At 36.0% G+C, this 72,089-nt stretch overlaps 2 protein-coding genes across 3 annotated transcripts; both read left to right on the top strand.

Moving 5' to 3' along the window:
* The first annotated feature begins 16,109 nt into the window (after window positions 1-16,109).
* LOC137389880 (microspherule protein 1-like) lies at window positions 16,110-52,270 on the top strand. 2 transcript variants are annotated; one of them, XM_068076033.1, is made up of 12 exons: window positions 16,110-16,238; window positions 18,025-18,194; window positions 23,071-23,231; window positions 23,945-24,127; window positions 25,220-25,357; window positions 27,609-27,718; window positions 28,002-28,110; window positions 31,072-31,209; window positions 32,106-32,304; window positions 33,444-33,526; window positions 36,464-36,679; window positions 52,008-52,270. In XM_068076033.1, exons 2-12 carry the CDS (start codon window positions 18,053-18,055, stop codon window positions 52,119-52,121), a joined length of 1,593 nt encoding a protein of 530 aa, XP_067932134.1. In that variant the 5' UTR covers window positions 16,110-16,238; window positions 18,025-18,052; the 3' UTR covers window positions 52,122-52,270. The 2 variants fall into 2 exon arrangements, with proteins under 2 accessions (XP_067932134.1, XP_067932135.1); XM_068076034.1 differs by having other exon boundaries at window positions 16,129-16,238; window positions 18,019-18,194.
* Window positions 52,271-57,174: 4,904 nt separating this feature from the next.
* On the top strand, window positions 57,175-60,427 carry LOC137391163 (beta-1 adrenergic receptor-like). The gene is made up of 2 exons (XM_068077536.1): window positions 57,175-57,233; window positions 58,969-60,427. The coding sequence occupies exon 2, from the start codon at window positions 58,974-58,976 to the stop codon at window positions 60,240-60,242; it is 1,269 nt and encodes a 422-aa protein (XP_067933637.1). The 5' UTR covers window positions 57,175-57,233; window positions 58,969-58,973; the 3' UTR covers window positions 60,243-60,427.
* Window positions 60,428-72,089: the final 11,662 nt, after the last annotated feature.

Genomic DNA, 72,089 nt, shown 5'->3' with positions numbered 1-72,089 from the left:
AGTAACTTTAGAGTAGCTTTATAGTGACTTTATAGTAGCTTTAGAGTAGCTTTATAGTAGCTTTAGAGTAGCTTTAGAGTAGCTTTATAGTAGCTTTATACTAGCTTTATAGTAGCTTTATAGTAGCTTTAGAGTAGCTTTATAGTAGCTTTATAGTAGCTTTAGAGTAGCTTTATAGTAGCTTTAGAGTAGCTTTATAGTGGCTTTATAGTGGCTTTATAATGACTTTATAGTGACTTTATAGTAACTTTAGAGTAGCTTTATAGTGGCTTTATAGTAGCTTTATAGTAGCTTTAGTTAGCTTTATAGTAGCTTTATAGTAACTTTAGAGTAGCTTTATAGTGACTTCATAGTAGCTTTAGAGTAGCTTTATAGTAGCTTTAGAGTAGCTTTATAGTGGCTTTATAGTAGCTTTATAGTAGCTTTAGAGTAGCTTTATAGTAGCTTTATAGTAACTTTAGAGTAGCTTTATAGTGACTTCATAGTAGCTTTAGAGTAGCTTTAGAGTAGCTTTATAGTAGCTTTATACTAGCTTTATAGTAGCTTTATAGTAGCTTTAGAGTAGCTTTATAGTAGCTTTATAGTAGCTTTAGAGTAGCTTTATAGTAGCTTTAGAGTAGCTTTATAGTGGCTTTATAGTGGCTTTATAATGACTTTATAGTGACTTTATAGTAACTTTAGAGTAGCTTTATAGTGGCTTTATAGTAGCTTTATAGTAGCTTTAGTTAGCTTTATAGTAGCTTTATAGTAACTTTAGAGTAGCTTTATAGTGACTTCATAGTAGCTTTAGAGTAGCTTTATAGTAGCTTTAGAGTAGCTTTATAGTGGCTTTATAGTAGCTTTATAGTAGCTTTAGAGTAGCTTTATAGTAGCTTTATAGTAACTTTAGAGTAGCTTTATAGTGACTTCATAGTAGCTTTAGAGTAGCTTTAGAGTAGCTTTATAGTAGCTTTATACTAGCTTTATAGTAGCTTTATAGTAGCTTTAGAGTAGCTTTATAGTAGCTTTATAGTAGCTTTAGAGTAGCTTTATAGTAGCTTTAGAGTAGCTTTATAGTGGCTTTATAGTGGCTTTATAATGACTTTATAGTGACTTTATAGTAACTTTAGAGTAGCTTTATAGTGGCTTTATAGTAGCTTTATAGTAGCTTTAGTTAGCTTTATAGTAGCTTTATAGTAACTTTAGAGTAGCTTTATAGTGACTTCATAGTAGCTTTAGAGTAGCTTTATAGTAGCTTTAGAGTAGCTTTATAGTGGCTTTATAGTAGCTTTATAGTAGCTTTAGAGTAGCTTTATAGTAGCTTTATTGTAACTTTAGAGTAGTTTTATAGTGACTTTATAGTAGCTTTAGAGTAGCTTTATAGTAGCTTTATAGTAGCTTTACAGTAACTTTATAGTAGCTTTATAGTAGCTTTATAGTAGCTTTATAGTAACTTTATAGTAGCTTTAGAGTAGCTTTAGAGTAGCTTTATAGTAGCTTTATAGTAGCTTTATAGTAGCTTTAAAGTAGCTTTAGAGTAGCTTTATAGTAGCTTTATACTAGCTTTATAGTAGCTTTATAGTAGCTTTATAGTAGCTTTAGAGTAGCTTTATAGTAGCTTTATAGTAGCTTTAGAGTAGCTTTATAGTAGCTTTAGAGTAGCTTTATAGTGGCTTTATAGTGGCTTTATAATGACTTTATAGTGACTTTATAGTAACTTTAGAGTAGCTTTATAGTGGCTTTATAGTAGCTTTATAGTAGCTTTAGAGTAGCTTTAGAGTAGCTTTATAGTAGCTTAAAAGTAGCTTTATAGTAACTTTATAGTAGCTTTATAGTAGCTTTATAGTAGCTTTAGAGTAACTTTATAGTGGCTTTAGAATAGATTTATAGTGGCTTTATGGTGCCTTCATAGTGCCTTCATAGTGGCTTTAGAATGGCTTCATAGTAGCTTTATAGTGGCTTTACAGTGGCTTTATAGTGGCTTTGTGGTGCCTTATAGTGGCTTTATAGTGGCTTTATAGTGGCTTTATAGTGGCTTCCTGTCGGCTTTGTGAAATTGCAAGCTTGCAAGGTTATCTTAATGGTAGTCCTGTATGGCATAATCAGTTTAGTTCTCTACTTATTATAATCATATACGTCATAAAACACATAAAACTGCAATTATGAACAACTTCCTTACAGATATTTGAGACATAATAAAATGTGTTTTAATAGACACAAATGAATTTTAGTGGAACTGGTAGGTAGGCTATATAGTACAGTTCAAAGCCACAGTCAAATCTATGAAGAAGATAACATAGAAAAAACCTGTACAACAGTTGCTGTATAAAAATAGGGTTTGATTTGTTACCTTTTTAGTACAATGTATCAATAAATTTACATTACATACAGTACATGTTCATTTACAAATAAAGTTATCAATATCTATGTGTAACATTAAATTAACAGCGGAATAGAAGTAGTTGTCTGCTCACAAGCTTTATTAGGAATAACTCCAAAAATATATGACTAATTTAAGATTTCTAGTTGTAAGGACTACTTTAGTATTTGCATTGTATGCATGCATTCACTCATCGAAATGATAAGTTTTTAAGCCTAACACACTGAACGATGAATCGAATGTTAGTGCCAATCAAGAAGTTTATAGCCATGTCAGGATAAATAGCAAAACATGCACAACAGTCAAGTGACAAGATCAACTAAAATATTGATGAACTAACATGAAAAGTGGTAGTATGTCGCTGGTAGCTCTTTTCACCTAACACAAGATTTTTAGAACAGAGCACGCCAACATACTATAATGAGGGTTTTTCTCTCAAAAAGCGAGGTAAGGTGTTGAGTCTCTCAGCGAAGTCTATACTTCAGTAGATCATCCCTCATGACGAATTAAACCTTTCGCTACGTTACGTCTCCTTTTCACGCTTTCCGTCTTGAGTGTTTATTACTTGCTCCAAATAATTACTTTTGCCTTTTTATGATGACATCTATTATTTGCGTAGTTTTTTCCCTTAGTATACTATTGAATATGTACTTCACGTCTTTTCTTCAACATTAAATAGCGATAATGATGATAATAATAATACTAATAATAATAATGAACCTCTATTAAAATAATCAGCAATAATAAGAGTTGTGTCCATCCTTCTGTTTGAAGACACACTAAAAGCAATAAAAAATCAACAGGAATTAAAACTAGGTATTCGAAATTCAGCTAGGCAGCCAGGCATGCTACCATCTCCACTACTCTACCACTCTCTTGCAATGTGGAATACTTATGCCCATAGTTATTACACATGATGGTCTCACACGGTACACTGGACTGCATAGGTATGAGCCTTTCTAAAGTAAGAGACTTATCAAAAAAGACTGGAAAACATTCAACAAGCTGCTCCAGTGGGTTCAGCATAAATTTAAAAGATGATGTCTACTTAGGCTGATTTGTTCTGTTATATTCGGCTGAGCAATACTTCAATAATAATAACACTAATAATAGTAATAACAATACGTTACTTTCTGATGTCGAACACTTTTTATTCATTCAAGAAGTAGATCTTATTCCTTTATTGCAAGGTTGGGAAAGCCAGTTATGAAAGCCATATAAAAATCTAGCTCTCAGGCTGGGAGTTTGCTTGTTCACCTTAGTGGTTCCCAGTCTAGAAAAAAACATTTTTATGTGCACTTTACATCCTACTGTTTAAGGCTTTGTTGCCCTTGATGATAAATTAGGGTCATAAAACATCCACCCTGTATTGTTGCTTCTATTTGCACTAAACAGTCAAACATAGCTGTCAAAAAACTTTAGAAAATACTGAGTAGAAGATTGACGCAGTTACAGCTCCCCGTGTTTCCTCACCAGGTTAACGTGGTGATGTTCAAGACAGTTTGAAGTACTTAATGGCGCATTTAACATTAAAAATAACTTTTATGAGGCTGTTCAACTTTTGTCCACTCTGATTGTATACAGACAGCGAGGTGAAAAGTCTTCAAACTGAAGAAGAAAAACTAGTTGGAGCTGCCAGACAGGAAAAAGAGAGCCTCAGGAATTTGAGAAACGAAGAAGATAAGACGATTAATGCTCTTCTTCAGAAGGCTGAGTTGTTGGACTCTCAAACTGCTAAGAGAGATGAGCAACATAACAAGACAATAGAAAAACTGGTTATCCCAGTGGGAGAAGGTATACCTAACTCATGAACTCTTTAAATCTCTAGCAAAAGACAGAAATCTATGGTTTTGCTGTAGCTTTGGTAAGAGAACAAAAAGGCAAGAAAATACTGTTTCCAAATTATTTAAGGAATCCTTTGGAGCCCACAAGACGACGCTTGAAATATATTGCTGAGCCTTTGTACATGTATTAGTGCTATATTAAACTTTTGAAAGGTTTTGGTAATAGCTATACGTGCACCCATACCGTGACATACCGTATATATAGCTTTGCAAGTTTCACAGACCTCCAAGTTTATATGAAGCCTTAGAGTTTAAAGAGATGAAAGAGTTTGGTTGGAATAACGTTGTGTCACACTCGAGTTCATCTCTTGGGCAATTAAGCCTTAAAACTTACTGCTTAACAGTCAATCATCATGGGAAGGAAGGCTGGTCTACCTGGTCAGGATGGAGTCAGTGCTTTGGATTTGGCTGCAAAACCACTGGTAAATCTCAACGGTTTAGAGTATGCTTGTCAGCAGGAGGTCAATGTGGAGGTGGCTCATGGCAGCATAAGGTAAACTTTTGTATGAGGTTATTTAATTATTACAGATAGTTGAAACTTTGAATTCTATTTACTGCAATGGCTGTGTATACATAATTTTGTCCAGGTTTATTACGTGGATCTAACAAGAATTTTCAGGTTTACTAGGAGTTGTCTTCTTTATACCTTATTGCAGACTAGTGTAGAGCAGGCTTCAACAAATTTCTTATCAATAGTAACTGTTCTATAAATAACGTTGTCTAAGACCTGCAAATGATTTGTAGAGGAACCAATCTTTACTATAATAAGAGCTGTGTCCGTCTGTCCGTTTGTCCAAAGCCATTCTGGCTAACTGCATTGGTGGAAAAAAATGGCTTTTCGCGAAAATTTACCTTGGACACTCTGTTTCACAGATCGGCCTAAACTACTCAGGCACATTATCACTTCACGAGATAATTATGAACATACTGATTACTCATGACAATCGCCCATGGTGCACAGGACTGCCAAGCATACTAGTATATTATAGTATTTAATGTATAGTAGTAGTATAGTAACATTGAAAAGACCCGTACTGTGGGATATAGTGTTATTCAAGTAAAGAATTTTTAGTATTGCAAAAATGATCTTACCACAAAGTTCTGTATTATTAGTTATATTTCACTGTGCATTATATAGTCTAGGCAACATGGAGCAATCGAAACCATTGTTAAAATATTGCTCAGCTGGTATGTAATACTTTGGCGTTTGTTACTTTGGCAAACAATATTTGGTAATCAGCAGTTTAAAGGTTAAATTAACAAAATTAAAAGGTGATGCTGATAAGTTGATAAAATGCCAAGTTCAAGGTCATTAAGTTTAGCAATAAAGTAAATAAATACCTTTACATTTACCTTTACATGTACCTTTACAGGTACACATGTACCTTTACAGGTACATTACTCTATCAGATTGCGGACCTGGGTAGGCTATGGGAATAGGCAGCTAGAAAAGATCATGAGATGATCTTTAGCATACTTTGAGAATACTTCATTATATTATACCGTATTATATTTTACATAAACAGGTCTTGATCTCCCAGCTTTATTATTCTCACAAAGGAGTCATATGAACTAAGTCAATATAGTTCTGTTACATTTCCTGTACACTTTTTATATACTTTCTGTATACTCTTGATATACTTTCTGTACACTTCTGATATGCTTGTTTTATACTGCTGGTATGTTGCTGGTATGTTTAGTACACTTTTGGTACACTTTTTGCAGCTGTGTAGGCGCCCCTGCACTCCATTACTGTCCGAGAAGATGAATGGCTGGTCAGCATGGTCTAGCTGGGCACAGTGCTCTGAAACTTGTGGAGCTGGCAAAACAGGCAGAGATAGAACCTGCAACAAACGTACCTTTATAGTAGTACAAATACACAGATGATTGGTATAAAATTATGTAAAAATTAACATAAAACTAATCAAACCTGTAATTATTAAAAAAGAATGCAGCTCTAGCTGTTTCCATTACTTCTAAACAGCAAAAACTTATCATGGGTTTTTTTTAATGAGTTGAAAAAACCATAAAAGTTGTTTATAAACATTAATTCTTTTAGCTAACTAGTAGGGTATATAATGGTGTAGAACTAATTAAACTTTTCATCAGAAAAACAAATGAAACAGTTTGATCCACTGCAACACAATGTCTTCAAGTAAAACATTACGATGTACCATTGTTTATAGTTGTGTGCCCGGGTTACTCTCATCAGACTAGACCATGTACTGGTCAACCCTGTGAATCTTTACCCGCTATCACATACGCGGACTCTGGCCCGTACCAGCCAATGGAACATCCTGGAGGATACATGTATGCTGATGGAGGAGAGACTTTCAGCACTGGTGCAGGTAGGCAGGTAACTGATTCTAGTCAGAATAATTATTGTAATCATATAAACATTTCAGAGCATTTGGTTTGTTTAGTATTTTTAACTAAAGTTCTTTTTATAAATGCCCATCAAATGAAAGAAAATATTTGCATTTATTTTTACAGACCGCACTTGTTTTATAAAATAATGTAACCTTAGAACCCCGTAAAAGGTTTAAATGTTATTAGGTAACTCTGAAAGTTACTTTATTATCTTTAGAGTTCAATTTTTAGGCTTTGAATGTTAACTGCAAAATGATAAAATCAGGATTTTATTTTAATCTGCAGTTTCGAATTATATTCAAATAAGTAACGCCTTTTTCTTTCAGGAGATTATATACACACACTTATTGAAATGTAACTGTTAAAAAACTGGGTATACTCTATTCCAGATGGTCATAATCCTTGTCATTTGTTGCTACACATCCCTTTTAAGCATTGACATCATCTGTATGTACCTTGAATAGAAATGCTCTATTTCTATAAGTTCATTTTACTAAAATTTTAACTGCGTTTTGAAACAAAATTAATGTTTTTTGCAAGCTTTGATGAAGTTGAGAATGTTTCAAAATGTGATACTACAAGATTAAACTATCTATTTTGTTGATTTTTGTTAAGAGGATTTGTGCTCCTTCTTTACAGTCGTAACATGCAGGCATCGACCCTGCTTGCACGGAGGAGTATGTATACCTGGGGATGGAGGGAGGCATGGCAGTCCTCTCCTAGACTTTCACTGTAGGTGTGAACACCCTTACACTGGTATTATGTGTGACACTTCCTGTCAGTCCAATTGTAAGTACATTGTAAGTACTGTATATTGAATTTAACTGTTTCTCTGCACATAGTATACAGTAAGTGTGTCATTACTTCCTCCGACAACATTTACATAAATTTTTGTTACCTTTCCAAAGATAAAAGACAGTTTATCAAAAGTGTCCATCAACTTATCAGATAGCTTTTCTTGTTGCCAGAAATACTTATAGGGTATTAGCACACCCTTACGTAACAGAAGTCTATTGCAAAACCTTACTAAGTTACTACAGTGTAATTACCCAATCGATTGTCTAATGCTCACAATCCAAATGACTATGTCTCGTGTCTTCAATAAGTGAATGGATATGGTGAAACTGCCCACAGAGTTACACCGTGTAAATTTCCCACCAAGTTACTCCGTGTCAACTTCTCATCGAGTTACTCCGTGTAAACTGCCTGCCGAGTTAGTCAGCTCATAGAATTAGTCTGTGTAAATTGCTCATAGAGCTACTCACCGTAAACTGCTCGCAAAGCTACTTCAAGTGTAAACTACTCATAGAGTTTCTCAATGTAGACTACTCATAGAGTTGCTCAATTTAAACTGCTGATAGAGCTACTCTGTGTAAACTACTCATGGAGTTACTCAATTTATACTGCTGATAGAGGTACTCCGTGTGAACTGCTCATAAAGTTACTCAGTATAAAGTGCCAACAGATCTACTTGGTGTGAACTGTCTGAAGAGTTACTTAGTATGAACCTACTTGAAACTACAAACTCGATAGAAGACTCCGAACCTCCTAGGGGCTGGGGACATCACCTGCTTTTCTTTAAGCCTGAGCTGCAATGTTTCTAGTAAACATAGGTATATACATGTATCTTCTTCTATATATATATAAATCTCAGAGTCTGTCCATCTGTACAATCATAGCGCACGAAAAATGTGCATTGTGCTGGATTTGAACTCAAAAGCTCCACTTCTGAAGGCAGTGAGTTTACCTTTTAGACTATGTGTTAAACTAAGCGTAGTGATTAACAATAGTGAAGATATTCATTACATTGGTTAAAATAACACTGTGGTTAATTGCGTCACTTGTACCGATTCCGGCTGGCCTCACGGCTCAATGCCCGCGGCGTTTCAAGGGTAATAAAAAAGCTTGCAAACAGTTGCAGATAATGTAGTGTAAAGGTAGCATAGTAGGTAAGGTAATGTCTAATATGCTGTTTTTATTCTTCATGCAATGCAGGACATTCAGCTGGTACATATATATGCTTATGCAGGTTGTAGTGATCACAGTAGTTAATGAACTCCGTGATTACCTGGTAAATCAAAGGTCTGGTTGACAGATCTAATAATATTTAATATAACTATGAGTCCACACTGCTAGCAAAACTACGTAGTTCATAAAACCTCTAACAATTATTTTGAATATATCAATGCTAGCTCCTTTAACGACGTTCTACGTAATATCCGTTCTCTGAGTTGGCTAACTAACTGTTTCGCTTCTTTGTTTTGTTTTATCATTATTGTATGCAAAATTCAGAAAATATTTCTGTTTAAAATGAAATCATTGCCAACAAAGTAATATTCATATAATATAGCCCTATTGCTATATTACTTTTTTCCAAGGTGAAACGAAGGGCATTGTCATTGGTATACTGTCGGGAGTTTTGGTCATTGCTCTATTAGCACTACTTTGGCTAATCTTGACTGGCTGGCGGAGAAGAGTATACAAATGGAAAGATGGTCACCAATCGAGAGGCAGACGTTGCTGGGAGAGATTGTTTGGGTAAGTCGGCACATTCTTCAATTGTATATAATTGTTGTGAAGGTAAGCTGATTATGCAAAAACAACTTGAGGTGTGCTAATCATCGTATGTCATTTGGAAATAGAAATTTGCCACATTGTAAAGGAAACTGCCGGTTCTCTTTGCTTATCCACAAGACAGTAAAGCGATGCAAATAAACACACACGGTGTTTAGTCACCAAAGAATATATAATTCAACCAAAATATATATAAATACATGAAATGAAATGTGTGCACAACAAATAACAATCATGCGAAAAGCTTGCGCTGCTCTGATAAATGGTCCAGACAGGCTTTTTATATGCTTCTTTTCACGGTAGGTTCCTCCTCCTGCTTATAGTTTTCTAGCCAGCTTTCTCTATGATGTAACTCTGTGACTCAGCTCTCGTATCTAAATCATAATGGGGTCATCCTAGCCTGTCTTGACAAGCTGTTGTTTTTGCGTAGTTGTCCCCCCGTCGAGCTGCAAGCAACAACAGCTTGTCACAAGACGTACTGCACCTGATGCATCAGCTGCACTTATAAGGAGTTGTTCTCTTTCGTCTACGCGGCTCGGCTGCGATGTTATTCCGGTCGCTCCATTGGTAATCATAACGGATTTCACGCAAAAATTTATGTAGAAAAATTAGGATAAGAACGTTTAACTGGCGACCTCTCTCTGCAGTAAACTTTATTAGAATTTGAGAACTTAGGCAACAACAGCGACTAAACATGTCGTTATTTGTGCGCTCAGTCAGTTTTATTTCTATTTTTGTATCAGTCAGTTTTATTTGTTCTTATGGATTTTATTTTGAGGTTATTTTATTCTTAAGTTTTACTAAAGTTTATTACAGAAACTGGTCTATGGTTAAACGTTGTAATCTTGTTTTTTTTTACATAAATTTTTGCGTGAAATCCGTTATGATTACCAATGGAGCGACCGGAATAACATCGCGGCCAAGTTGCGTAGACGGAAGAGAACAACTCCCTATATGTGCAGCTGATGCATCAGGTGCAGTACGTCTTGTGACAAGCTGTTGTTGCTCGCCGCTCGACGGGGAGACAACTACGCAAAAACAACAGCTTGTCAAGACAGGCTCGGGTCATCCGAGTATAGCCAAGATAGCTGAGCTGACTCGTTTTGTTTATAACAACTGGACCGGTCCTGTTGCCGTACCTACTTGATTCCATTGGCCGAGCTGGCAATTTCGCAAATACTCTACCTCTAATATATGCCACTACTTCTTGACCTTCAATCTGGTCCACTCAGTGTTGGTGCCTGGCTGGCTGCCACTACCATATGATAAATAATCCTAAAACAGAATTGATGGGGTTTGTTTGTGATTTACAATATTTAGTTGCCTAGAATGACTGACTTGAAATTCAATTCCTAAGAAAGACAACTGATGGTGACAGGAATGCCATTCAACTTTATATAGCTCTCTTCCACTGGACTTATCTTCAGTTGTCGAGGTTCCCTTGCCAATGGATTCAGAAATGTCCAGCCAAGATCACTGAGCCATTGTTTGTGTAACAAATTCTTTTAAAACCCTCACAGCCTCTGTTAAGCAGACATACTCTATCTTCAAGAGACTGCCCACTCGCTATACATGTGCAAAACCATGCTTTTAAAGATATCTACATTTGTTATAAATTTTAGTGTAGTAAATTAAATATATAATAAAAAATATGTCTTACTTGATTCAGTTGTATGTGTTCTACAGGTCAAGGTCATATGCTGATTCTTCCTACAACAATTACTATAGCTATGGCTCAAGCACGTATACTGGATGCTCGGCTGGGGACTCCACCTGTCAAGCACTGTCTGTTGATGCCATAGATGGTTATTCTGCACCCATAGAGCTGTCGTTTGACAAGGGTGAGTCATCGATTTACCATATTGACCCAGTGTATGGCAATCATTAAATATGAGCTTGGGTGTCATACTCAGCTTATCGGAGGTACTAACAATCACAAAAAAATCAGTTTGATAAGACAAGCTATGAAGTTCCAACTGTGGCAGTTATATCAATAGTGTGGCAGATGTTGGCGGGTCCTCTACTGGGTCCTGCCCCAAAGACGCCGGTCAGCCTATGACTTGGCCCAGTCGGAACAAGAAGCCAACATCAACCGAACTGGCCAGGAACCACTTGTCAGAGAAAGGCTGGCTGAAGAAAAACGAACCAGCAGGTCCTCGAGCTAAAGGGGCAGGCCATCTAGTATAAAAGAGCAAGCCGGAGCCAAACAAATTGCACATCAACAGGAACAGCCATACAATACTGCTTTTTGCTGAATGGAATCTTATTTTGTAATTCCTTATTCTTATTGATTACAACACATTTTTATCAGCTTAAAGTGGCTGATTTTCTCAAGTGTTGAGAAGTGAAGGGGTGTGTGAAGGGGTGTGTGAATCCTAATACAGGAAGCTATCTTGGACAGCGTTTAAGTTCATTTATTGGATAAGATGGAATGATGTATGAGATTCTCAGCCTTTTGATGTTCATGCTAATAACTGCCTCCTTGTTTAGTTATGCTGATTGGCTGACTTCTAAAGAGATTACGTGTAATTAGCAAAGTGCTGTTTAAGGACCGTTGAGTCACCCAGACTGATGTACAGTGTAGAATTTATATGGGAGGTGGTCTCATTTATGCTGCCAAAATTGTGAATGATTTATAAAGCACAGTGTGTCATGCTGTGCACACTGCGTTGTTTCTAAAGGATATAGGCGGACAGCAACTTATTTCTTGAATTCATCAATTTGTGTTTCTCTAGACATACACACTGTCTTGCTGCTTTTTTACTCTAAGTGTCAGCCTGAACCGCACTGACAGGCTTTGAAGGTGGTTCAGTGATGGCAGTGGTTAAAGCCTGAGCCCTCTTGAACATCTTTGTTAACTTCTGTCACTCTCAGACAGTTATAAGAGCTCAACTTAGCTTGTTCTTAAGGATTATCTACGTCTACCTCATGAGTCAGGTCGGGTTCTGTTGTTAATAGAACAACACTTGGTAAAGTGACAAGGTCAGAGCTCAGTTTTCTCTGAAATACTGGTTTGTTTGGTTATCAACGGTAAATTTATTTCACTTTTGATGCTGCATATTCTGGATATAGGTGAAGACGATTTTTAAAATAAAAACATAATGTAAATTTGATCAGCCAACCCATTTTCCTGAGAAGTATTTTGGCTCACCAATCTGCTAGGCTGTTTGCCTGAGAGAACTTCCATGAGAACCCAGATCAACCGAAATTTTTGACAATATGCAAAACTGGCAACATGATCAGGAGCAATTTACGACTAGACAGTGTTTTTAACACCCTATAGTAAGGATTTAACCGCATACCTGCTGTTTGACAGACCATACCACTTACCTCTATTCCACAGCTGCTGCTTGAGCCTGGTTGATTCATTGATGTACATGGAAACTTCATAGCAACAAATATGTCTTATCACTAGATGCAGACTGCAAATAAGTTTTATATATGAAAGCTACATACTGTCAGAGCATTCGTCTACTGTAGCTATTCCATTTCCGTATAGCAACTGCAATGCATCTATTTCTGTATAACACAGAGCAGAAGTCTAGTGAGCTACTGACAAGTTCAGTATCAGAAAGTCCCACTGCAGGAGACCCTCCAATTGCATCCTACAAGTCCACTAACCTTTCTAAATCATCAACCGCTGCAGAAACAACCAAGGAATCCTTAGGTACTACTAGCATAGAATAATGAAGCCTTTTTCAAAGACTATCTGTACAAGTTTGAGTTGGGAGTTAGCAGCTCTTACCTTTTTTAGTTGTCTTCTATCTGCTTCCATTTTCTTCTTTTCTAACGGTCTTTTGTTGCAAGCTGTTTAATCATAACTTACTTTCCAATTTCCAAGTTAACATCGTCCATTTTGACTTTATCTTTTAAATTAGTTTAATAATCTGCTTTACACACAAAACTAAAGCTGATATAATATATTAAGTTGTATTTAACATATTATTTCTGTTACAATGTTTTCATTCATAAGAAAGCTTGCCCATCACAAAGTTTTTTGTCTGACCAAGCAAAGAGAGAATGTATAGGCTATTTCTACTCCCTACTTGAGATAATGCAACCTCTAGCTGTCCATGCAAAAAGCAAGGTGTTAGGAATTAAATTCTGGCAGTTTTTATAGAAAAATACAAAAAAGTTGTTTTTGGAAATTAATTTTACCAACTTCACTCACTATTGAGTATCACCAATTTTTGAATGAGTTTAAATTTCTGCTAGTCTATTATCGACTCTAATTTATTAGAAATGCTTTAATGTAAAAAGCGAATTGTAAAATATATTTTCATTTGACTCGGTTACAATGTGGCAGTAGATGATAAATTTTTTACTGTGTTAACTATTCCATTTGTTCATTTTTACTACTCTTTTATTGTGACTACCGTATATCATCCTTTGTAGCAGAGGGATCAAGTGATGGAAGTGACTTTTCTTCCAGCGCCAAAGAGAGTGGTGATTTCTCAAATAAAAGCAGCAATGCTAGAAATAAGCGTTCGGTGAAATTGACATTTTCTAAAACTGCGCTGGGCAACCAATCTGCCCAAGCATTGTCGACATCAGCTGGCATTTTACCTTACACCAGAGGGAGCCTAAAAACAATGAGACTGACTCCAGAAATAAACAGACGTCTTCCTCATCTCAACCGATATAATATAGACTTTAACAGAGGCCGCTATTTGAGTAGTAAGAGTTATAACGGGCATGCACTTTCCTGAATAAGCTGAAATGAATGTTGCACCAGTTTATTTATTGCATGTTTGCAATTCACATCCTTTTTCTGAACAGCCACCAGAAAGAGCCATTTGACACAGAATTGATAAAATAAATCACAGTTTACAGTGAATATTCTTGACCACATCAATCTTATCCATTATTTAAAATAGTTAGAATAAAACTAGCCAAATCTCAACGTTGCACATGTAATAAAATAATTAGGTATTTAATGAATTTGAGTAACTTACCTCCTAAGCTAGTAGTCTAAATCTTTACTAAAATGTTTTCAACTAGTTCAATAATCGTTACATTACGGGTAATGATCAACTGTGCTAGTTAATAATCTATGAGCGCTTCATGTGTGAGTTTTTTAACCACTATAATTAATGTAATTACAATCATTCATCGCTATGACCAGTTGAGCAATAGCATTGTAGGGGTTTTGATCGCTGTTCTTCAGACCTGGAGGTACAGAGATCAAATCCTCTGTAAAGCAGATTTTTCCTAACTAAATTTTAATCATTATAGCTGGACACAGGTTTGACCCCCAAAAATGAGCAAAACAAACACTGAGATATATATATATATATATATATATATATACTCATGCTACAGACAGTACTGTTTTGGCTATTGAAGCCTCATCAGTGCAGCTCAGAGCTTAGGCAAGGGACACAAATCCCATTACCAATGAGAGTTGATTTCCTGCCATGAAACAACTAGGTTGCCTCACAGACTTTAAGAAAATCAATGTGCTGGCACCAGAGTGCTCAAATCACAAAAGTGATGAGCTTTGCACAAAGCTCATATATATATATATATATATATATATATATATATATATATATATATATATATATATATATATATATATATAGATCACTAGAACAATGCTCGGCATTGCTCGGGTAATAAAAAAGCTTTTGGACGGAAAATTTAGTTTTATTTAACATCTACAATATTTATCACTCTAACTTTTAAACTTCATATCATGAGAAAAGTGTTTTATGCAGTTCAAATAAATTAAGAGACAAATAAAGCAACTGTAAAGGTATTTAAATGCAAAATAATTAGCAAGAAATGACTAAATAGTCTGTTTTGCTACAACGCTGATGATGAAAAAAATTTGACACTGATACAATTATTACAAACTGAAAGAGCAACAGTACCCTATGTAACATATTTGTAACAGCAGTTTTAGATAGTTGCCCTATCATAAATACACATTCAAGGTGAAAACTTGGCTAAAAAGAGTAATTATTTAGCTCTACAAGGATACCAAATTTAATTCGTTTACAAGCACCCTAAACCAGTGAATTGTGACCTGGGACAATTTTTATTAAGCGTCTTCTAAATTTGATGTAACTTGTTAAGTATACCTGAATTATCAAGCTGGAAATATCATATTATGTAGTGTAATAATTTTATAGTGCAAACTAGCGTAATAATATAAAAATGCAATTTTTTTATATTATAACATATAGGTAAAAATTGATTTACATTGAAGTAAAACATTTAAATATATTGCATAATTTTTAGAATTTAGGTACTGCGGGGTTCCCAGCTTGAAAGCTCCTAGGTACCAAGTACATATGCACTAAGTAATGTAGGATGAGGGGAATGAGAACACGATTCCAATGACGATTGATTAATAAGGATCACCAGAAGCAGCTTAAATAAGGAAAGTTAATGTATATTAATAGTACATTTGTTGTGACACATCAGGTATGCAGGAAATACTAAAAGTACCATTGGAAGAGTGTTTTCTCAATTGTGCAACGTTTTTAGGAGCAAACAACTTCTTGCAAGGCCCTTTTGTGAGTTGGATTTCCATGCACCCAGAGCAGTAGAAGTGCTAAATATAACTTTTTTCACCATGCTACCAATGATATACAGCCCCCCAGCTGGGGGGCTGTATATTATTGATGCTACTGAGACTTAAGGAAAAACAATTATTTCTATTTTCTAGCGGAATCTATGATGACGGAATATACTTTTTAAAAGTGACATGCTATGGCTGAAGTGCAAAAAGTCTGCTTCGTAGCGACAGAGCTTTACGGTAATAACTGGCCTCCGAGTCCCCTCCGAGCAGTTTCTGGTCGAACTCAGTCTCATGCTCGTGGCTTTCTTTTGTCTATGAACAGATAACTCCGCCAATATTGTTGAAGCATTTGCGGCACTCTATGAAGTAGTTTTATAGCATTTAATACCCAAGAAATCGGACTAGATTTTGGTCTAGTTCGACTGTTTCCGGTATTTAATTCTTGAGAGAACGTTTTGATATTAGTATTTTGTATTAGCAAGCCTGCTGAAATACTGGATCAAGTAGTCATATTTCTTTAAAGTTACTGTTTGACGATTTTGTTACAAGTTGCCTCTGAAATGTAAGTTCATCCATAGCATTTTATCGCCAAGAGTTACCAGACACCTATGGCTTACTATTGTAATATTATTAATAATATAATTATCGCATTTAGGAATGTTTTTTATTTAAGATGTGCAATCATTTTTGCATTTCTATGTCAAAGTTCAAAATTAAAATTTTTTACCGATAAGTGTGTTTGCCCATCGGTTTTGCTGGTAAAAAGAGGAGGGTTTTGCAAGGACGGTTTGATCAAACCAACGAACGCGGTAAACTAGTCGAGGTTAGCCAACAGGTTGCATAACAGTGATAGTGTTGTATGTTTGTATTCTTAAAATAGTTGCAATAATGGAACGAGCAAAGAAAGGCGAGGAAGTTGGTTTTAGAGATGTTTAGAAGGAGTCCACTCATCTAGTTAGTAGGCAAAGATTTAAAATAGTTTTTTTATTGATTTTATCTGCTGACAATACACATTATTGGTAATATAAGTTCTATTATCTAAAAGTAAGATTGAAAATGTAGTGTTAGTTTCCAGTATGTAAACATAATTTGCTCAGAAGTGTGACCTAAATACAAAAGAGTGAGGACTTGCAGTGCACTTGGCACTAAGCTTACTGTACCAGCTATCATTTAAAGAGATGTATCACTAAGTTTCAAAAGTGAAGTTACTCTATTTTTAATGTATGTGTTCGTCTTTTCTTTTATAAGGCTCATCAAATATTAGCTGTTATGACTCGAATACGACTTTGTATTCTGGTGATTAGAAAAATTTATTTTCTTATTCAAACATTGCTATCATTACTAATACCTTCAAATCATGAGTGGCATCATGAACTTGCAAAATTTTCAATAGCGTATTATTGGTACTGATAGTTTTTGCAGGAAATCCAGTTAATCAGCTAATGAACAGGGAATAGGTTAGTACTTAGTTGATACACTTCAAAATTATTAATTCAAGACAACGTCATTAGTGTAAAAATAGAGAATCGTTTTCACCTACTTTTTTCAGTTTGCATATCTGCTGTAATTTAAAAATTTTAATTGAGGACAAAAATATATGCTCGTGGTTCTAGCTAAATTTACCGCAACTGAATCTATAAAAAAATGTTTTTTTATTTTTCCTATCCTGTTAAGTTTTTACACAGCAAATACAGTATTTGTTAAATTATTGTTCAGTGGATAGTATCTAGTATTTGCTGAACCATTCAAGGGGGAGTATTTTGTATTTGTTAAACCAGTTGCGATATCTAGTATGTGTTAAATCATTCAGTGGTGAATGTCTACTTTTTGTGGAACCATTCAGAGGTGAACATCTAGTATTTTTTTAGTTGTACTAGCCTACTTATTGGCATACCTACCTGCAATTCACCTACATTGATATGTTTAAAACATTTGACAACTTTCATAAAGTTTTGGAATTATGAGAGTAAACATCAGGATAAACACGGGACAAGTGTTGGGATAAGGTGGTCCTATAGGGTAACCCAAGGTTAATAATTTCTGAGACCCACAAACCCACAGCCTATAGCTAGATATGCATAGATGCTGTTTTCCAAGTCATAAAATCCCTGAGAATGCTGTCAAAATCTCACTTGTGTATGCTTCAAACATATAGTGAAATGCAGTCTTGTCTATAAGTAAAAGAGGTTATATTATTATGGACAGCAAACGCCATCTTTTGGTTTATAAAAAATGGGTGCTACATATTTGTCAATATGCTGCATAATTTTGTATCAATGATCAAAGTAGGATGAGAGTAGGTACTTACTTTTCTAAAGAGTAACAATGTGACTCGTTGTCAGTTTCAGATAAACATGTCATGATAAACATTTGTACATGATGAGTGAGCAAGAAACAGCCAGCAATCCACCATCAGAATGCACTGAGATGTCAGAAGAAGACGTCAGTTTGAAGGGCTCACAACAGTCGAGACCTACCCGATCTTCAAGAAATCACTCTTCAGCTGCTTCCAATGATGGTACCAATTTTTGTTAGACTGCAATAATTTAAATTTACTATGGCTTGAAAGTGTCTGGTAATCTGTGTGGCCATGTTGAAGCATCAGCGACATGGCTTTCTTTTAGATACAATGGTTAAAAGATGAAAGGATTTTTTGTCAGTTTGGTTCATCACATCAAATGCCTTATAGCAGTAACAATGCTAGTGATATTACATCACTTTCTGTAGCTGTATTCAACTGTTTATACTTTGTACATAATCGATCTAAAGGAGGTTCAAATTGAGTTTTTGGGAAATATTTGAAAGTATTTTATGTAGATTACCATCAGCCAAAAAATCTCCAGATTCCTCAATTAGTGATCGAGCTGAGCTTGAGAAAAGCCTGATGGCTAGATGCTAGAATGCACAACATTTTAGCATTTTTCTCCACAACCAGCTTAAGTTTCTCTGGTTCTTGTTATCAGATGGTCCTGATTGAGGATATTGATTAAACTTTTGATTGCAATTCTACAAACTTATATTATTAGCATGACTAGCGTTACAGTTCCATGGAGCTGGAACTATTTAAATATACCTAGCCTAGACTGTACATCTTTATAGTCTTGCAGCTACTTTTACGAGGTAGTATCACAAGAAACTGAATACTAGATAGGATAAGCTAATGCCTGATTCAGACCAATGTCGTATGTATGGAGTGTGAGGTGCAGCGCCCTGCTATGCAAGCTTATGCAGGTGTGCCATTGATGTGAACCAAATAGCGATAAAATCCCAAGATGACGCAACCAAATCTTGCACGCACTCCACAAGAGCATGATCCTGCGGGGTCGCACGATTTATCCAATAATATTGCTATGAATCAGACATAATAAATGCATATTAACTGTCATTATTATTATTGGCTTTAAAACATGTTGTTTATATATTCAGTCCTTCAGTTGAGCTCCAACAGTGCAGCAACATAAAACTGTTCTACTAGTACAGTGCACCCTCGAGATACAATGTTAATCCGTTCCAAGGCTGGCATCGTATGGCGAAAAAATCGTATGTCGGGGTATAAAAACCATTGTGTTTATACAATAGAAACATACAAGGTAAAAATCGTCCAGAATTTTATAAAAATGCGAAACATATTGAAAATTAGTAACAAAATAGTATGTTAATTTATGTTTTAGTATGTATTTTGAATTAGTTTACTGAATTTCTACTTATTATCACAAAATTTTATCCTTCATAAGTTTTTGTCTTCACTTTCATTATAAAATTTAGCGTGTCTGGTTAAAACCTTTTTTAACCAGAATTCAATAAGAAAGGCCGAGCGATGCAGTTATCGAAAGTGGCCTCTCACACACCTGACCATTTAATGGCTACCAAAAAGAAAAATGAAATTTTATTTACTATTACACAGGATGTACATACCTTTGGAGTAACGTGACTTTAGCTGGTACATGTAGCGAATAAAGCAGAGAGGAGGTAAAAACGTATCAATGTTAATTATGTTGCTGTACACTTGAAGGTTAATTTAATACGTAATGAAATGGAATTTTTAGCAGGCGAAAAAAAGTTGTCTAGTCCTGTCCAATTTTTCTTCTGATTTAAAAGAAAAAATGCTGGTGCAAGGCAGAAAACTGCTAGCTAGCTAACGCTTGTAGAAGGATCCAGAGAAGGTGCTACAGTAGTTTTTCTTGTATGAAACGTGCACAAGAATAAATGTAACCATACGTACAAAGTTTGTACGTATTTATACATTAGAGGACAAGGCTTTAACAAGTTTCAGAAAGTATTGTGAATGCATCAACTATCTTGAGTAGCTAGTTATATGAGTTACATACATACGACGAATTGTATTCACGTAGGAGATAACAAGCCCATCTGCAAAATCTGCAAAGACATGGTTAAACAAGAAAATAAAACATAAAATCAATAGGAAACAAATGAAATATGAAAAACATACTACACAAGAGATAAATAATATATATTATACATGTATTGTTTTAATGTACCATTCTACATCAGTAAATTAAACACTTGAAATATTTCTGCCAATGTGGGGGTTTTCTGTATCTTCTACCTCCTCGCCCTTACTAATTGGTTGCTCCTTTTCAATGCTGATCGCGTGCATGGCCTTCTAACTCCTTCAAATCTTCAGTCGTAAGCTTCTTCTTGTGCTTGCTTTAATGGAGTTCTTGTTTTAATAATAATTGCAAATGCTGATTGGTTGCGATCATATTCCTTGACAATGTTAATAATATGGGTGCCTTCTTCTTATTTACGACATACAACTTTGTTGACATAGAAATCCTTTTTCCTTCGTTTTGTATCAGACTCAGATTCCATAGCTAACGAATTAAATGTAGATACTCGTAGTTATATACGTATGCTGACTAAAAGTTTATAGTAAAAGATATTATAATGCTACAAATGAATATTTCCTCTGCCTTGATTATTTTACACGAAATTTTCCATGCGGAATTCTGACATGAGAAGTCGATCATCGTGTCTCTTCTAAACGTTCTGAAAATGTTTTCGGCACACTATGTTTCGGTGTCTTTTTTTATTTCGACGTGCATTATGAGCACACCGACCGCCAAATTTTAACTCGGGCGAAACTTTTCTCACAATCGTATGGTGAAATAAAATTCGTATAGCGAGGTGAAGATCTCCCAATGTTTGACTTCGTAAGGTGAAAAAATCGTATATCAGGGTAATCGTATCTTGAGGGTACACTGTACATGTTTTTGTACCTTTATACACTTGAAAATGAACAATATGTATATCTAAAGATTTGCTAGTAATATTGATTTTCACCATTTGATGATTAAAAATTTTAATGGTTAACTTAAAGTCAGTCTTGCAGAACTTACTATTTTTTGCTTGTAGGTTAGCTTTGCTTAGGTATGTAGGGGAAGGTGGGGGAGGATGAGCCACATTTTCTATTTTTTAAGTTAATTTTTAAACTATTGCAACTATTCTCACAAAAATTTGAGATTAATGTACCCCACAATGTTTAGCAGCAGTGCGTCAAAGAAAAAACCTGTAAAATAATGCTTTTGGTTTTTACAATGATTCTAGTAAAGGTCTTTCCCTGCCTCTGCCTGCCCCACACTTGGGGCAGGTAGAGCCATTCAATAATTTGTTATGGGGCAGGTCGAGCCACTCATATAAATGTAACCAAACAGCTGCAAACTTTAAATGATCATGGAGAAGAACCTTATGCTGTCAATACAACAAGGTTGCTTATTACTAACATATTATTTTGGTAAATATTTTTAAAATATTAATAAAAAACTATTGTTACATGATTAAAATATAATTTGTGGTAGAACTAGACTAAAATATTGCTATGTAATCACTTAACAAATGTTTGTTCGGAACTTTGCAATCAGTCATTTATTGAACATTGAAGCAACTAATATCTACTGTATATATTACCTTGCTCACTAGTTGACTGGTTCTACCAACTCTAATAGGATTATCCAAGTCCATAACAATATTCTCTATTCCAATGTTCTCATCCATGTCCTGTTTCTCAGAGTAGATAAAAAAGGCCGCCCTACCACTAGCTTTACGCATAAAGTTTATTTGGTACAGGTTGTTTTCTACACCGATAATAGCTCGACATAGTAGGTTTGAGTTTTTCTCCGGGTGGCATATTTCACTAGTACATGACTGTTTATAGTTAGTGTTTCCTTTGTCAGTTGAGTAGCTATATCATGAACTAGCTCGTCATCCATGCTGTCACTGTCTGTATCTAACATCTTTTTTGCTAGTTCTTCTGATGTGGATTCATGCCTTTGTTCTGTGATCTCGCCTTCGATAGAATTTTGTCTCTTCCTAATTTTTTGTTTATCAGAACCCCTCTTCTAGTCTGATTTTTTCTGGGGTGTCAGTCAGTATTGCAGATCTTGTCTTTTTTTCTTTTACATCTAGATCAATTTCCGAGTCCTGCGGTAGGCAGAGGCATAATTTGTTGGTGTATGACTTTTCTCTTAGAAGCTGAAGCCTGAATAGGAGTGTACTCTTGAGCGGAAGTAGTTTGTAGCATATCATTATTAGTAACAGTAGCAGAGTCTCATGAAGACACTCGGAAATATGAAAAAAGGTGGTATGTAATTTCCACCTGCACTTATTGCTCAGCGCAAAGTAGAAAGTTCGCCACGCTCATGGGATGCAACGGCTCCAACCTGTTTTTTACCCTTAGAGCTAATCACTTCAGCAAGCACCTGGACAGTTGCAATGCCCACTTCATCTAGATTATGTATCTCCCAATTGGCTTTGGGGCAGGTTGAGCCTGGCTCAACCTGCCTCCAAACCAATTGGCTCAACTTGCCCCTTATGCTCATATTGAATTCAAATGCCAAAATAAATAAATATTCTTGGAAGTTGATTGTAATTTAAGAAGAAATTAACATAAACATGCCACTTCTAAATATATGTTAATGAGAAGATTGTAAACAAAAATGGGAAAAAAATACAGTCGGTTGATTATGGTAGACGAGAATTACTTTTTAGGGTGTTTTCCACTATTTTAGAAATATTTCATTTACCATGCATCTGATGCAATTGCCAATGGTTTTGAAATGGCTGACATTGAGCGTTGACCTTCTGGAAAAGAACACAACTTTTAATGTGTAATGGTTTTCAAAAAAATCACTATGGCTCAACCTGTCCTCTGGCTCAACCTACCCCACTCTCCCCTAAGTGCATGTGCCTCTTGCGGATGCACGAATTATATACATATGAACTGTAAATACATGCAGCTTGAAGAGTAGCTAACACAAGTAATTCTAATTGAAAGCATCAATAAGTTTAAAAGCTATTTGTAATTCATTCGAAAACGCTCAATCTCTGGGCTGGTTGGCTTCCCACCAACTGCATGGCCTTCGCTCGAATTACAGGTGAACAGCGTCGGCATTCAACACGCTCTGTCAAACGAAGGAAGTTTGACGATGAACTGGTGGAAAGCAGTCTCAACAACAAACAAGAAAAAGCCAAGAACGCAGCAAAAAATGCAACAGAAGGTCCTGTAACTCCTTTGAGTACCGACACTCCTATCAAGGTTACTTCTTATTATCAATCTGGTATCACTGACGCTCCTCTCAAGGTCACTTCTTATTACCTATTTGGTATCACTGACAATCCTCTCAAGGTCTCTTCTTATTACCTATCTGGTATCACTGACATTTCTCTCAAGGTCACTTCTTATTACCTATCAGGTATCACTGACATTCCTCTCAAAGTCACTTCTTATTACCTATCAGGTAGCATTGACATTTCTTTCAAGGTCGCTTCTCATTACCTATTTTATCCAATAAATCAGAAATTTCCTTTTGTATTGGCTTAAGTTTTGTGTATGGCTTGAAGCACTTTTATTCTGGTTGTAAAATCCCAAGCTGTCTGCCTATGTATAAACTGTGATTACACAAGTGATAATCGTCAGCAATCCATCTATGCTGCTTTTTGAGTGGCTCTTTATTTCTCATTAATTAGTGTTATTGCACGACCATCTTCATTTGCTAAGATATAATCTTTACACAAGTATGGACGTCGACTCTTACCTTACTTTGCCATTAGCTGTTCCTGAATGAATTCTATTAGTTAAAGATAAACAGATTGCACATAACAATTCACTGACATACTCAGAGAATTTTGGAGCAAACCACATTGCGACTTCAGGAGTGTTGACTGTCATAGTTGCATCCTTAGGCCATTTAACAAAGTTTGGACGCTTGAGTTGAGCATATTTCATAATCAAACTTTCCTAAATCTCAGGTAGAAGTCACAGACATGTTGTCAGATTCCAACGCATCACTTAACCGTTCCATGAGATCAGCAACTTCTGACGGTGGAATGCTTTCTTCACTAACTGCACCACACCCGTCACCGACTCCTGCCAAACCATCTACATCTGGTAACACTCATAAGAAAGCTTCCCCAACTACAGAGAAGAAAAAGGTAACCTTTTTTTCTCACATTTGTTTCACTTGCTGCTGGGTTTCACAGATTTGTGTAGAGTTTGCTAGTTTGACTCTGTTTTTCACACTCCTTTATGAGCGACTCTCATCTCTTACGCAGGCTTTGTTATAAAAAGTGAATTGCAAAGTACATCGTTTATTTGACTCGGTAATACTAGGTCAGTAGATCTAATAAACATCTCGTACACAGTCAACTCTAGCAGCTGATAAACTCCATGTCATAGCTTGAATGTTCAGTGACTGGTTTGACCACTTGCCTCGAGCCGGGAGGGTGAAACCGAATATACTTTTGTATGTAAGAGGTCCGTTGGGAATCTTGCGAGTTGAAGTTATGCAACAGGCACCAATGAACTTTTTTACTGTAGAATTTTTTGCTCATTTTGGCGGAATGAGTTCATGCCAAAAATATTTTGCTGACGCACAGTCGGTATTTTTGCTGTAGACGCTCGAGTTTCTGTCATACAGAGCGTTAAGGTAAAGTTGTTTTTTGAAATCAACAGAAAATTATGCACCAAAATCGATGCGTTTTGACAAACCAAAGTCATATTTAATTATTTTTTTGTTTAGGGACAAAGAAAAACGCTATCATTTTCCCAGTTAAACCAAAACGCAGACCCCATTTTCTAACATAGAAATATATATATCAGAAATATCTGAGACCCAATTTTAAAGAATTTTACTAGCAGAAATAGGTTCAAGTCGCTGTTTACAATTTTTTCATTCATCCTAAACTGATAATAAAAAAATGAAAAAATAAAATTAACTGGTTTCATTTATTTTAAATTTTTTAACAAAATGATAACTCAATATCCTAAAATTATTGTGGCAAAATTCTAGGTGGATTGTTAACTAAAATATTTGCTGTGAAAATGAAAGAATCAGTCTGTCTTGTTCTGTCCTTGACACTGGCAGCCCTTTTTCTCATGAGTATACTTTGTAATGCCATAGCTCGTAATACCTTAATTAATTTGTAAGCATTATTTAGTAATTTTGTTTGAATTTCAGTTTAGTATGCAATGAGTCATAGTCTTGTGGATTCCCTTGACATCTAAATGTAGTGTGTTGCTTGCAGGCTACTACCAAAGCTCCTGCTAAGAGCATTTCAAAGAAGGCTAAGAAGTCAACACTGCCAGCTCGGGCCAATGCCAATAAGAATCTCGGACGATGGAAACCTCATGATGATCTGTTGTTGATCGAGGCAGTCATGCAGGTGGGTCCTTGACCTCTGACTATTTTATACAGGTGGGCCTCTGACTATTCAATGCATGTGAGTCCCTTGACCTCTGACTATTCTATACAGGTGTGTCTCTGCCCTTGACTATTCTGTACAGGTAAGTTCCTGACCTCTGGCTATTCTACACAGGTGGGTCTCTGCCCTTGACTATTCTGTACAGGTAAGTTCCTGACCTCTGACTATTCTACACAGGTGGGTCCCTGACCTCTAACTATTCTATACAGGTGGGTCTCTGACCTCTGACCATTCTAATCAGATTAATTAATCCTTTGAATCCTAACGGCCGTTTTCCGGCATTGCGTAGGGTGTGTCAGAATCCCTAACGGCTGGTATTCCGGCATTCACATGGCTTTGGTTACAAAAGCCGTTTCTAAATAATAGCAAGAAACCAATCAAATTAATTTTTGCACAGGATGTTAGACCAAAAATTTCACTTCCATTTGTACAGTTTTCAAATATCTTCATCTACTTCCTTCGTTATAATAACAAATTTTATAAGATTGATATCGAGAAAAAAATGATACGACTTGTTCGTTGGTAGTTCATAAATGATTGTGATGCAAATAAAGTATTTTATGATACTAACTATAATTTTCAAGTATATTTTGCGTCATAAAATGATGATGAACATGTGCTCAATGGATATGATACTTCTGTAAATGTTTTTATGAGTTTTTTAAAATCGTACGAAATTTTATAGTTTTAGCCCGAATAATGGTGAAGTACTGTTTTTTCTGTTTGATGACATTTGATGTGGGTTGCCCGACTTTTTTACTAGTGTTTTACCAAATATCATTGTATTACAAGCACATCTCAATATATTTAATTAAAGTTTTAAAAAATTGGATCGTTAGACGAATTGCCCAGGGTTACTGACACGGATTGACAAGAACGGCCAGGGTTCAAAGGCTTAATAACCAATCAATTAATAATCAAATATTAATTATTAACCGCTGGTTTACCATTTGTTGGAAGTGCAATTGTGTTATAAGAGAAACAGATCAAACTCACAATTGTACAGCCAAAAGATTTAGCAATTAGATCTCAACTTCACTATAATAAAGAGCACCCAAATACTATATCATATAGAGCGCCCTACGAGATTATGAGGAGCACACAACTACCATATTATAAATAGCACACAACTACTATACCATGAAAAGAACAACATAATCAAAAAGATTGCAAATAGGTCAAAATTTTATGACTGATAGTAATGATAAAGCCTTTGTTTGCGCTTTAATCCACCAGTCTGTGACATCATCACTCTCCAAGCCAATCACCTCGTTCTGATTGTGAGTATTACTAACCATAATGAATTGTTGGTGACACGCATTACCCCTAATCGAAAAAGGATATATTGATGATCCAAAAATATATTAAAGGAGCTTCTGAATCTTTTTACAACTGATAGCATTACTTGTAGATACAGAACAATGCTGATATTTGCATGGACCTTTTAGGGGCTTTATTCGATTTGCCGTATTTCCTGCAAACTGCGCTTTAAAAGCAGTTGTGCCCCTTTCTTGTGGTTTACTGTTTACAGGGACGTTCAGACAGTGAAAATGCAGCCAATAAATGAATGGTGATTTTCCCATGTGTTCACTCAAAAGACCTTAACTGCTGAAATAACATAATGACATAACAATAACATAATGACATAACAATAACATAATGACATAGCAGTAACATAACGATAACGTAATGCCATAACAATTTAACTTATCAAATACTTCATCAGCTTGACAATGTGATCTGATTGATCAAACATATCACGGTTTGTTATTCTGAAACAATATTTGTGATCAAAATTTGTTTTTGTGTCAGTGATGTGTATGGTTTTAATAAGCCCTGTCGTAATATCTACCCAGCTGAGGTTTTAGGATGTCTTTGTAAACATACTAGTGTATAAAAGGTTCTGCAAGGATTGTCACTGGATTGAAGTCAGACCAGTTCATTTCAAGTAAACGGCTCTGTAAAGAGTGCAGTTAATTTGGTTCAGCATCAAAGAATGATGATTCTTTCTTCTATGAGAAATGCTGCACCTTGGAAAATGTCAAAAAAGCATTATACCTAGACAGAACCTGACATGTCCAACACCTCTGCATTGTGAGAGACATTTGAACTATAGATTCTCGGGTTTTGCAAGTAACTAGTAGCAATAATGTGACATTCTATCTTTAGTCTGCCATGTTTTCTCTCTTTGGCAAGTTTTCTTGTGTTGTAGACGTCTGATCTAAAAAGCGTTCATGTGGGAGTTAAGTTCTCTTGCAACTTCTCACTGCAGGAAATAGAAGATCGCTGGTATACACTCCTTTATAACGAGAAGATTTCTAAGTATGTCTCTTATTACAGCTTGTGCATATCTTCATGCAGCAGGCATTGTCTGTTGGTTTTGGAAAGGGAATTCTGTACGAACAAATGGTAGTTTTTTGTCTAATTGTTTAGCTTATTGCCTCTCATCGGGAGATCCTTTTCATCAATCAATGTTAGCTGAGATGGTATTTTAGCGGACATTTGCGTTAGGTTTTGCTTATGAGTGGCTGCGTATATTTAGGTGTGCTGTGATGGCAAGCTACTAGTTCTTCTTAAATAATCAGCTAAAATGTGGTTGTTACAGGATTGCCATGACTGCCGTACAGCAGCTAGGAAAAGATGAAATAGCGAGGGTAGAATCAAAGGCTCTCTTTAGCAAACAGGAAGAGGACCTTCTCTGCACAGTCACTGTCGTATGTTGCTAACCTGCTTTCCATATGCTAGTCACTGTTGTATGTCACTACTCTCCTTTCCTCTCACATAAGCTAGTCACTGTTGTATGTCGCTACTCTCCTTTCCTCTTACATAAGCTAGTCACTGTTGTATGTCGCTACTCTCCTTTCCTCTCACATAAGCTAGTCACTGTTGTATGTCGCTACTCTCCTTTCCTCTTACATAAGCTAGTCACTGTTGTATGTCGCTACTCTCCTTTCCTCTTACATAAGCTAGTCACTGTTGTATGTCGCTACTCTCCTTTCCTCTCACATAAGCTAGTCACTGTTGTATGTCGCTACTCTCCTTGCCTCTCACATAAGCTAGTCACTGTTGTATATCGCTACTCTCCTTTCCTCTCACATAAGCTACCCTAGGACACTTATATTTCGCTAGTATTTAGTTTCGTGAGTAGCACACAGAGTAAAATTTCGCTGCAACTTAATTTCGCAGCTCTGATGAGTGCGAAAATATAGTGATGTGAAAATAAATACAGTGGAACAAACAAATTAGATTCCTCAGGTCCGGTCGTCTAGTAAAAAAGTTGTTATATTTGCGACTAGTTTGTATTTGTAACCCGCAGGTATAAATGTATGGCAGAAATCGATAATTCAACGTGATCGCTTGCTGCCATTTGTTTCTTGGACTATCAATGACGTCTCGGTCCTTTCCGTCGTGACCGATATGGTACCAATATTAGTTCTCAAGTATTTATAGCAAGCGATGGCCATGGCACGTTTTGAGTTCACAATATTTCAAATTTAAAAAAAATCAAATACAGTACATGTCTCATAAAAAAGAAAATAGATAACAACCAACATCACAACCAGAACTGTATAACATGGTTAGACCTGGTGAGGGTTGTTATCGTTTTTGGTTGGCAGTAAAATTCATCACTACAATAAGTATTATTTAATTGTATGACTTCACCTACCAGACTTTCATCCTCATCAGTTACAAATTCGGTGACTAAACTGATATCATCATCTTCTTCGTTTGTCTTGGCTTTTCCAAAAAAACTTGTTATCTTAATTTGCTTTGCCATGCTGCTCATTCGGTGTATTAACGAATTTACTAGAAATTTCCCAATGAGCTCAATCACACACAAAATTATCTGCATTTCTAATATCACGATTTTGTTGTGGATATCAATGAACTACAGGGCCGTATTCCCTTGGACAGCTGGCCGGCTAAGACGCCCCAACTTTTTAGGAATTTCATAGTCCAACGGCTATAGAAAGGTTTTTATCGCTGTAGAATATCACTTTATTCGAAGCCATAGATACAAACATCAACTTTTAGTAGTTCTTAGGCGTCATTATTATCTTCATCAGCGGCAAAATATTCTTGTTAACGACTTTTATAAAGGTTTGCAAAATATCAAGTTTTAGCAAACATCTGCTTGCCCATATCCTACTTAATGAACTTGAAATAAAATCGGCAAAAATGATCTTTGTTAAAACGCTTAAAAAAAAGATGTCTTCTTTCTGAGCTTTTTAACTGCATACAGTTTTGCCTGTTTTAATTTTAAAACGTTTTGTCAGTCACATCAGCTAAAACAAAGCAAATCTCAAAAAATAGAAAAATGTTGATACTTGCCAATAAAATTTTTTAAAACTTCACGTGAGAGGCCCGGCTGAGGCCCTACATAAGAGAAACCTGTTGGGAGCTTACAGCACCCCCCCCCCTTCTCCACACCCCAGATGTTCATAACTAGTCGTCTAACATTAGCCCCCCAACTTGCAACCAGTGAATACAGGCCTGCGTAGAACATAGCTATTTAATTTCGAATTTTCGCTAGTTCGTTATGATAGTTTAGTTTCGCGCATGAATTTTTCGCGTGATGATGACTCCGCGAAAACGCGAAAGTTAGATGCCGCGAATACTTAAGTGTCCTAGGGTAGTCACTGTTGTACGTCGCTACTCTCCTTTCCTCTCACATAAGCTAGTCACTGTTGTATGTCGCTACTCTCCTTTCCTCTTACATAAGCTAGTCACTGTTGTATATCGCTACTCTCCTTTCCTCTCACATAAGCTAGTCACTGTTGTATGTCTCTACTCTCCTTGCCTCTCACATAAGCTAGTCACTGTTGTATGTCGCTACTCTCCTTTCCTCTCACATAAGCTAGTCACTGTTGTATGTCGCGTTGCTACTCTCATTTCCTCTCACATATGCTACATATCAAAGGCAGAATAACTGCCTCATCTTTTATGCTGACCTAGAAAACAAACTTTCTCTTATTGCTCCTTCTCTAGCCAATAAAATAATTATCTCTTACTCCTAGTTGTGGTAATCCAAGGGGAGGCAACTCTTTTTAATTGGCAAAACTGACTTTTACACACTCGTCTTGATAAGGTGGCAGTGTAATTAGAGTGCAAGTCTAATTAGATTCATCACTAGATGCAGCTGACTGGGTTGGATGTTATATAAGCACTCAACAGTCTATCCAATAAATGGAAAAGAGAAAGTTCTCCTCCACACCCTGGCATCCAATAGCCGAGAGGGCATCTGCATCCTATTTGTTCATTTGATGCGTGGCCTCCTAAGGCCGATCTAGCATACTTTACCAAAATTCAACGCTGTACATTCACAAAGCTTTTGTGCAATATTTGCCTAACAGCTTTGAAATACATTTGTTGAGTTGTCGCATCTCAGTCTGTTTATCTCAGTCTGCAATATGTCTCATATTGACTTAGTTTACACAGTAGGAACCTATCTAAATAATTGTTTATTATAATTATGGCTCAGGAAAGTTTGATTTGGAGTTGTGCTATCTCTTTGTGCTTTGTTCATTTTGTTTATTTTTCCCTGCTTACTCAATAGTATTGACTGTAATCAGTCACTATTCTTATAAATGTTCAAATCGGGGTTCTATTAGCACTAAGGTTGTAATAAACCTCTCATGAACTTCTATCAAGCACTTGTCATGCATGTCTTGCAGGCAAGCCAGCCCACCCAGGCGACATTCTCTGAGCTACTCAGCAACAACTTGCGTAAGTTTCACCGGGTGAGAACCTCTCAGTCTCTTCATGAACACTGGATGCTCATGAAACACTACCACCTGCTTCCAGACCAAGCGGTGAGTGATATGACACTATTTCCAATGTCGTGACACCAACATACTGCATCCACCTTCGTATGTTTCAGTTTATGAGCTTTCTGTTACTACAACCTACAATTCACTACCTCGACTCCGCAATACTGTTAGATTAACAACTTTTAAAGCACGTTCCACTCACTTGATAATTCCTGTCTTCTCATTTTTGTTTTGGCATGTAACGGAAAACATGATTTTTTTGATATTCAACAATGCCAATAAACAATTATACATGTATAATTGTATACGTGTATATATGTGAATTTTTTTTCTTTTTTCAGTTCTAGCACATTCATAGGGAATTTTAGGTGCTTGTAAGCATCAGATATACATGCATCTGGCATGGTGGGATAACTTTTGCTAAATGTCATTGACAAATTCTGAAACAAAAATCTCAGTTTATTGCAAATATCCGTTTACTATAAGAATTACAAAACATTGGGCACTTAGAGGAGCGATTATTAGAACTTTCTAACAAAACACATGGTTATGTTTCTATGATCTAAAGTATCATCTACTTATTAGAGGAACATAGAACTCTGTTAGCAAATGGTTAAGAAAATAATTCACAATTTGTTCTCAGAAATTTGACATAAATACTGTCTGAATTTTTATTTATTTTGAAAGCTGAAAAGTTGGTATGTGGGGACAATTTTGGTTTTTTTAGTGAACAGATAAAAACATTTTTTTTCTAATTTGAAAATCAACCTTGATAATTTTCATTTGCTAATGCTATTTTCTAATTTGCTTTTGCCACTAGTGTCTGATTTTGCATTCTGTTTGTGACCAGCTGGTATACATGGACTTGATCAAAACTTGTCTGGTTTTTGCTACATGAAAGGCCGCTTATTTCTTTGTTAATTGCTGTCTGGTTGCAGGTACAACCCCTACCCCGCAATGATCATGTGCTAAACTTCTCCGATGCTGAGGACATGCTGGATGACAAGCAGTTGTCAGAACCTGCTGATACTCTCGCGCAGAAGGAAATGGCTATCAGTGACAGGAAGCAGAAAAAAGAGATTCGGTGTCTTGAACAAGAGCTTTCAAAGTGGCAGGTGCTCGTAGAGAGTATTTCAGGTGAGGAACTTTTGCTGGTGCTCAGGGCAGATCAGGCGAAAAGGTGTGGCAAGTGCTTGAATGAGAGCATTTCAGGTGAGGAACTCTAGCAGAGGTGCTCATGGCAGGCTAGGAGAAGAATTGTGGCAGGTGTTCATTAATGCTATGCTAAATGACGAACTACAGGTTTGTGCTAACGGTACAACAGACGAGGAGTTTTAGTAAATGTACACTAACATGAGACCAGGTGAGAAACTGTAGGTGATCTCTAATTAGGCAGGCCTTGTAAGAAACTGTGGCAGGTGTTGGCTAATGACATGCTAAAAGTGGAGCTGAAACTGGTGTTCCCTGAGGACTAGCCAGATCAGATGCTGTAGCAGGTGTTTGTTCATATTGATTAATCCTTTGAATCCTAGTCTTGTATATACAATCAGGTCCCCTGATCCTAAACGTATTAACAACTTTCCATCAACTGTGAAAGCACTTAAGATAACACAACTCCTTTTGAACTAAATACCATTTTAATGCTTAAGCTTGTAAAAGAGACAAAAAATCAGAAATCAATTGGAGTGAATAGTTCTTATTTCACGCCTTTTCAAAAATGTGATGTTTTCGAGGTAACTGAACAAACATAATGATTGCAGTACACCGAGTCTGATAGATGATGCTTGTTTCTTATAAATAAATAAAAACAAATAATTCTAGTGTAAGGCTCTTGTTGCTAATGAGAAGAAGATTCTTAGATTCGTCTATTTCTGAGCCACTATTACCAAAAACTTCAATCAGTGTGTCATTTGAAATTAATGTCTTGCCAGCAGCCATTTTATATTTCTCAGCTAGTTTGAAATGTACTCAGTATTTTGGTGACATATAAAAGATTAGTAAATCCAATCAACTTCAAAAATTGAGATTATGCCAAAAATGTGCTGACAAAAGCTGAAACCAGAAGTGGGAAAACAGCAAAACAACGCAGCTGTGTTTTTTCGGACCCAAGATTTGAAGTGTTGAACTGGTATATTAGCGGTTGTGTGTGGCATACTGGCTGTACCAATGGATAGACGAGTTGGTGGGTGTTATTGAAGAGAGGCAATCAACTACAGTGTAGCCTTAGAATATATACATGTATGTGCTCTGTATCTAAGATCTATATGTGCTTATAGGTACTGGCCAGGCTGAGTTTGACAGCCAGACCCTGGCTATTCTCAGAGGCAGACTCGTGCGATATCTGATGAGAAGCAAAGAGGTCAGTGTCTAAACCTGCTTGATTTTGTACTGCAAGATTTGTGTTTCCATTAGCCTGTCTTGACAAACTGTTGTTTTGTTAAGACTTGTCACAATACGCATTGCACCTGATGCATCAGCTGCACTGAAAGGGAGTTGTTCTCGTCCGTCTATGCGGCTTGGTTGCGATGTTATATCGGTCGCTCCATTGGTAATCTTAACGGATTTAGCCCAAAAATTTACGTAGAAAAAAATAAGATACACATGTTTAACCATAGACTAGTCTCTGCGGTAAACTTTAGTAGAACTAGAGAATAAAATTAATTAAAAATAAAATCAATAAGAAACAATAAAACTGACTGATACAAAAATACAAATAAAACTGACTGAGCGCACAAATAACAACATGTTTAGTCGCTGTTGTTGCCGAAGTTCTTAAGTTCTACTAAAGTTTATCGCACAGACTAGTCTCTGGTTAAACGTTTTTATCTTATTTTTTCTACTAAAATTTTTGGGCTAAATCCATTATGATTACAAATGGAGCGACCGGCATAACATTGCAACCAAGCTGCATAGACGGAAGAGAACAACTCTCTTTCAGTGCAGCTGATGCATCACGTGTCGTGCGTATTGTGACAAGCTGTTGTTTTGCTAGCTTCGCTCGACGAGGGACAACTCCGCAAAAACAACAGTTTGTCAAGACAGGCTATGTTTCTATGGAAAAATAACTCCTTTAATTTATGACCATAAGACTATGAAATAGTCCTAGTTCATTTGGTGGGCTAGTTACGAACAATACCATTTGCGGTGTGAAGCTAAGGCATGATATGCGCCTTCCTGCACTACAATCACTCTCTGTTGGGTTGAAAGTAAGTTAGGCTTTTACAACAGCGGTGTCAATACAATTGGTATAAAACTTGCGAGATTTGTTTCAGAAGACAATGAAGCATTTAAAAACACAAAACATGACTTATGCATCTTCAGTATACGCATTTATCTTACACAAATATAAAGCCCCTATCTTGTGGACATTCTCTCAATGATGAGGAGCCGCTTTTACAAGGAGAGATAAAAACAAATAAGATGGTAAAAACTTGATAACTCCAGTAGTTGCAGCTTGAAATTTTATATCTGTAAACTGTTGTAGTACGTATTTACTTAAAATAGTTTGTTTTTATCACGTTTCCTTGGGTAGATAACTTCATTAAACCTAATATAGCATGTTCAGTATAGCACTGCTAATCGTTGGCTGGCCTCATTCACTAGCAAAGGTTGATGGCTCTATTCAGGCTTCATGGATCGGTTGATACTGTTATACTGTTGTCACTATTAATGAGTACATCCTCAATTCTCATTGATTCTGGTGCCGCTTGTGCTCGTTATGACTTCACCTCATCTGACCTAGCTGGTTCTTATAAGCCTTTGGGTACTTGAATGGTTTTGTTGAGATTAGACGGAGAACATTATTCCCCTTGACTATATGTTACAAGTGTAGTTGAACTGTAGTGCTGTGAAGCTATCTGTTAACACCACACGGTGCTGTGCGGGGTAGACTGATACTTACTGTCACAAAATTTCAAGCAATTTAGAGCATTATTTTTCCTGTGAATTTATAAAATGTATGCTTTGTTATCATTTTTGTTATCATGAGGCTGCCTGCGTAATGAAGCAAACATGTATTACACACTTACACTGAGAAAATATGTCATTCGCATAACTGACACATTAGCAATTCCTTGTTCACATGGCTTGTTTAAAAGATGATTCTGGTCCACATTAGTAGATAAGAACCAATATATCTGTTGTTGGTCAGAAAGTTGATTTCTAGTGAGCATAATCTCGATTCCATTTTATTACTTTCCGATTTCATGGGAAATTTGCTTTTGAACAGCGATAATAGGGCCTCACACACGGTATTATTCATTTATGGAAAAATATGTTCTCTTGTACAGATATGTCAAGACTACTGATGTGATAGGGAGCTGTTCGTGAAGACTTAGATAAAACTTTGGGTAATTAGAACTGTTGAAACTAGGTGAAACTGTAGGTGCTATGCAGGGTATATGATAAGAGCGATAGAATGTTAAGGATTGTATAGCTCAGTGGTTAAATGCGTGGTTTGAAACTTGTGGTTGCAATCTCTGTGGGTTCAACTCCAGCGCGCAGGGAACTTTCATTCCACAATTTTAATAGCTATAACTGGACAGACAGACATCTGAACAGATGATGACAACCGATGAAGACAAACATTGATATTTATATATATATTATATATACATGTAGATGGATGTGTATATATGTATACGAGCTGTGTTGCCCGGGTAATAAAAAGTCTTTGAACAGAAAATTGATTTGTATTTAACATATAACAACATTTGCCGATCTAACTTTTAAATTTTATATCATAAGGAAAATGTTTCATGCAGGTTAATTAAATAGATTAAAAAAATGAAACGACTATAAAAAGGTTTAAAGGTAAATGAGAAATAATTGGCAAGTAATAGCTAAATTAAATCTGTTTTTATACAATTATGATAAAAGATGATTCGGTAATGATACTATTAATATGAACTGAGAAAACAAAATAAAAATCCTGAATATGTAGAATTAATAACAATTCTTGCATAGAAGTGTGTGTATAAAAAAGGTTACTGTTCTACCAGAAGCTAGCTATCAAAACTTTGAATACGACGAGACAGAGACAATATAATTGTCCGCACCTGAATTGGCCTTGGCCCCAGATATAGTAATAGAATCTTACGAAAAATATTTCTTAATGGGCATCGTAACGCGTGGCCGCATTTGTAAAATAATCAGCATACACTATAACTATAGCTGGCGCGCCTACAGACGACATACGACCAACTTTGAGAAATTTATATATAGATGATATGTCTATACATATTTAAACTGTCAGTTTGCTCATTATTTCACTTATCTATCTAGATCATCTTTCTAGATCAGCATCGGGAGGGCAGCCAAGGACAATCAGGTTGATGTGGACCTATCTCTTGAAGGACCTTCCTCCAAGATCTCTCGCCGTCAGGGCACCATTAAGTTAAGAAACAATGGAGAGTTCATACTGACCAACTGTGGTAAGAGATCACTGTACGTGGATGGACGGCCAGTGCAGCCAAATGGCAGACTTAAACTCCACAACAACTCGGTGATAGAGGTGAGGTTCATTGCTTCCTTTTACTTGTGGAATATGACGGCTTAATGTGCGGTGAAAAGTTGCTGGTTTAAGGCCCTTACACACTATTGCTCAAATCAAGGTTTAGCTGTGCGATGGACTACAACAATTAGCTATTTTTACGTCATCACTAACGATAAGATGTAGGGCTACACAGTACACACTATGAGCGGTTAGCTCTAGGTGATCGCTAACCAACAACCAATTAGAAATTACGAAATTGCATTGATGATATCGTGGGTCCTTTTATTATCTTTTAATTATCTGATTACGCACTTCATCACTTGGAGCGTAGTTTTTCTTCATGCTTGTGAATATGAATTGACACCAATCTTCATAACTGTTCAAATTGGATCCGATGCGGTCAACAAACCGCCAATCAAGATGCTAATAGTTTCTAGGTCTAGGTCTAGGTAAAACTCGAGCCTTTAGACCCCGCTCGCGGGTAAAGGAAGGCCTTCAAAATGTCTGTCAAAAATTCGATAAAATTTCATGGCTTTCCTCGCAGGTTGCGGGAAGTCCTGGGCATAAAACTATATTGATAAAAACTCGAATTTGACTCAATGGCGGGGGGTTCCCCGTTAGTTGTTGACCTTGTATTATGATCATGAGTTGTATCTTGTAAATGCTTAAAACTATCAACAAAAGAACTGTGCTTGCTATCTGCTAAAATTTCTAGCATCAATGTCATGCGAGCACTCTTACGCCTTGCCTCCAACAGCTCTAGATCCAAAAACTGCCTTGCTTCCGTAACACTCTGTTTTCCCCTCAAATCTGAAATAAAACGCACAGCCCTTCGCTGCACATTCTCCAACGATGTTATCTGCCTAACTAAATGAGGGTCCCATACCTCACCTGCATATTCCATTATAGGTCTACACAAGGTGAGGTATGCAACCCTCTTCACCTTTCTGGGGGCCTTAAAAAGCACATGCCTCATCATACCCAACCTCCGAGAAGCCTTTGCCGTCACCGAATCAATCTGCAAGTCCCAACTAAAATCACTAGTAATTTCAACTCCAAGATATTTAAAAGCTGATACATTCTCTAACGCTATTCCTCCTAAAAAGTAATCCACAGAACTATCAAGACCGTTCTTACCAAACCTGACTATTTGACACTTATCAGTGTTAAACACCATACCCCAATGCTCAGCCCACCTTTCCAACAAAAACAAATCTTCCTGGAATTTCTGGGAACTATCTAAGCTGTTAACCGGGCAATAAAGAAGGGCATCGTCCGCAAAAAGTCTTATTGTGGATGTCTTTATAATGCTACAAATGTCATTAATGTAAACTAGAAAAAGAGAGGGCCCCAGCACGGAACCCTGAGGAACACCAGAAGTTACTGCAAGAGAACCAGACGTTGCTCCCTCCACAACCACTCTCTGCATTCGGTCTGCCAAAAAATGTGCTATCCATCTAACTACTGCTGAGTCAATACCAATAAATAACAGCTTTTCAATTAAGAGACCGTGAGGTACTCGATCGAAAGCTTTCGAAAAATCCAACACTGCAGCGTGTACCGAGTCATTTCCATCCACCATTTTCATAATGTCATCTACTGTTGTGACAAGTTGGGTAGTGCATGAGAGACCCTGTCTAAATCCATGTTGGTTTGGGTTGAGCGTCACATTAAGATGCTGATTAATATTGCTTAGTACTATATGTTCTAAAAGTTTGCATGCAATACATGTAAGTGAAACTGGTCTAAAATTACTGGGGCTGTCTCTCGAGCCTTTTTTAAAAATTGGTACTACGTTTGCCGCCTTCCAGATATCAGGCAGCTGGCCAGTATTAAGAGAATGTTGAAAGATAAGAGCTAAAATCTGACTAGTGACCACCACATCAAGACTGAGGTCCTCTTTCCTCAGCTGGTCAGGGCCTGGGGCCTTTCCGGTCTTCAGACCAATTAACAATTTCCTCACCCCCTCACTAGTAATTGTAATCGGACAGTTCCCTTCAGCCCAAAGCGGGTCTGAGTATGAACTGCTCCCAGAAAAAACACTCTGAAAATACTTGTTAAAAATCTCTGAAGTCTCAAAAGCTGATTTACCCTTAAAAATAACAGAGCCATGGCAGCTCTTCCCACTCTTCCTTCTATAAAATGAATAGAAAGGCTTGCTATCTCCCAAACTCAGTGGTTTGAATAATATTCTATCATAGTGGTCATATTCCATTTTCCTAAAGAGCTTTTTGTTTTGGCGCCTAGCCTGTTTGTACTGTTGTAGGTCTGTGTCCAGGCCACTTTTCTTGAATTTATCATACAATTTTCTTTGCGATCTTACACACTTCCTGGCAGAATCATTAAACCATACGGGCTCGTCTTTGTTTCTGATCTTTTTTGTGCATTTAGGTACATAGTTACTGACTGCTTCTTTCAAGTCCGTTTCAAAGATTTGCCATGTTGTGTTTATGTTTTCTTCATTTTGAATAGCGCTTGACACTTTAGAAAGTGTTTTCTCTAGAGCCAGAGTGATAGCTTCAAAATTTGCCTTAGCGTATATTTTAAAAGAATCATTATGCTTACTATTTGGCCTAAAATCCCTGGTTTTTATATTTATGCCTACCATGTAATGGTCACTTAGTCCAGGATTGATCACATTCAAATCTGTAAAAAGGCTGTCATTATTAGTAAGGATTAGGTCGAGTGTATTGCCAAGTTGGTGTGTAGGCTCAGTCACGAGTTGGGTCAGGTGATGGGATAGCAGACTGCTCAAAAAAGATTTGTGAAGTGTTTTGTTGTGAGATCCAGAACGAACTTGACCTATAATCCAGTCTATGTCAGGCAAGTTAAAATCGCCTGAAACAAATATAGTAGATTTAGGAAATCTTGACACTACTTGTCCCAGTAGATCGTCAAGTGGATCAATTGTTTGTCTGATAAAAGATGGTGGGATGTAAAGGCACAAAATTATCAAATCTAGGCCACTATCAACGCATTCTATTTTTACACAAACCACTTCTATTGGAAAATATGTACCCTCTAAGTGGATCTGGTGGTGATTAATACATGGTGAAAGGGCAATCATAACTCCTCCGCCATGGCAATCTCGATCACATCTATAAATACACTTTTGCGATGAGCTCAAAATCATTTCATTATTGAAAGACGAATCAATATGTGTCTCTGTAATGCATAGTATATCATATTCCGATGCTAAAACTTCTATTTCATTCAGTTTACCCTTCACTGACCTTGCGTTTGCTAAAAGAAGGCTTATTGGTCTACTTTCACTATTTTTTTTTTGATTATTTTGTAACGATTTGTAGAATTTTCTGCTCTGATTTTCTTTAACGTCTGGTATAACTGAAAATCCTCCTCTCTTTCCTCTTTCGACATATCTAGCTTTGCAAAAATACCCCCCTTCTTAAAGCTGTTGATTCTTCTCACTATTTCCCATTTGTCTTCCCTAGACTCTGTGCATATTTTGATAGGTCTTGGTTTCTTATCTTTCAAGTCAGATTCTTCACTTATCCTACCTAGCCTATACATGTTCTTCTTTTCAATTACTTTTGAGAGATGACATTCTGAAAAGAGCTTGTTTATTTCTTCAACAGTTTCCTGTTTGGTGTTGAACTCTTGGAGTCCAAAAAGAATCAGGTTTTTGTCTCTAGCTTCTTTCTGTTCGTTTTCATTTTTCACAAGTGTTTGTTTTGCAGCACTAACAAGAACTTTTGTGTTCCTTTCGATATCTTGTACTGCTGCTGCATATGTTTTTTTTATAGCCTCAACTTGAGGTTCAAGACTACCAATAACCAAGGACTTGATTTCATCCAAACTTTTCTCGATATTATCTAGCTGGGGATTACTTTGAACAAAAACTTCTCCCTTGCTGCATACCTTACAGGCCCACTTGGCACCTTTAGGCTCCAGCCTCGACAGCAGCTCAGCTTCCTCAGTTGCAATCATCAGTGTCAAAGTTCAACATGTTGAAAGTCCATCGCATCGTCGCTAGCAACGATTACGTTGGCCGGCCATCGCAAAATGATGTCATAGCAGTCCATCGTTGCGGTCAATCACACAGCCAATCGTCGATTTGGGCGATAGCGTGTACAGGCCTTTACTCTGTTGCAACTTGCCAAGTAATAATAATAACTATGACAAACGCTGCTTCAGAGTGGTATTAATTAATAGATGTATCCACATCTGTGATATCTCTATTGCAAATATCGCTGCCTATTTTATGCTGCCTTAAATATTAAAGGTTTATTTATTTTCTGTTTTATTAGTATCTCTTGTCTAGTGCATGTATGTATGAGTTTCACCTGCTAATATGTTAATAAGGATACCTTTGTGTTACGCATAATCATTTTTGTGATGAAAAAAGTGTGCGGGAGATATCTAGTCCTTTATATGTCTGTAGAATATTTTTACTCAGGGAGGCAAAGAGTTTCTAAGAATAACTAGTACCTTAGCAGTCTGGCGGGCCGTAAGATGTAGCCATGTGTAATAAGTAACTACACAATTATTCCTAAAGACGGCAAGGTGGTCGGGTGGCACAGATGATAGTGTGTCTGGGTGGTAAGCTGAATGTCTGAGTTTGAATCGTGGGTGATGCAATCTTTTCCCCAACATCCACCCATGGTAACGGACAGACATGGCTCTTATAGTTAAGATTGGCTAAATTTCCTAATCCTCAGTTGACCAATCAGACTGAGGCTTACATCCAAGCTAAGTTTCTAGCCCGTGTTTTACTAACATACAATGCCTGTGACTGAAGGCCAACCCCCCCCCCCTTTTTTGTCAGGCAGGGTTCACTTGAAATGTGCAGAACATAGGCTGGCTGATATACTCGTATAATGGATGCATGAGCATTTTCTGTGCATGCTGTTGCATAGGAAACTACAGTAACACGGGGTATTTCTAAATTATTCTTTTGAAAGAGGAACTTCATTAACATGTTGCTCGCATAATTGTGTGATCAAGAGAGAGAGGAAAACGCTAATTTTCTTTAAAATTTCCCACGCATAATAATATAAAGTTACAATATTTTTCTACACGGCTGTTTACAGATAATTGGAGTACCGGTTCTCAGTGACATCCTCCAAGTGGGTGTGTCTGAACATTGGTCAGGTGCATAGTTGAACACCTGCTAGCTGCTTCTGTCTGTATCTGTACTATATGAGTCATTGACAAGCTCTCACTAGCTCTTGTTTGATGTGGTTTAAATTTTATCATACAGGTTCACCAATTGTAATTAGCTCCAATTAACATGAGGGTTACCAACATGTATTCAATATGCTATTATCAAACGCCACAAATTCCTTTTTTAACAATGTCAAGCATTTGGCTTTATAATGCAACTTATCTAGCAACCAAGCATGGTGTAGTTAGCATTATACATTATGTAACAATCAAGATATGACCATGCAGGCCTGTATTCACTGGCTCCAAGTTTGGGGCGGCTAATGTTAGGCGACTAGTTATGAGCACCCGAGGGTGTGGAGGGGCGGTGTAAGCCCCCAACAGGTTTCTCTCATGTAGTGCCTCTCATGTGAAGTTTTAAAAAATTTTATCGGAAAGTATCAACATTTTCCTATTTTTCGAAATTTGTTTGGTTTTAGGTGATGTGACTGCAGGGACATTTTTAGATTTAAATAGGCAAAACTTGACCGCAGATAAAGCGCTCAGAAAAAAGACATCTTTTTCTTCTGAGCGTTTTAACAAGGATCAATTTTGCCGATTCTATTTCAAGTTAATTCGGAGATTTCCACGCTTTCGATGGGACATGGTCAAGCGGATGTTTGGTAAAACTTGACCTTTTGCAAACCTTTATAAAGGTCGTTAGCAAGAATAACTTGCCGCTGGTGATAATAATGACGCCTAAAAACTACTAAAAGTTGATGGTTGTCTCTATGGCTTGGGATAAAGTGATAATCTACAGCGATAAAAACTGTCTCCATAGCCGTTGGGCAAATAACTGTTCGAGTAAATGATGTTGAGGTCGAGTTATCTGAAGCAATTTTTCATTGCGTGGGAACGAACTAAGTAAATCCGTTCGAGTTAACCCCGTGTTCGAGATGTTACATAAAATGTTACCTTTTATCTGAGGGCGAGTTATCCGAGTTTGATTGTACTTAGCCGTGGAAAATTCCTAAGAAGTTGGGGTGGCTCAGCCGGCCAACCGCCCCAGGGAATACGGGCCTGTGACCATGTAGATATCAATGTAAAAGACTCTTGTAACAATGGTAACACAAAAACAACGATGGGTACAAAATTATATATACAAGTATTAAATATCAATTCACACGTGGAATTATTAGCTATAGGTCAAATTGAAAACCATAAAACATTTATCTGTATTCTGGTTGGTGTTGACTGATTTTCTGGAGAATAGCTGCAGGAAGATGCTCATAATTGAAAGTAAATATTACCTTTTTTGTCTGGTGCCATACCCTGACATTAATGTTTCAATAAAAGGAACATTTGTATCAATCATAAACAGATGCGTGTAGATAGTTTTTTATTGCAGGTGTTAGAATAGATAATTTTTTTGTTTTGTCAAACAAAAACTGGCTGTCAATAAGAATATCTCGTTTATCCTTTAACACAGCTGTGATTTTTCCGGAAATTGATGGATTGTTTTTGTGTTGGTCAAGTTTGCAAAAACGAACAAAGAATTACACGTGTTTGCATGAAAATGTATTAGAATCTATGAAAATGCCTATTATGGCAGACAATATTCATAGTAACTAGAATGCTGACAGCTACTATCTCAGTACTAGACTCTGACAGGATGCTACCCCAGTAACTACGATGAAGATGTGTCAAGGTCGCGATAAAAGCCTCAGATCTTTGCACTTGAATTACACTGCTCTTGCTACCAATCCGCATGTTCAGAAGAAAAACCTGTGAGCTAATCGCTTGCCCTCTTTTACTATCAAGGGAGCATTCCATATGACACTATCACGGGGCTACCTGTTGCAGAGTCCGGCATGACCGAGCAATGACATGCATTCTCTTTGTCTCCTGTAAATATTTAATTGCTTCATAATCCATCGCATAGCAGAGAGATTGCGAATAATTTCTTTGTATTATCACCTATGGGAACAGAGATTATCTTAGGAGAGCTTTCGTAGGTCTATTGTCTAGTTACGGGTTCCACCCACCTGTAATCAGTGCTTTGGAGCATTGCCAATGCTTATTTGTATGTCTTTGCTCTCTTCATCTACCAAGATAAACCACACACATCGCATATTTTAAGCCCTCTGCTCCTCTCTCCAATTTAATTGGTTTTATGTATTGCTAGACCTGACTAATTGCTAACTTTTTTTCAATACAAAGCTCATAAAATATGATTTGAGAACTCAGATGTGTTAGGAAGTTGTTGTCTATCCAAGAAAATTGAGGCTCTCATGTGGATTACAATGTTCTTTCTCATCCTATGACATGGGTTATGGTAGTACAGTATTGTCAGACAGGTTACAGAAAGATTTTTTACGGCACTCTGAGCGAACTTGATTAAACCGTGAACCATATTCCACTAATACTGATAGAGTGACTGTATTACTGTTTCTTAGAGATTTTTTTTGTCTTTAACAATATATTGTGTATTATTTATTTCTATATCATTTTTTGCAAAACTCTATTCTGAGTAGGTATTCAAATATAATTTTGTTACGTATTTTATGGTGATATCTGGATATTTCTTCTTCCATCCAATTACTGATACCAGTACCCTGGCAGTCTATTAGACCGTGAGTGAGAGATCATCAGGTGGGATAGATAACTGCACAATGATCCCGAAATGTGACAGTCAGCCATGTGGTGTAGTGCTAGATTGTCAGTCTACCAAGCTGAAAGCCACGAGTTCAAATCCTGTTGAAAGCAATCTTTTTCTAACCTTTTGGCGTGTTTTCAGACACACGAACGCAACTTTTATTATAATAAAGATTGTGGTGTGCAGTCCTTTAATTTCTTCTAAACTCGGAGTCAATTTTTTGAGATTGAATGCATATACCTGGAGCCATGCTCTGACACCTCAATTGAGTTGGCGTCCAAATGATTCTCAGACATCTCATAGCTTGCTGGGACCAGTCTTAGATAATCCTGGATCAATATTACCCAGGCCTTACAACTATCAGTGCTATGACGGTACGGTTCATATTGAGCAATCTGACAGCAGGAACATTAATCATTATGTTACTGTTATTATTGGCTCCGAGTATGCGAGGCTCTCTTTGTTAGACCACAATTCTCATGTCATACATCAGGATGCTTAGCTGTTGAAACAGGCATAACAATTACTTTCCCGTGATTATGTTCATCAAATATTTACCAGATGAAATAATTAACAACTGATTTTAAATTTTTCGCATCTCATTATTTCTGGCGCTGCTCTTGCGGGCAATGTGATCCATTATGCTGTTGGTCTCAGCTGTGACTCTTGAGGTTTTTTTACTTCTGTTGAAAGTTTGTTGTGTTGGAACACTGCTGAGATGTTGTCATGAAATCATTAATCTATTGTGTGAGAGCTGTGAACTGAAAAAAAATTCTAGGCACAGAAGTGGGGGGCCACTGCTAAGCCTTCAGTTCTTGAAGGATCGCTTACATAATTGAAGCTCTTTCAATTTGTTCCATTTTGTTAAACCATAACTGTCATGAACAACTTTTATCGTATTTATTAGGTAAATCAGACACGCTGATTCCGATTGTGTACTCAAAATAAAGATTAGTCCACTAACCTTCAAAGTCATTTGGGCTTTTTTAAAGCATTTCAATATCCGTTTCGAAAACAACACAATCGGCATTACAAGCTCTGCCCATAAATATGTGACGGAACCTAGCTTTTTCAGGAACAGAAGTTAGGAATGTTTAGTCCGATTTAGAATAATAGAGATTGGTGTCTTAAAACCCATCGTTATCTAAATCCAGCCTGTAAAATAATTTCAGTTTTTTATGAAAGGTATATAAACTATTTAAAATTGCTCGTAGCTTGTTACATGACGTTTAAATGGGCTGAACGCCGAGAAAAATGAGCTCAAAAAGTGCGGTTTTATCACAAGCTAGCGGTTTTATCGCGCTTTTTTAAATATGCAATGCTAAATAGCTTATCTACCTTTCAGAAAAGACTGATATTATTTTTAAGGCTGAATTTAGATATTAATGGATTTTAAAACACCCATCTCTATTAGTCTAAATCGGTCTAAACATCCCTACGTAACTTCTGTTCCTAAAAAGCTAGGTTACGTCACGTATTTATGGGCGGAGCTTGTTATGCCGGATCGTGTTGTTTTCGAGACCGATATTAAAACGCTGTAAAAAAGCCTTCATTACTCTGAAAGTTAGTGGACTAATTTTTATTTTGAGTACAAAATCGGAATCAGTGTGTCTGGTTTACCTAGTAAATATGATAAAAGTTGTTCGTGACAGTTATGGTTTAAATGCTTGTATACTTAGCCGCTTGTACAAAATCTCTGGTAATATTATTACCCTTTAGATGTAAATATGATAGCATGCGTTTGCTGTTGTCATAGGCTTCAGCCACGGTTATAAGCAAGATTTGAACTGGTAATGTTTAGCTTGGTACATCAACACCGTAACATCAGCCGCCAATCACCCGCCTTCAGGTTTTTCAGAATAATTGAATAACCAAACGATTGATACTTATTCTCTTTGCTTTATCTATCCACCTGATGATCACACACTGCTCACCAGACTGCTAGGGTACTAGTGTGTTTGTGTGGTAGTTCACAGTGTGTCACACTCTTCAGTAATCTGATAGGAATAAATTATGATATCACAGATACAAAGGCTCTCTATAGTTTCACCCAAATTTAATTAACCTTCTTCACAAACAACTACGTTCCAATTTTTTTTTTGTTCAAAAACGCTTGAAGAGTCTTCTTAGCGATTTCTTTATTTAAAAAAACACATTATTTTGAGTGTATTTCCTTAATTGTTTACCCTCGATATGGATGAACCAAGAAAGCAGGAAGATAAAAATTAAAAATGGACAGATTCCAGCATGGGTTTCTCTTGGCTTTATTAATGGTTTTTGTTTTTAGACTAACATTAGTTGTCAATTACCTGTGTTGAAGAGCGGTAACTAAACTAAAAGCACGCAACCTCGAAATTTTCGCTGGTCCCTCAGGTTTGAATAAATGAAAGGAGGAGGTTGGGTGATGGTTAGAGCTGTGAAACCATTCGCAGTTGATACATCAGCGTGTCACAAGGTAGATGCTGTTTATGCGCGACAATTTCTCATTTTGCTGGAGGATGTTTCGTCATGATAAGAAGTCAAGTGCAGAGAACCAAGTTTTATGCCTACAGATCTGAGTGTTTTAGTTTACATTGGACGATTATTTGATGGTATCACAGTATGACATTCTTACAGCCCTCCCAGACCATAGGTATAAATGTATTAATTAATTCCTCAGTAATAGATACAAATTTGTTTTTAAAAATATTGGGATATCAACATTCTCCTGGAAACCTAAGCCAATGCTAGATATTAAAACCCTGTTATATGCTTTTCGATGTAATGTCATGTTAATCTGCATTGTTCCTAGACAAACATGGCACCCTGATTATCTCTCGTTGCGAAAGGAATTTGATGGTTTAATCCGATGAAATCCACTACCAGAGAATTTCCTGACATTGACATTCGATACTCAGACAGATTGCAGCTTGTTCTTTTTGTCTATCTTACGGTCATCTGTACAATAGAAACTGAATCGCTATTAAAAAGATAATACAAATACCGGCAATAAATATTATAGTAACTCATTTTTTTTGCAGTGCGCCCAAGTAACAGATGATTGGTTGTATGATAATCATAAGCAATCTATATATCATTTGTAGCATTTTAAGGCTATATTTTATGATTATGTTCTTTTGAAGACTAAATTTATTGCTGTAAAAAAACTCCATTTCACTGGTTAAAGCAAGCTGAAACCTAGATCCAGCCTATAGCAGCAGGGCCACTCGTGATTGCTGTTCCTAATCAAAGGTTGCGATTTATCTTAATCCCTTCATAAGCTTGATTGATGTGAACATCACAGTTATTATTAACCCTTTTGCTGCCAGACTGTTACCCACAACCTATGGTTTATTGCCACCACAACTTCAGTACCTTCGGCTTAATAAAGCATCAATTCATTCAAGTTACAAATTACTGCCTACGGACCCTTGAAATTGATGTTGCATCATCCTAACATATGTATAATGGAACATAAATAATATTCACCAACATGAAAGTCAATTAGTGAACTAGCAGTAGGATTGGCAGACGTATTTAGCCGTGAAAGTTTTATACATGTGTCTCGCACGAAAAAATTCTTCTCAACAGTAACAGGAATGTTCATCGTAGTGAGAGCCGTGTCCGTTTGCCCAAAGCTACAGTTGTAGGTTGGGAAACAAGATTACATCATTTGGGGTTTGAACTCACAACATTTAGCTGTGCCACCTGGCACACTACCACCTGGCACACTACCACCTGCACTTATCATTTACCTTCCATGATTTTTGAATTATTATATACACACTTATTCTCTGTGCTTTATTGACACATCCTACAATCTCTTGTGATACACCGAGCTGCCAGGGTGCTGTATCATATAATCGGAAGCCATGATAAATTATTTTTATCCAGTATAAATACAGTTGTATCATCTCGGATGGAGTGAACAAGTTTTAGGTTAAAAGTTGACTTGCAACAAAATTCACATTACATTTATTTGGTATCAAAAGATTCACCATGTCTTATTCTGTTGTGTAGTAGGTGCCAAATATGTGGAAATGTGATTACAAGCTCTTAAAAGCTCAAAAACGAAAAGCCGCTGTAGATTGGAATCTGTGTATTTCTCTGACGTAGTCATTACATTTGGTTATTGTCTTGTCACATGATGTTCTCACATGAATTGAAAGGCCAATAAAAAGCTCAATATAAAACTTATCGTAGCACTAGTTTATGACAAACACTTCGAGTTTTACCGAAGACCCTGTGTCAAATATAAATGCTCGCTACGTTACAGTTTTGTTTCGGCTTGATCTAATCGTCAAGTCGTAATCTGATCATGTGACCCAATACTTCGCGAATAATTTCTGCAGCACTTTTCGATTATCACAAGTGACCAACAGGTTCGCCATGATTATCCGACAATGATATGTACTCTTTCGAGGTAAGGTTAAAAAATTAAACAAATTTTTATTGTAAGTTATAAGATCTCAATGCTAAAAGTGGCAGCATTACAATAACGATAAAATAAACGCGTAAGAACAATAGACATGGTTTTATTGAATGCATGAAGTATATTTGTGAAAATATTTCGACGAATGAGGTTGCATGAAAGTGTAAACAGAAACCATCTTGTAGCTACTACGTTCCATTTGAGCCGTTTTAGAAAGAGAATCCAAACTACGGCGGTCTCGTGTGGATGCGATTAACTGTTCGTTTTTTAAATTTTAAGAGCTTGTAATCACATTCCCACATATTTTGCACCTACAACACAACAGAGTAAGACATGGTGAATCTTTTGATATCAAATAACTGTAATGTAAATTTTGTTGCGAGTCAACCTTTAAAGAAAAAACAAACAATTTCTTCTGCTAAAAGAAACAGTTTACCACAGCGATAATAATCAGTGTCTAGGCTCAGATCTGTCATTTATGTTCATTTGAAGCTTTGGTTAGGCAAGTCTGTTGACCTTCTCAGCATTTCCTGGTCGGTTGGAATTTTCTGAATCGCAAATATCTAATCAACGTCACATGTGTTGTCATTTTTTGTAAAAAAAATATAGCTTTTCTTCTAACTTGAAGATAATGCAACGTGTTAGCGGTCTAATGGCTGCAGAACTTGAGTAAGATCTTGACTAGAGTTTGACCATTGAGACCTACTCTTTTCTAACGTAAATTTCATAAAATACTCTTTCAAGCTACAGTGGTGTCGGAAATAAACTGGACCCTTTTGTTGAAAAACTAAAGCTCTCATTTACAGCATTGTTATTCCTTGTGAATTTAGTCAATAACCATAAATTATATATAAAATTAATCTTCATTTTACCCTGATTTCATATATCCGAACCAAACAGCTGACAATTATGCTTTTGAATGACTATGTAGGTTAAATTCTGAACATTTCATCTTTCAATGGCTCAAGTTAACAATCTGTACAGATATGATCACACCAACACACATTTTTATTTGCTCACTTTAAGTCATATACATGTATATGACTGATCATAATCATTCAAAAACATATTTTAACAGCTGTTTGGTTAACATATTTGAACTTAGGACAAAATGAGGATCAATTTGATATATAATTTATGGCTATTGACTAAATCGCAAGGAACAATAATGCTGAAAATGAACATTTTAGTCTTCCAACAAAGGGGTGCAGTTTGTTTGGCTCACCGCTGTACTATGTATCCGACTTAATTTTAACGTTTCCTCTCATTTATGTTATTTATCACTTAGCCATGGATGTTCACTTATGTTCACTATTCTTAAAAACTTATCACAATTTGGTCTCTTGTTCATCACAGTAGATTAGTTTACAGTAAAAGCCCTTTTAAAATGGCAGCGACCTGTTTGAATTTTTAAAACTCGAAACTTCACTCGTACGCTTTTAATGTTTTGTTTTTAAATTAATTCAATTTTTAAAGTGGTGAGATGGTAATAGGAGGCTACACATCATACGTACAATACAAAAAGTCTCTGTCATGGGCAAGCCTTCATCTGGAAACCGACAATTATACAAGGTTTTCATACTAATATGTCAATACGGCTGATATAGTCAGAATTTAGGTATGTAGAAGTGATATGTCGAGTTTCTCAATAACTACATTATTATTGTTATTATTATTGCTATTATCATTATTGTTACTAGTACTCTGGCACTCCTGCCTCAGGGATCATCAGATGTAATAAACTTCAACACAATTATTCCAAATTGTGGGAGAAGTGGTTGATTGGTGCAGGTGTTATAGTGTTGTTCCACCAAACCAAATGTCGCGTGTTCGAATTCTGCATGATGTTTTTTTTAAACATGCAACTATGGTTCCAGATGGAAAAACGGGCCGACACGGCTCTTAATATAATAGTAAGGAAGAGTTTAAATTGTCATGATGACATTGCGTTGAAAAGCGAATTAAAATTTGTCATGAATATTATAACCTGATTTAGTGTTGGTAATGTCGTAGTTTGGGCTAGGATCTGCCAAGAAATATTTTGGGTTAATAATTGTTTTCTTCAGACGACCAATGCTAATGAATACTCTATGGAACCCTTGATATCAGCATAGTATATTTACTAGGTCATATAATCTGTGGAGCCCTTGATATCAGCATAGTATATTTACTAGGTCATATAGTCTATGGAGCCCTTGATATCAGCGTAGTATATTTTCTAGGTCATATAGTCTATGGAGCCCTTGATATCAGCATAGTATATTTACTAGGTCATATAGTCTATGGAGCCCTTGATATCAGCGTAGTATATTTTCTAGGTCATATAGTCTATGGAGCCCTTGATATCAGCATAGTATATTTTCTAGGTCATATAGTCTATGGAGCCCTTGATATCAGTATAGTATATTTACTAGGTCATATAGTCTATGGAGCCCTTGATATCAGCATAGTATATTTACTAGGTCATATAGTCTATGGAGCCCTTGATATCAGCGTAGTATATTTTCTAGGTCATATAGTCTATGGAGCCCTTGATATCAGCATAGTATATTTTCTAGGTCATATAGTCTATGGAGCCCTTAATATCAGTATAGTATATTTACTAGGTCATATAGTCTATGGAGCCCTTGATATCAGCATAGTATATTTACTAGGTCATATAGTCTATGGAGCCCTTGATATCAGCATAGTATATTTACTAGGTCATATAGTCTATGGAGCCCTTGATATCAGCGTAGTATATTTACTAGGTCATATAATCTATGGTGCCCTTGTTATCAGCATAGTATATTTACTAGGCCATATAGTCTATGGAGCCCTTGATATCAGCGTAGTATATTTACTAGGCCGTGTACAATAGTTACTTGAATCACTCAGATGCTACTTGTATGTGGTTCCTTACAAATCACACAAATTCACAAATTCTGTTTTAGCGCCTGCAAGTAGCTTATTAGGAAAGCGAATTTGCAAATAGAATATGTCCATGTCAGGGCAGGTGTTTGAAGGATCCCAGTCTAGACCCATTTGCAGTGCTTTTGACCAGTACATGTAATTAACCGATGACAAACTAATAAATGGCTTGTAGTTTTCCATTACAGAATGTTGTGCTAAGATATTAATGACCTTCGTAGCTCAGGTAGATTTTCAAGGTCATCATGCTATGGTTCTCTTTACAGATCTCATGCCTGCGGTTCATTTTTCTCATCAACCAGAGCATGGTACGCTCCATGAAGAATGAAGGACAAAAGTCAACGACGATGCCAGAATCCGTTCCAAAGGTGACAAGCTGATGGCGCAGAATTGGTTGTCTTCATCTCTGCATTGTAAAATAACAATATAGCATTTTTCTTATTTTCTGTACATTATGTATAAAGGAATCGATGAATGTGTCTTGCTATGATCACATGCTATTGGTATTGCATCAATATATGAACTCATTAGCCTAGCTCTTATAATTTGTTTAGCAATGCAAATTACTTGAGGTTCTGGAAACTAATTAGCAGTTTTGTGGATTAGATGCTAATCTCAAGTAATCTCAAAGAAAATCTCTGCAGTTTTTAACAAGACGGTTTCGTTAATTTATTCAAATCTTAAAAACCGAATCTGCGATGGCTATTTCTAGGTTGTTGAGAAATGTATTGCTAATTTAAAATGTTGTACTATATCGTGTGTAAGTTAAATCGTTTCCTTTTTTACGGAAAACAGGCCTTGAGCGTTTTGCAATCAGTTGTGTCGAAACTTTAAGTCAGGTGCCATTTTCATCCCAGGTGAAGATTACTACACGCATAATTCGTGTCAATCAGCATTTCTCTCCATCCCAATCTGCCTTTGCCACTCATCGTTTGTTTTTCAAGTGTGTTAATAATGGATGCAACTTCCTTTACTTTACACGGACACACCTTACTAACTAGGAGTTGACAGCCATGACTCATTCAGCTTTTTATATTCTTATAACTATATTTGTTATTCTAAAGCAAATAGTGTAAAAGAATTCAATTGTTAACAACCGATAAAAACACAATTGAGAATATGAATCATGAATAATAGGAGTCTATTGCTATAAGCTATTCTTTCCCTGCTAAATTTGACCATGGGAAGTTGGAAATTTGAGTTTATTATGAGATACTAGTATATGACAGTCTAGCGTGCTGTCAGAGTTTGTCAACTGCTGAATAAGCGCAGCGAATAGCTATTTGCTTAACCCTTCTGAAATCCTAAACACTGGTCGAATGTCACAAGGGTTACAGTGATCGTGTACAAAGTTGAATGGTGTGAGTTTGAATCCCATTGCGAGTAACTTTTTTCCAAACCTGTAACTGTGGCTTTGGGCAGACAGACAGATGTGGTTCTTATTATAGTAAAGGATTTTGGTCTTTGTAAGGAACACCACTTCAAAAATCATGGTCATGCCGCAAATTAGAAAATCTTCCTGAACGCAAGAAGCAAAGAAGTTTCAAGGCATGCAAATAAGTTAGTTATTTGCATGCCTTGAAACTATTTTTTAAACTAATATGAAAGCTATTTTTGCAAATAACCTAGTTATTTGCAAAAATAGTTTTATAAAATAATTGTAGTCAAATGCCTTGGTTTTCTATTCATAGTAACATGGCATCATTATTTTCAATATTTATTGGGTGTACTGAAAGTCTGATTTTTCCTTTCGTATTTTCAAACAAAAACTGGCATGTTGCCATTGACAAAGCTGCTGTCTAAACCAAAAATCAATGGCATGCACCACCATATTGTTAGTATGGAGTGTCCTACTGGTGCGCCCTAGATGGGCAAAACCTTCTAGAAAACATTTCTCAGCTGGCATGTGTGTAATCACAGTAGGCCTACGCTAGTATAAGCAGACAAAATAGTGTATTGCTGTGTAATTACACCTACTGCACTGCTGATTTAGTATCCATCTCGATTGTACAAGTGGTTGGTTATTTCTTACCTTGCTGCAGGCTATAGTAATCAAACCCTATCTAACTTCCTGTAGCAGAGTAAAGGTCCGGCCACACGTAACGAATTATTCGTTCAATCTGACCGAATTCACGAATTTCACAGAGTTCACAGATTTATTTGGCCGAATATCACGGAATTGTCTGAGCTGTGCATGCACATCGAATTCGTCAACAAAATGCTTTTAATTAACTAACCAATTTTTTTTAGCAAGCACGATTCTAGCAGCTTTGACAATTGGTATAGCCCAAGACACGTACGACGACACACAATAAAAGTATCAGCGCGATATGACCTGATACATACGATGCAACTGCCTATATGCGCTATTGTTGGTTCTCTTTCGTTGGTTCACCATAGCAGAAACTTCTCATCGTGTATCCAGTATTTACTGTTGGATGTTTTAGAAGCTATAAATTGTTTCTTTTTCAATAATAATAATTTCTTTTTATGCAGCAAAAGCTCCGTCGCAGAAACAGTCGCTATCTCTAGCGCATATAGGCAGTTGCATCGTATGTATCAGGTCATATCGCGCTGATACTTTTATTGTGTGTCGTCGTACGTGTCTTGGACTATACCACTTGTCAAAGCTGCTAGAATCATGCTTGCTAAAAAAAATTGGTTAGCCAATTAAAAGCGTTTCGTTGACGAATTCGGTGTGCATGCACAGCTCAGACAATTCTGTGATATTCTGCCGAATAAATCTGTGAATTCTGTGAAACTCGTGAATTCGGTCAGATTGAACGAATAATTCGTTACGTTTGGCCAGACCTTTAGTCTAAATTTAACACAGAAAAGAGCCGGATCAGATGTTGGAAATGCTAGGTCTTATTTCAAGATCACATACATGTATTGCACTGGTAGTGTACTGGCTCGACTGGCAGAGCTGCGTGTAGGTATAGATAACTTTTTGAAATAACTGTGAGGCTACCGATATGAGGTGAGGTCGTCACTAAGAGATTTGCAGCTCTATTCTAATGTGAAGTTCTAGGTTACAAAATTGCATGTTGAATTGATGCCATCGATGATAGCTGTGACAGACGTTATAGAAGCCTGCTACTCAAACCCCTCTGCTGGCTACAGAATTCAGTCTTGGCATCTGTTTCAGAGCTGCTGGTAGAGATGAGCTCATCAATTTATCTCTGTTTCATTTCTCGACAGCAGCAAGCTTATTGTGAGTCATCATTTACCGTCTGCATTGCATGACTCTGCTGAGATTAGCTTTGTCTTACAGCCACGAAACAACCTGATAATCCTTAACAGCCAAAAAAGTGAATAGCAACTGCGGTGGCTATTTCAAAAACTTGACTCATCACTCATTCATGGATTGGATACATCTCAGGCTATCAGTCGGTGTTGACAAGTGGGAATGGTTTGAGCACTGGCTAGGTAGAGTCACATTTCAGGGGAGATAATTTCCAATAACCATGTCGTCAGTTATTCATTTATTTTTTGTACATAACTTATATATTGTTGTGGATGATGGGTAGGAGGCATTAACGAGAATCCAAGATGATGTTTGGGATGGTGTTTAGAATCCAAAATAATGATAGATGCGCAGTATGTATAACAATAATATAACATTTTAGCGAAAAGAAAAAAAAGATCTATTGTCAGTGACACACAAAAACACCTGCGCTGGTCACCTATCAGGATTTACAGGTCTATTAAGACTACAGGGACAACTACTAGGGCTAGAAAAACATGCTCTATCAATGTACTAGTCTGTTATAGTAACAAAAGAGCACCACTTATCGAAAACAATTAATAATGAATGACATGTAATGGTAGAAATCTATCAATAATTATAACAGCCTTAATAAATGGCGGAATTCTCTTTCCTGTCCTTTAACTTTGATAGAAATTAGTCGAACATTGTCAATAAGTTCAGCTCCTTACGTGTTGTGCACATTTGAATGTTATTATTAATTGTTAACATATTCGAGGAGATAATGACTCCATAACTAATGAGCTATATAGTCATTATCTAGTTTTAGGACTACTGTAGTCACCAGCACTGCTAAACAGTTTGAAAATAACCAGTGTAATAGCAAGTACAATAATAATGAAAATAATAATTTGAGAACATGATGTGAAGCCCGCAGCAAACTTGATCTACCATATTTGCTTGTGTTCAGCTCAAGCCTGACCTCTTTTCTGCATCTACATACTGTGTAAGTATCTTTATAGGTCAACATTAATCGTGTCAGTAATACTATAGCAAAGCAACCCTGAGATAGCCTAAGTTTTTGGTTGGCCCAAAAGCTGGACCAATCAGCATACTGCTTCCCTTATAAAAGTTTGAATCCTCTAGTTTTTTTCTCCCATTCTCATCAGGCACCATTGCTGCCGCGGCTGTTGCTTGTTGAAGCTGCCTCTTTTTGACCATCCTCGTTTTCCGACTTGCTTTAAAATGGGCGAAAAGGGCGTCTATATCTAGTACATAAAAATAGGGCTGTAACGTGAATTGAAGGCAGCTTAACTTAAGAAGAAGTACAATACAAATCCACTCTGGTATGTGCACTTATGGGGCCGGAGCTGTTAAAACTTATGGTAATCTCTTAGCCTAACCTCTATCTCCTTGCGCATTGCCTCGGGTTTCATTAGGGCCTCGCAAATAACCGCTCATTTAATCTGGTCTATTTCAGCACCTCTGGCACGGAAGGAGGCAGCAAAGATAGAAAATGTAAATTGAGGAAAAACTGACATCGGTTTCTTTCAGCTTTGTTAATTTCTTAACTGAAAGCTAACCTGAGCTGTCAATTGTTTGTGTTGAACAGCGATAGCTGAATAAAGAACACACAACCGTGAAATTGTCATGTTTGCGGCTAGTTTTTATCATTTTTTAGTTTTCTATAAATGATTGAAACAGGTTTGGGGATGTTCGGAGATGTGAAACCATTCACAGATGATATATCAGCATTATACAGGATAAATGAATGTTATTCACTATTCACTTTGTTCACTATGTGAAATTTATTAAAAAGTTTAGACACAGCTAAGGTTTGTTGTTACAAAAATTCTTTTACACCAGATTAGAAAAGTTTTAGCATTATATTAATATGTTTAAAAAATTAACGCCGACTGTCTGCTAGTGATTCATAAAGTTTTAAGCAATATTTCTTTGATTTTTCACAGCTGCACTCGAGAAGTACTAGCGACATAGCGCAATGGATCGTCTTTTGCCGGTATATAGAGAGACGCGTATACTTGGCAGTACCTCATTATTCATGTACTCGCACTTGAGCGAATAAACTTGGCTCCCTCTCAGTCACGTGTAAAATATCTAATCCTAATTTATTTCGACTGCTTTGTGATTGGTTGAATGAACCCCAATAATATATTCTATTGTATAAATGACTTGGCCTCAATACAAAAGGTTTATTTGGTTGATTCCTCTTAACCCAGGAAAAGAGGGATTTACTTATTTCAACAACGCAGCAAGAAAATTGGTAAGAATTTGAGCACAAAAATGGCAATTATCTACCGCTAGTTATTTTGCTTAGAGGTGTCAAAGTGAGAAAGGAAATTATTTTGTTTAGACAATTCGGTAAGCCTTAGCGCGTAATTAATATTACCAGCCATAGTGTCTCATCACTTTCAGTTGAGTATAAAGCGTAAGGATAAAATTTCCTTTATCATCGACCTGTAAAAGCTGTCTCAAAATAGATGCTTGAAGCTTTAATGAGATTATTCGCTAGTCCGTTCCAACAATTACCTAAAAAGTTTGATTATGTTTAGTTATAAATTTAAAAAAGTATATTCATTCAACTGATCTAAATTGGGGCGGTAACATAACTCAAAACAGTTTTTTGTCAGAAACCAGGAAGTTTCAGAACTCATCTAAAGATCTTTGCGGTTCTGAACAATGTACTCTCCTCCAACTAGTTGGTATTTACTGCTGGAAGTGTTTATGTAGGTATGATTGTAAATTTTTTAATAAGAGAAAACACATATCCTTCGTATGATAAAAATAGTTAACCGTGTTCATAATAATTTATTAAAATAGCACAAAAACTTTGAATAGCAAAGTTCATACTATTTACGTGCTGAAAATATTTTATGATAAATCTAATCATCATGCTCTGTTAGGATAACCAGTTTTTACTCTTTTTACTGATTTTTAAATAAGTTCAACAAAAGGGTTTACCAAGTTCATTAGGTAACTATTTATTCCAACTAAATTAGGAGGCGTCTCCCTTAGCATATCATTTGCCATGTCATACATTAAAAAAGCTGGCTGTATTTCCATACAACAGCCTTGCTAGCAATCTTTACTATTATAAAAGCTGTGTCTGCCGTCCGTCTGTATGTCTGTCTGTCCGTCCGTCTGTCCATCTTTCCAAAGCTACATTGAGCGTCAGGAATTAAAATTTTCTCCCATGAGAAGCAAACTCGAATATTCGGCTTCGTGGACCGGCATACCAACCGCTGCACCACGCAGCCATGTTGCCGTCTTGAAGAATAATTCATGTAGTTATTACACCTGACGATTTCTCACGGTACAAAGGACTGCTAGGGTACTAGTTTTACATAATAAAAATATATTTTAGGCTAGTTAACTAAAAATAGATTTACAATTTTTGGTATTATTTAAATTTTAATAATAACTTGGCTGACTATTGGAAGCTTGCAAAGGTGAGGTAAGGGCATTTGTACTGGCAGACACAGTAGTGATGAAAATCTTAGCAACATCATGGTACTAAAGCCCTCATTGGTTGAACCATAATAGTAACACACCTGTTAAACTAGTAGAGTTCATGAAAAATGATCTAGGGGAATTTCAGGAATAAATAGTGGAAAAGCAATAATGCATTTCCTATTTAATAAAATATGAAAATGGATCTAAAGTCAATCACCTGTCTTTGACATGAACATCGGCTTATTATTACATACTAGTACTCTGGCAGTCAGGTGTGCTGTCAGAGATTGCCAGGAGTTCCAATAAAGCGCAGAGAATAAGTTTAATGCCTAATAATTCTAAAACAATTAAGGGGAATGATTGGCGCAGGTGAAACCTATTGTCACCGGTTCAAATCCTGTACAATGCAATATTTTTTTCCAACAGACACAGATCTTACTATAGTAAATATTACTGCAAAATCAAGTTGTTTACTCAAAATCATTTCTATATAATCATAATATTTGCTGTATCACGAGTTCACTTGATTGGATAATTTATTGTAGAAGTGATGGAGGAACTTCCTTCCACAACCTTTAATTGGCTAAGACAAGGAGGACTAAACCGAACTAACACCAGTATTGGAGGCCCTACTGACAACTTGCAAGAACTTGCGCAATGCTCATCGAGTCATGAGGAACTTCTGTGCGGGATGGTTTCTCAGAGTATAAGAGAGTACTCAGAACAGATTGACTTCAGTGACATGTCTGAATCAGGATGGGTATGGGGAGGCTTCACCTTCTTCGCGATTCTTTGTCTTTTTGGCGTCATTGGAAACCTTCTGACTATAGTAATGTTTGCCAAATATATAAAGCAGACAACAACGTCTGTCTTTATAATATCATTGGCCGTAGTGGACTTTCTCGTGTGCGCCATTCCTATGCCTATCTGGCTTTACGAGCTATTCGACGAACATCATGGATCAGAGTTTTTCTGCAAGTTAGGGAAGCTTATCTATCTCATATCTATTCCGCTCTCAGGGTCGATTCTGCTCTCTATGGCTATCGACAGATTTCTCCTCATCTTCCTTGTCAAGAGACATGTCGTCACTCGTTTCCGTGCAAAAATGGTCATATGTTTTGTAGCGCTTGTTTGTCTAATTTTTGCCGTACCTCAAGCTTTCTCCTTTTCAGTCTACACACCTATTGATCCTCAGCTTGTACAGTGGTATTGTCAAGGTGAAATAAGATGCAACACGCTGAAATGTCTGCCTACTACCAAGATAATGTCGATAGAAGTATGGTATCATCTGTGGCAGAGCCTGATTATATCGTTTCTTATTATGGTCATTGCTTTTACGAGTATTTACTCCCTCATCTTCTTTAAGGTTTACAGTTTGTATAAGAAAATGCTCAAGTGGAGACAATCCCCGCCCACTCATAATGGTAAGGTGTCAGTAGATCACGCCACTTTTTCCACCGACTTACCACAGATTCCTAAAGCAAAAACATCACCTCTTCAAACCAGACCAAGACCGATTACAACAAGAAAAAAGAAACGCCTACCGCATTTACACACGGCCTTGACCCTATTTTTGGTAACGATATTTTTTGTAATTGCTTATGCTCCACTGATATTTATGATGTTTCTTGGAACATGTGAAGACGACTCTGAGAACAGATACACAAATGTTTGTGGAAGAAATGACTATCGGCAGTTTGTTTGGCATTTTTATTTTTTAAACCATGTTACAAATCCTATAGTGTACGCATTTATGAATCTGAGATTCAGAGATGCCATACGTAAATCTTTTTCTTCCTTAAAGCGTAGAATATGCTAAAATAAATAGTTTGGCACATTTTACTTTTATTTACTTTAACGAATTATCTTCTTTATAATTGACTCTGAATTTGTAGTAATTCAGTTTTTTTTTGTATTTACAACACTTACTCAATCATTTTACTTTTATACCGTTATTATTACTATTATCTTGTTTCTTATTTTTAATAAAAACAGCAGTTTAATGAAGCTATTACTTTCTGATGTTGCTTTTGATAAAAGCGAGTATCATCAAAGGAAGACCGCTAGGTTAAAATGCAATTTGTTCATTTTATTTACAACGAAATCAGTGATTTAACTAATTTAAATTTAGGATGTTTTAAATTTTGCAAGCTCTGTGACAAGCTGTAAGCATGCCTCAGCTTATATCTAAGGAGTTTTCTACTCTTGATGATATGCGCATGGCCTGAAAAGCATCAAGTTCACATTATTACAGTAACCCACATTGCCAATTGGATGTAGAATTGTTTTGCATCTCCAAATATAGCAGACTGCACTCAGACTTTTTGCCACAAATAAAAAGCAGTGATTCTATTCTGATCAGAAATAGCTGTGATCCTGATGCAATGTGTTATAATCAATCATAACTGCTGATTTTTTTAGTCTTAAAGTCGGCTTTGGCACTAATAACTTACATAAATCATTCAACTACAAGCTTCCACTACAATTTCTTTCTCATGAAAATATTTGCCATTGATGTTTATGGGTTGGCTCAATAATACGTATCATATACTACGTGACAACAGTGATGACATAAAAATATGAAATATATATCAAATATCAAACATAAGTACATTGGAAAATATTAAATCTGTATATATATTTCTCAAAGTTTGTCGTATGTGTGTCATTCCAGCTATAGTTATTAAAATCTTAGAAAAAAAATCCATAGCACAGAAGATTCGATCTCAGACCGTCCTGTTCACCAGTCTGACTGCCTTACCAATTCAACCACACAAGGTTGATGTGATCTTCAAGCGATATACATGTATATGTTGGTATATGGGAGCAAATACACTACCGCTTTCCGTCACGACGCAAAGTTATAGCGTAACATCATTAGAAGCGGTAGTTCTTATTAGTAAACTTACTCATATTTTCCATTGGCCAGGCTAATAGCAAGTGGCAGGCAACTCTCATTACCTCCTTTATAAGCTGATTTTTAATACCCGGGCAACGCCAGGTAGCACAGCTAGTAAATATATACCGCCCTTCTCGAACTCTCACGAAAAACAAAAGCAACCAAATGGAGTTTAATTCTTTTTGACATCTAAATAGCCAACTAAAAACCTTAACATTTTCAAATGTCCAATTAGAGTGTAATAATTACCTGTTGCAACTTACTTAAAATGTAACAAAAATAGTGCCGCCCAGCTTAATGGCCAAACAACATTTTTTAGAGCTGCAAAGAAAAGCCATTTGTTCGTCGGAACAAGTTTTAGCCCATAAGTAAAATCCTGGAAATTATAGACCACAGTTGTCAGTAAATGTTGATGTAACAGGGCTCCATTTTTATGGTCTATGTCTCAGGTGTATATGCCAATGACTTGAAGGTCTCATGTATTGTTCAATAACACACTGTCCACTTCTTGGAAATGCAACCTGCAATAAGTCTAACAATTTGCTCTTAGCTTCTCTGTAATAAAGATAGGCCCAAATGGTCAGCAAATATTTGTAGCAATAACAACTTTTGACCATAAATGACTTTTAGTCTAGACGATGAACCTGACGATATGCAACTGACTGCATTTCGCAACTGACACTGCAGACTATTTGTGATCAAGCACTCCCTTATCACTTGAGCAGCGTATGCGTATTTGGAACAGCCAAACTTGAAAAAGGCCTTTTTTGTCCTTTTGCATCACATCTTCTGTCCATCTTTTGATTTGTTGCATAAAATAGATTTTGCTCTGTGGTAGAATCTATTATGAATAAAAAATCACCCTTTGAAGTCTAGTAAAATACAGTAAAACTTCTACATACAAAATCAACTGATTCTGAGCTCATCATCATGTTTAAGATTTGTTTTATTTTGTAGCAAAGTTTCTACAAAAATACATTGTAATTCATTTTGATGTGATGCCCAGCCTCAAGACCTATGGTAACTTCTAATAATTACTGCAGGTAACTTTACATTGCAGGTAAATTTACATTGCAGAAAAACAATTGCATAATGCAACAATTGGTAAAAACTATAAAATTTTAGAATTAAATTAAGTTTAAAAGAATAGCATACTAAATTAATAAGTAATAAAGAAATATTTTGTTGTTATTCTACCTAATAGTTACCAGAACAACAGTGTAGGCAGCATAAAAATTCAAAGTTCAGAGGTCAAGGTGATGATAGCGATATGTGGCATAACTTAATTTCTAATTTTGACCTAACTAAAATACTTTTTTTGCATTTACATAGTTTATGGCCTCCTTTGTAATTTGTACAAGACTTTTCACTTCCTTCCAAGAAGGTTCCAAAAACGCTTCCAAATCATATACAGTAGGTATTTCTTCAGGTACAGATGCAAGCACCAGTTTTAATTTACAGTAAAACTTGCATTTACAGTAACACTTACAACTGCAGTAACACTTACAGCTACAGTAACACTAACATCTACAGAAACACTAACAGTTACAGTAACACTTACATTCACAGTAACACTAACATCTACAGTAACACTTACAGCTACAGTAACACTAACATCTACAGTAACACTAACATCTACAGTAACACTTACATTTACAGTAACACTTACAGCTACAGTAACACTAACATCTACAGTAACACTTACAGCTACAGTAACACTTACAGCTACAGTAACACTTGCATTTACAGTAACACTTACAGCTACAGTAACACTTACAGCTGCAGTAACACTTACATCTACAGTAACACTAACATTTACAGTAACACTTACATTTATGCCATCACTTACGTAGTTTCATTCTATGTTAAAGCATTGTAAGTTACTGTATCTTCATTTACCTTGACCTTGCTTTGACCTTTATGCGTTCAATTTAGATCACATAAACTAAGCAGTTTTTTAAGCAAAGTTGTAGTTTCGAACTAGTTGTTACGTCATATAGTGACTAGTGACTAGTGACTAGTGACTAGTGACTAGTGACTAGTGACTAGTGACTAGTGACTAGTGACTAGCGACTGCGCCTGCTAGGCGAGTGTCAGACTGGAAATAATTTCAAAAATTACGCATTCCTTATTTATCATTTTTATTATATTAATATTTAGTTTTTCTGTATTCTAGATTATTATTAATAAATAGAAAAATTAGGGCAATAATTATGGAAGATGTAGATACAAAAAATAGTTTTTAAACGATGACTGAAACTGCTATTTTTTAAAATTTACATTCTGAATTTCTTAGCTAAAGTATTGTCAGTCTTCGACCCATAACTGTTATAACTGTTGACACAGTTGAAATAGAGTTTTCAATTAAAAAGCAAAATGATCAGAAGAGATTATACTTTTACAAAATGTTATAAACAGGCATCATAATTTGCATAAAATTTGTAGCTTTACAGATACCATATGCTGATCATAACATAACTGCTTTATTATTATCAGCAACATGGCAGTCGAGTTTGCCGTGAGAGATCGTCAGGAGTGCCACTAAAGCTCAAAGAATAAGTATGTGCACAGTTATTCTAAAAAGGTAGGCCTAAGCGGCAGTCAATTAGCGAAGGAATTGTAGTGTCGGGCCAATAAGCTGTTAGTTGAGAGTTTAATTTCTGTTAAAAGAATCTTTTATCTCAACCTCTAGGCTTGGCTTCTAACATACAAGCGGTCAAGAGGTCACGGCTCTTATCGGAGTTGTTCTATCATTGTTTGTATTGGTTGACTCTAGAGCAGGGATGTCAAACTCAATTGTACACAGGGCCAAAACTCAACACACAATCTAGGTCGCAGGCTGAACAGGATAAACATTTACTGAACACCCTAAAACTAAATGTTTTTGGAGCATAAATATGGATAAAAAAGACAGGAAAATCATTCTGAAACAAAGTTCAGAATAAATTGACCTGAGAAGTATGCTGCAAGGCAGCTGAAGCGTTGCATTATGGGATCTGCAGTTTTGTGCAGTATTATGTTACCAGTGCTTCATATCGATGGGCCATGAATAACGATAATGTAAAATGATCTAGTGGGCCAGATCTGATTACAAGGTGGGCCGGATGTAGCCCGTGGGCCATGAGTTTGACACATGCGCTGTAGAGGTAACCAAACCACATTTATGCATAAACTGGTCTCCCTAAATTATATAGCGATTTTCATCAGATGATTTATAATCAAAGCTGTTCGGCTGACCTAACTAGTATTAATACATTGCATTAGCGAAGAATACATTAACATTATGCAATAGTCATCATTGTTGGCATCGTGCCAAAAGACCAGAACTGACTAATGAAACTAAGTGCATTGTAGTTCTCGTCCTGAGAGTCTGATAGGACATTGCTAATATAAGCGGCCTTACTACAAAATATATCATTGGCTATTTTGATTATTTCGCATCAGTTCTAACCTGATCACTATAGTAAAGTTTAATAAACTTACATAATTTAGAAGGTAGGTAGAGTTTACTCTATAATACTAAGGAGTGAAGGGTTTGTTTGTAGAAGGAAGGGCTGAACTATCACCTTGGAGCTACCTTCTATCTCATAACATTTTGTGGTCAAAAAACAACAGTTTGTTTTGGATTCTTGCCCAAAATTGACAGCGATATCAACTCTTACAGCGGTCTGCTTTTAGTAGGAATTCTGCAGAGTGAATCTTAAGGAGTCTGTTTTATAAGTTCACTGTAGCATACCTCAGGACAAACCTTAAAAATAAGCATCGAGATTACGCATGCCTTTGACCAACATTCCTGATATTTTTAAGGGCTGATTACCATAAACAAGTAAAGGTTGAACACGAGCCTATATATATATACAGTCAAACATGGATAACTCGCCCACGGATAGCTCGAACACATGGTTAACTCGAACAGTTTCTTTGGTCCGTTCCCACGTAATGATAAATTGCTATAGATAACTCGAACTCAACGCTGTTAACTCGCACTGTTTTTTGCCCAACGGCTACCGAGACGGTTGTTATCGCTTTAGAAAATCACTTTATTCCAAGCCATAGAGGTAAACCTCAACTTTTCGTAATTCATAAGCGCGTTGTTATTACTACCATCGACAAAATATTTTTGTCAGCGGCTTTTCTAAAGGTTTGGTGAAATTTGATTTATACCAAACATCCGCTTAGCGATCGCCCTTCGGAAGCGAGGTAAAGTGAGGTAATCTTTGCATAAACTTCAAGAAAAATCGGCAAAATTGATCGTGGGTAAAATGCTCAAAAGAAAAAGATGTCTTTTCTTTTGAGCATTTCAACAACGATCAAGTTTTGCCAATGTCAATCTAAAAATCATCCTGGCAATAACATCACCTCAAACAACAAACCAATCTCAAGTGATAGAAAAATCTCTATACTTTTCGATAAAAACGTTTTAAACTTTACATTAGAAGCATTTAATTTGAAACAAGCCATTTGTGTTTTTGATTTATATTATAGTTTGTATATATGTACATGTATCTACTAATGAATAAGTAAATACATAGACTTGTGACAGTGCTCTAATAACTTGAACGCTCTGATAATTCGAACACTTTCGCTCAGTCCTGTGAAGTTCGAGTTATCCATGTTTGACTGTATATGTTTACACATACGTAATATATCAAAGTTACAACACCAGCCAATATTAAAATAATGTATTTAATGAAAAACACCATCTATATAATTGTGCTAGCCAAAAAGTTATTGCATAATATCTTAAACTTGATGTAACAACATCGCATGTTGTGTTGTACAGCATTACATGTTATGCTAAACAGTATCACATGTTGTGTTATATAACATTACATGTTATGCTGCATAGCTTGATATGTGACGCTGTACAACATCCTATTTTCAACTAAAACTACATGTAGATTTGACAGCCTTTGAAGGTTCATTTAAAAATGTTTTTATTAAGCAAAGCTGCCCTTGGCATATTTAACCAATCAAAATATTAGCAGGATGAAGTAGAACTACTGAATATCAACATCGCATTGTAGAATTTCTTGAAACAAAATGTTTGATGTTTGGGATTCTGGCGGCTTGTTTTTACAATAATAAAGCTGCAGTTTTTTATACGAAATAAGGTTAAAAGATTTAATGTTTAGCTGAGAGGTTTAAAAACAAACAATTATTAGGGAAACACATGTCGTACTCACTTAGCATTAGGGAAAGGCTTTATTGGCCAACTTGCCTGATTATTTGCAGAATGGTTGCATTGCACACAACTCTCTATTGCTATCTATGAAGTATAAAATTATAGTTACTTCTTTATATATCAACATAAAGAAAAGAGAAAACAACTCTGTTTGACACAGCTGAATTCTATTACTTTTTAACAAAAAATGTTTGAAATACAATAATAAAAACCAAATTCTAAAATTTGGTGAGCAAGTTCTGTTTTTTTTTATTAATAATTACCAGCTCTCTCCTATTAATAATAGCTAGCCCCCACACCATTGTTAGACCTATGGCTAACATTGCTGATGGCTGTCATGTTAAACACAGCATTTTCATTCGACATTATAAAGCTATAATGTCACCGCTAGCTGTTCTTTTGCATTGGACAGAGCTTCAGTAGTATGTGAATTAGTACAAGTAGTTAAGCACTTGAGTGCTTTTATAGCCAAGTCCTTCACTGGTAAAGTTTTCATCTTTATTCCACCTTCTTATAAAAAACAAACAAAGAATCTCTTAGTTTCCTACTAGCCATTATACTACATATAGCATCTTCACTATACTAGTCCTTGTTTAACTTGAAGTAAAAAATATTTTGAAAGTATATAGACAAATCAATATAATTTGAGGCAGTTATTCAACATATATGTATTTATAACTTATTACTGGCATTATTATTCATCAGTAAAATGATGTTTTTCATTACATGTCGAAACAAAAATGAAAAGACAGAAATCAGGAACTATTGAGTGAGTTGAACAAAAGTGTTTTAAAAGTTGATCAACTATTAATCCTGCGAAGGAGTCTGGATAAGAAATTGAAGGTTGCAGTAACCTTCATAAACTAAAACATACGATTGTGGATATAGCATGTTGGTATCCCAAAAGAGGAAACCATGTTTGTCATATGTTTGGAAGAATGAATACTAAATATTCTGAGAATATTTTACGCAGGATTTTGAAACCTGTAACACAAATGCGAAAACGAGTAAGTTTTGGATTAAGTAGTATGTTCAAAGGTTTTGTGATGTGATTGGTCGAAGTATGGTACATTGGAACAAGTGATCAGTAGCACACAAGTCTTAGTATATATTTTTGTAAGAGAAACATCCTTTTCCACTGCCGTAGTATGAAATGGGGAAATATATATCAACGCCATATGAACAATAACCTCAATAACAATAACATCAACATATGAACAATAACCTCCTTCCCCGCCTTGCCCCCTCCCCCCCTTGCCTCTCCTCCCTCCTCCTCCCCCCCTCTCCCCGGGTCATCATTACATATAATAAAAATTAAAATGTTGTCAACAGAGAAGAAGTCAATACTATTCACTGTACTGGTTTCCTTCTCACCCCAGTGTATTTCTCTAATAGGAAACACACTTACACGTAGTTTTGACTGACAGGCAGCGGCATTGCTGACCTCTGTGACAGTTTTTACGACAGTGGAAAATTTCAAAGACTTTATAGCATTGCGGAAGGATTTCAACTTTTTGAGGGTTTCTTAGAAACAGCTAATGTTTGACAGCTTTGTTTAACCGATGGCTTTTTGATATGACCTAACGGTTCTGTTACAGCTATTACTGTTTGTTTGATCGAGGTTTGTGAGTTTGTTTTCACAACTAGGAGCTTGTGCTTATGCTGAGTCTAGACTGATTATGTTAGAAGTACTACAGCTGACTCCGTTCACATTCTCTAAAAGCCATTTAGGGTCGGCGTTGGTTGAAATGAAGGTCCAAAATAGCATGATATGTCTTCAAACATTTTACATTGCCTAATCTGGTTGAAGTAGTGATTACAACAGTGCTTTTTTAAATCTTGCCTTTAATTTTCTGCAAAATCTCAGACAAAACGGCATCCAGAAATCAGCCTTTGTCGACGAATAGAATAAATCTCTGGCTGCCATATCCGGCTAATAAGAAATCTTTAGTATTTTAGACTTTAGAAGGCAAGTAAAATTTTGCGTGATAGACAGAATCTATGTGTATGAAAAAAAAAGACTAGATTAAAATCTATGCTGCTATTGTGTGTACTGCCATATGTTAACATGGCCATTAAATCAGTTTTGATTTTTGCTACATGCGCTAATCCTTTATATAAGATTTTTCATGTAAGAATATACTAAATTACTCACTTAATTCTGCACAGCAAAATACTGAAATATAAATTGTTTAAATAATTATATATAGCACTAAGTATGAACATTTTATAAAAAAAATATGTATAAAGTAATTGAAAAAAATAAATACATGTAAAAAACTAAATAAAGTAATAGCCACTATAAAATATGATTTAATTGTCACTTTGTTTTCACCTTAATAACAGGTGGATTGAGGTGTAACCTTGGCTACACAAGAGCTGTGTGGACCGTAGGCAAAAATTATGTAAGATATAGATTTAGGGTAACTTGGTGAACAAAGATTATTTGTAAGTTATTACATTTTCAATTTTTTTATTTTATTTTAAAGTACCACATCCAGCTTCTCCACTTTTACTCGTTCTAATCTAACTTTTGGTATCTCACTTTTACATTCCTCATCATGATCACTGCAAAATGGCTTTGTAGCTTTTATGATTGATTAAAATTATCGAAGATCGGCTTATGTTTTATTCTTGCTGTAATCTTATGGAAAGCATTGTCTTCCTTATTTCACCAACACTATCACCTGCCTTAGTTGTCATGAGATCTACAATTGTAACTCAAAAAGTGGAAGGTATGAAGCGCTGTTAAACATTACTCAAACATCGCAGGTTTGATAGAGAACTACATAGGCCTACATATGTACTGACTTAAAAACTGTGATGTCTGGAGAAACTTCAGATAACTAGGAAATTTCTTTGGTGTCTGAATGAAGCATTTGCTAAATTGTTACATCATACGTTCAAAGTTATTTATGTTGAGGTGAACTAAGCTGAGGTTTAGTTGTTATTTGTGCGTCCTTGACCTGTCCTTGACCTGAATTAGGAGACTACATTTGTGCATATGGTCAAAGATTAGCTCCTTCACCTTACAGAGATTTAAACAGTTTAACAAATACTTGGTGTCACTTACTATAGATTAAACTACCTTAAATTATATATTTTAAATTATTAATTTTATTTACCTTTAAATTTTATCACTTTACTTAGTTTTTGCTAAAAAAAACTGTAACGATTGAAAAAATTTGGAAGCCATATGTTGGAAATTACTTTGTATGTTAAGACAAACATTTGCTTAAGTTTTACATCATTTGTTAAAAGGTTTATCTATATATATTTCTATATATTCAGGCGCTACAAATTTAATAAACATTATTTTTCAGAAATTGAGGTTAAAAAAAGATCATCTCAAGTGAGCTCAAAACTAAAAGCACAAACATTCTGGTTAAAGTTATAAATTTAGCAAGTACTAAAAATCATCTACAGTAACTGCTCAACATACATGATTGACTGGATATACACAGTTGAATCACTTCAAGCTCTCACAGACCTATCAAACATCCTAACCCGAATTACTATAGATTCTACAAAATAACATATCTCTACGGCCAGCGTCTAAATGCCCTGAATGCTGAGAAGCCACTTCAAATGTGTATTTAGATATTTGCTGTTTTAAATGCTCAAATTGTATCTCCAATCTACCTGACCATCCATTACATTTTTAATTCTTCAGGAAATCCACCACACCTTATATCAGACACCAGCACCTTACCAATTTATATCGTAGAACAGTGCAATGCAAAAAAGAGCTTTTTCTTTCAATACACATAATTTACTGTACTATTCTTTATTTTTGTCTTTTTGTCCCATCGTCTAATTCGCTTTAAACAACATTTATTGATTTATTGATTTATTGAAGGAAATATAGTTAATATATATTTATGTAACTGAATGATGCTACATGGTGGACCTAAATAACTAACAAATTTCAAAAAACACAATAAAACAGTCTCACAATAGGAGTCATTTTATATATTATTTAATATATGTGATTTTTTATCTATGTGTATGTTGACTATCTCAGTAGAATAGTGGTGGTATTTACTACATTACATATCTAAAAACAAAAAACAGGAAATGTCAAATTCTGCCGTTGTTTTTCATTTTATGCAGTGAAAGAGTGCGATAGAGTAGCCAATATTTGCAAGACAAACAGTATCTGCTTGTCAAGTACAGTGTAAAGTCTAGACACAGGCTATAAATAGAGAGGCGGGTTGGGTAATCGAATTTCGCAATTAGCCTTTTCCTCAGTTGTGCTTTTTCCCTGATACAAAGTCAAAACTCCTGACCTTTTATGTGTTCTTAGGCGTAATTAAGAAAACATAATCTTGCCCACAGGCCAATTTCACATAGAGACCCGTTAGAATCCTTGTATTACTTAGTTGTTCTTGTTTAAAGATACTAGGGTACCAGCTAAGAAAATAAAAACAGCTTTTAATTCTGTGTGAGGTTTAAGAGTAAGCAAAATGTCTTTGGTTCAAGGACACCTTAATGTGAATATTTTTGTGAATGTTTCACCTCATAGCTGCTTTTTTAATAAGAGAGCCATTGGCAAGCTTTACTATTTGGCCCTGCTTACTAACTATTCTGCTGACTTGTCCAGGAAATATTTTTTATTGACAATTTGAACTATCGACATCGGCTAGACATTGGTGTAACCTTCCCGCGCCTTCAATCGCACAACGTTTGTGGACAGGTGACAGAGATTTTGTATTGGATCGCTGTCAGTAATCAATTTCTATTTTGTATGACTGATGCCTCCATTCCCATAGACAGATCAGGTGCTCACAAATACAGTAGATGCTCCTACAACCTAAATAATCTGTTCTGAGAGCATTTACGCTATGGAGATTTTATGTTAAAATAGTGAAGTACATGTAAATTGCCTCCATCACAAGATCTTCCCTAACTCAGCTCTTTGAGCATGCAAAGAGAAAAAAACTAAACTTGACTTTTTAAGTTAATGACTGTACAGTAATTGTGGTATTGTTAGTCTGTATTAACAACGTTTCCTTTTTTCATCCCGTCATTCGGTTTAAGATCATGATTACAGCAATTTTATGTTAAGTAAAGGAGAGCGCACACTTCAAATGTCAACTGAAATTGTTTTTGTTCCTTTTTCTATACAGCAAGGCTCATGATTTAAAATAATAAAAATATTGTATAAAAATATAGATACTGTATATATATATATATTTATATATATACAGTATCTGTATACATATATGTATATATACATATATATGTGTGTACATATGTATACATATATTTATTTATAAATATGTATAATATATGTGTATATATATGTATATATATACATATATATATACATATATGTAAACGAATAAAATATATAACTTTATTATTTATTTTATATATATATATATATATATTTATTATAAGTTTTATATAAATATAATATTTATGTAAATATGTATATATATACATATTTATATAAATATATGTATACATGTGTGCGTGAGTGCTTGAGCATGTGAGCGGGTGAGTGCTTGAGCACGTACCTGAGTGCGTGAGTGCGTGAGCGCATGAGCGTGTGCATGAGTGTGTGAGTGTGTGTGTGC

This window comes from Watersipora subatra, chromosome 3 (assembly GCF_963576615.1).
Source record: "Watersipora subatra chromosome 3, tzWatSuba1.1, whole genome shotgun sequence".
NCBI lineage: Eukaryota > Metazoa > Bryozoa > Gymnolaemata > Cheilostomatida > Watersiporidae > Watersipora > Watersipora subatra.
This window is presented reverse-complemented; position numbering and strand designations above follow the sequence as displayed.

What these genes read in the sequence shown, in the direction of transcription:
- LOC137389880 (XM_068076033.1), top strand. Translation starts at nt 18,053, where the DNA reads ATGATGAGTGAGCAAGAAACAGCCAGCAATCCACCATCAGAATGCACT. An exon ending in GCTCGTAGAGAGTATTTCAG is followed by an intron (nt 32,305 to 33,443) that starts GTGAGGAACTTT and finishes ATGTGCTTATAG; the next exon opens with GTACTGGCCAGGCTGAGTTT. An exon ending in ACAACAACTCGGTGATAGAG is followed by an intron (nt 36,680 to 52,007) that starts GTGAGGTTCATT and finishes TTCTCTTTACAG; the next exon opens with ATCTCATGCCTGCGGTTCAT.
- LOC137391163 (XM_068077536.1), top strand. Translation starts at nt 58,974, where the DNA reads ATGGAGGAACTTCCTTCCACAACCTTTAATTGGCTAAGACAAGGAGGA.